Below are 72,089 nucleotides of genomic sequence, written 5' to 3'. Positions count from 1 at the left end.
ACACAATGTCCTCTGTGTTATTCCTTATGTTCCACAAGTGAGTGGAACCATATGATAATTGACTCTCTCTGCTTGACTTATTTCACTCAGCATAATCTCCTCCAGTCCTGTCCATGTTGATACAAAAGTTGGGGGCTTTCTTCATTGAATGCATATAATGGCTCTCATTTGCCTTGTTCCCATATTTCTTTCTCCTCGGATATCCTTTTACTTTTCTCCTTATATTACCAATGTTTTATTATTATATTCAGTTACCCAACATATAGTACATTATTAGTTTTTGATGTAGCATTCAATGATTCATTAGTTGCATTTAACACCCAGTGCTCATCACAACACGTGCCCTCCTTAATACCCATCACCTTGTTACCCCATACCTCCATCTCCCTCCCTTCCATAACCCTCAGTTTGTTTCCTGGATTTCTTTGACAAGCATCCTTCAAAGCATCTTCTTTCATAAAGATAGAAGTGTTTTCTTGTTTTAATTTAAATTAAAGTCAGTTAACATACAGGGCATTATTAGTTTCAGAGGTACAGTGCACTGACTCATCACTTACATATAACACCCAGTGCTCATTACTTCACATGCTGTCCTTAATGTCCATCACCCAGTTGCCCCATCCTCCCACCCACCACTCCTCCAGCAACTCTCAGTTCATTTTCTAGAGTTGAGAGTCTCTTGTGCTTTGCCTCCCTCTCTGTTTTCATCTTACTTATTTTTCCTTCCTTTCTCCTGTGTTCTTCTGTTTTGTTTCTTATATTCCACATGAGTGAAATCATATGGTAGTCTTTCTCTGACTGACTTATTTCACTTAGCATAATACCCTCTAGCTCCATCCACATCATTGCAAATGGCAAGATTTCATTCTTTTTGATGGCTAAGTATATCCCATTGTATATTAACTTAATTTTGTCCATTTTTTAATTACTTTTCTCTGTATCTCTTAAACTGTGCTTCAATAGGATCCATTTTTAATATGACCTCTTTAAATTTTACCTTCATGACTATAGAGGTTTTTTTTTTTCTTCCATTTATTTACTGGGCTTTTGTAACACACAACTTCAGAAGATTTCTTTTCTCTGATGCCTTGTATCTCTGCTCCCACTTCTTGATTATAAAGGCAAGCACTTGCTTCCACGTTTTGATTTGGGGTAAATAATGTCACAACCTTCAACTGCTCCATGTTGACAATTATTTCGTGAGTAATCCTTGCTGACATTTTTTTTTCTTTCTTCCTCCTTTATTTCTTGTGATGTTTTGTATAGATCTTGTGTTTGTTCCTTTTGATCACTTAACTTTAAGGCAGATGGTGTTTCCCGGAGGAGTGATTTCCAAGATAAGCATGTAAAAACATGTTCAGGGCTATATTACAGGTTTTCATGGTTTTTATGTAAGTTTCTTTAAATTTATCTAAGCAAAATTAAAAGTCAGCAGTGGGGCTTTCACATCCAAAACCAGTTTTACTCCACAACTAAAGCCAAACTTCATCCTGCAAATATGGTCCTTATGTATAATTAAACACTTAGCTTCAACTTCTCTGAAACTTCAAACTGGTAGAAGGAGAGTCCTGTCCACACCATTCCCACTATTTTAATCATGAAACAGATTATTCACTTTTCCTCTGATCTGCATTTCCAGTCAATCTTCTCTGATTTCAGCATCTCTTCCAATTATTCCCTATTTTCAAAGAAAGTGGAAATGATGTTTTTGGTTTTCATTACACTTGTAACATTTGAACTATTTCCAAGAACAGGTGCGTGTGTGTGTGTGTGTGTGTGTGTGTGTGTGTGTGTGCATGAGCAAACTTTGGCCCATCATTTCCAATACCAAAATAATTAACTTTTTCTTTCAAAAAAGGATGTTCTTTAAAACTTGGTAAGTACTAGGATTTAGAATGAATCATTAACAAGGCAAGGGGAGTAGGGTAAATATGTATTTTTTCCCAGCCCAAGATTATAATTACTTTTTAGCTGAGCTGGTACAAATACTCATGAAGGTGATCTCATATCATTGGAATAGGTAGAACTGAAGCATCACTTCCAGAAGAACAACATGTAAAACAAATAAACTTAGTTTCACCATCAAAATACAACCCTAATATTCAAAGGCTTGATTATCTTGAAGGAGGAATATCCTGTCGCACAGGTACTGCTGAGTTTCTATGAGATTTACTTCTCTTCTAGACATCAGAACTTCCAGTAATTCATCTTGTTAAAAATTGACTTTATTGGGACAAATATTATTGCAATAAAAATCAGATTATAAGTGTATACTTCATGAGTTTTCCCAATTGTAAACACCCTGTATTACAACTCTCACTGAGCTATAGAACCCTTCCATCACCTCAGGAAGACCCTCAGTATACTCTCAGTGTTCCCATGCCTACCCACAGAAAACCACAGATTTCATTTTATTGCTATAGTTTACTTTTGACTCTCCCAGAGTCATTCAATAGAGTAGAATTATTCTCATTTGTGTCTGATTTCTTTTGCTCAACATTCTATGAGATTCTCCCAAGTTACTGTGTGTAACTGTACTTCATTCTTTTTATTGCTATATAACATCCCAATATATAACTATTCCACAAATTGTTTATGTGTCCTCCAGTTAATGGACATTTGCATTGTTTGCAGTTAGGGCTATGTTGAATAAAGCTGATATGAAGATTCTTTTTTTTTTTAAGATTTTATTTATTTATGACAGATAGAGATCACAGGTAGGCAGAGAGGCAGGCAGAGAGAGAGGAGGAGGAAGCAGGCTCTCTGCTGAGCAGAGAGCCTGATGCGGGGCTCAATCCCAGGACCCCAAGATCATGACCTGAGCTGAAGGTAGAAGCTTTAACCCACTGAGCCCCTCAGGCACCCCTGATATGAAGATTCTTAAACATTGTTTTTGTGGACACTTACTTTCATTTTTATTGGGTAAATACCCATAAATGGAATTGCTGAATCCTATGATAGGCGTATTTTAGCATTAGCGTATGTTTAACTTTATTTTTTAAAAAAATCCCAAGCTCCATTCCACAACAGTTGTTACCTTTTATATTCTGAGAGAGCAGTGTATGAGAATTCCAACTGCTCCATTTTGCTGGCATTTGGTACTAGCAGTTTTTTTTTTTAAGTTTTGCCAATCTAGTTGTGCTTTTAAAGATGTGACTGTGATCTCCTCATTGATGTGTCCCAGGAAGAGGATCCCATGATGGCTCTGATCACCTACCTGGGACTAGGCTGTCTCTGCTCTGCCTCCTCCTGGAAACCCTCACCTTCCTGCTCTGCAAAGCCATCCAGAACACCAGCACCTCACTCCACCTGTAGCTCTCAATCTACCTCTTTCTGGCCCACCTGCTCTTCCTCATGGCCATTGACCGGACTGAGATCAAGGTACTGACATTGTTACAAGAGGAGCCCCTGCACACTATTGGATGATCAGTTCATGGAGCACTGATAAAGATAGCCTTGGGTCCTGGGGATGTTAGAGGGGTAAGTAGCCTATTTCACATTGACTAATGAACTAGAAGACAAATCCTCTCCTGACAACTTGACCATATATATAAGTGTTCTCTCCAATGGCAAAGTATGGGAGAGGTCCTGGGGCCACCCTCCTCCCTGACAGTCCCCCCTCATGATACCTTTCTCTTCCCCCAAGTGCTGTGCGCCATCATTGTGGGTGCCTTACACTATCTCTACCTGGCTTCCTTCACCTGGATGCTGCTGGAGGGTCTGCATCTCTTCCTCACTGCACACAACCTGATGGTGGTCAACTACTCCAGTGTGAGCAGGGTGATGAAGAAGCTCATGTTCCCTGTGGGCTATGGAGTCCCAGCTATAATTGCTGCCATTTCTGCCTCATCCAGGCCTCACCTTTATGGAACACCCACCCAGTAAGTACAAATTCCCACTGTCTTTCCCTTCTCCAACATGACCATGGCCATCATAGAACCAATAGATATTCAATTCTACCAGAACATGATAGACACTGAAAATTCAGTGATCACTCCAAGGACTTCTACCTGATGAAAGACTGCAGTCATTGAAGTGACTGTTTTTTATTTAAGTCCTTAAGATTTAATGATTTTTTGGTTTCTTTAATTTTCATCCCATTTTTAATTTTATTTAAATTCAGTTAGTCAACTTATACTACATCATTAGTTTCATCCCATTTTATATTTTTCTTCTTCAATTTTTTTAATTTAAATTCCAGTCAGTTTACACACATTATTAATAGTAGTTCCAGGTTAGAATTTAGTAATTCACCACTTCCATACAATACCCGTGCTCATCACAAGTGCCCTCCTTAATCTCCATCACACATTTAAACTAACTCCCTACCTACTTCCCTCCATCAACACACAATTTGTTCTCTATAGTTAAGAATCTGCTTTCTGGTTTGCCCCTCTTTCTTCTTTTTCCCACTATGTTCATTTCTTTTGTTTCTTAAATTCCATACATGAATGAAATAATATGCTATTTGTCTTTCTCTGATATGATTTGATTATTTTAAGTATTAATTATGAAGAATACTATAATTGTGTAGTCTAAATTATGTTTTATATTAATAACTATATATAAAATATTAATAATTATAAATAAAATATAGTGATTATAGAGGAGGTGACTACTTTATATCTTTTAGATTTAATTATTTCATTTTTTGTGGGATAGAGAGGCTTTTTTTCTTAGTTTCATGGGCAGAATTTAATGATTCATCAGTAACATGCAACACCCAGAGATCATTACACGAGGTGCTCTTCTTAATGCACATCACACAATTACCCCATCCACCCATCCTCTGCTCCTCCAGCAACCTTCACTTTGTTTCTTTTCTTTTACTTTAAATATTTTTTGAAGTTTTATTTATTTTTTTAATTTCTTTTCAGTGTTCCAGAATTCATTGTTTATGTACCACAACCAGTGTTCCATGCAATACATGCCCTCTATCATCCCCAACACCAGGCTCACCCAACCTCCCACACCCAGCCACTCCAATATGCTCATGTTGTTTCTCAGAGTCCACAGTCTCTCATGGTTCATCTCCCCCTCCAATTTCCCCCAACTCTCTTCTCCTCTCCATCTCCCCATGTCCTCCGTGTTATGCCTTATGCTCCACAAGTAAGTGAAACCATGTGATAATTGACTATCTCTGTTTGACTTATTTCACTCAGCATAATCTCTTCCATTCCCATCCATGTTGATATAAAAGTTGGCTATTCATTCTTTCTGATGGAGGCATAATACTCCATAGTGTATATGGACCACATTTTCCATATCCATTCGTCTGTTGAAGGGCATCATGGTTCTTTCCACAATTTGATGACTGTGGACATTGCTGCTATGAACACTGGGGTACATATGGCCCTTCTTTTCACTCCATCAGTATCTTTGGGGAAATACCCAGTAGTGCAATGTCAGGGTCATAGGGAAGCTCTATTTTTAATTTCTTAAGGAATCCCCAACTATTTTCCAAAGTGGCTGCACCAACTTGCATTCACAGAAACAGTGTAAGAGGGTTCCCCTTTCTCCACATCCTCTCCAACACACGTTGTTTAACGTATTGTTAATTTTGGCCATTCTAACAGGGATGATGTGGTATCTCAATGTGGTTTTAATTTGAATCTCCCTGATGGCTAGTGATGATGAACATTTTTTCATGTGTCTGTTAGCCATTTGCATGTCTTCATTGGAAAAGTGTCTGTTCATATCTTCTGCCTATTTTTTGACATGATTATCTGTTTTTTGAGTGTTGAGTTTGAGAAGTTCTTTATAGATCCTGGATATCAGCCTTTTGTCTATACTGTCATTTGCAAATATCTTCTCCCATTCCATGGGTTGGCTCTTGATTTTGTTGACTGTTTTCTTTGCTATGCAGAAGCTTTTGATCTTGATGAAGTCCCAAAAATTCATTTTTGCTTTTGTTTCCTTTGCATTTGGAGACATATCTTGAAAGAAGTTCCTGTGGATTATGCTGAGTGAAATAAGTCAAGTAGAGAGAGTCAATTGTCATATGGTTTCACTTATTTGTGGAGCATAAAAAATAGCATGAAGAACAATGGGAGATGGAGAGGAGAAGGGAGTTGAAGGAAATTGGAAGGGGAGGTGAACCATGAGAGACTATGGGCTCTGAAAAACAATCTGAGGGTTTTGAAGGGGCAGAGGGTGGGTGGTTGGGGGAACAAGGTGGGGGGTGTTAGAGAGGGCATGGATTGCATGGAGCACTGGGTGTGTTACAAAAACAATGAATATTCTTACACTGCAAAGAAATAAAAAATTTTTAAAAAAGGAAGTTCCTGTGGGTGATATCAAAGAGGTTACTGCCTATATTCTCCTCTAGGATTCTGATGGATTCCTGTCTCACACTGAATCATTTATCCATTTCAAGTTTATCTTTGTGTATGGTGTAAGAAAATGGTGGAGTTTCATTCTTCTACATATAGCTGTCCAATTTTCTGAGCACCATTTATTGAAGAGACTGTCTTTTTTCCACTATACATTGTTTTTTCCTGCTCTGTCCAACATTATTTGACCATAGAGTTGAGGGTTCTTATCCGGGCTCTCTACTCTGTTGAATTGGTCTATATGTCTGTTTTTAATGTCAGCACCATACTGTCTTGGTGATCACAGCCTTGTGGTAAAGCTTGAAATCAGGCAACCTGATGCCCCCAGTTTTGTTTTTCTCTTTCAACATCTCCTTAGCAATTCGGGGTCTCTTCTGGTTCCATACAAATTTTAGGATTGTTTGCTCCAGCTCTTTGAAAAATGCCAGTGGAATTTTGATCAGAATGGCATTGAAAGGATAGATGGCTCTAGGCAGTATGGACATTTTAACAACGTTTATTCTTCTGGTCCATGAACATGGAATGGTCTTCCATCGTTTTGTGTCTTCTTCAATTTCTTTCATGGGTGTTCTGTAGTTCCTCGAGTACAGATCCTTTACCTCTTTGGTTAGGTTTATTCCCAGGTATCTTATGGTTCTTGGTGCTATAGTAAATGGAATCGATTCTCTAATTTCGCTTTCTGTGTTTTCTTTACTGTATAAGAAACCAACTGATTTCTGTACATTGACTTTGTATCCTGCCACATTACTAAATTGCTGTTTGAGTTATAGTAGATTGGGGGTGCAGTCGTTTGAGTTTTCCATATAAAGTATCACATCATCTGGGAAGAGAGAGAGTTTGACTTCTTCATTGCCAATTTGGATACCTTTTATTTCTCTTTGTTGTGTGATTGCTGTTGCGAGGACTTCTAATGCTATGTTGAACAAGAGTGGTGAGAGTGGGCATCCTTGTCATGTTCCTGATCTCAACAGGAAGGCTATCAGCTTTTTCCCATTGAGGATGATATTTGCTGTTGGTCTTTCATAGATAGATTTTATGAAGCTCAGGAATGTTCCCTCCATCCCTATACTTTGAAGCATTTTAATAAGGAATGAATGCTGTATCTTGTCAAATGCTTTTTCTACATCAATTGAGAGGGCCATGTGGTTCTTCTCTCTTCTCTTATTGATTTGTTCTATCATATTGATTGATTTGCAAATGTTGAACTATCCAGGCAACCCAGGGATGAGTCCCACCTGGTCATGGTGGATAATCTTTTTAATGTGCTGTTGGATTCTATTAGCTAGAATCTTGTTGAGAATCTTACCATCCATATTCATCAGTGATATTGGTCTGAAATACTCCATTTTGGTGGCTTCTTTGCCTGGTTTGGGGATCAGGGTAATGCTGGCTTCATAAAAATAATCGGGAAAGTTTCCTTCTGGTTCAATTTTTTGAAACAGCTTCAGGAGAATAGGTGTTATTTCTTCTTTGAAAGTTTGGTAGAATTCCCCAGGGAATCCATCAAGTCCTAGGCGCTTGTTTTTGGGAGGTTTTTAATCACTGCTTCTTGTTGCTATACATTGGGCTATTCAGGTTGTCAATTTCTCTAATTTGGGGAAGTTTGTAGATTTCGAAGAATGCATCCATTTCATCTAGGTTGCTTAGCTTATTTGCATCTGAGTGTTGATAATAACTTCTAATAATTGTTTCTATTTCCTTGGTGTTAGTCATGATATCTCCCTTTTTATTCATAATTTTATTAATTTGGGCTTTCTCTCTTTTCTTTTGGATTAGTTTGGCCAGTGGTTTACTGATCTTATTGATTCTTTCAAAATCCAGATTCGACTTTCATTGATGCATTCTACTGTCTGTCTAGTCTCTATCTCATCGATCTCTGCTCTAATCTGGATTATTTCCCTTCTTGTGTGTGGGGTTGGATTAATTTGTTGTTTATTCTCCAGTTCTTTAAGGTGTAAAGACAGCTGGTGTATTCTGGATTTTTCAATTTTTTTGAGGGAGGCTTGGATGGCTATGTATTTCCCCCTTAGGAGAGCCTTTTCTTTATCCCATAGCTTTTGGACCGAAATGTCTACATTGTCATTGGTTTCCAGGAATTGTTTCAGTTCTTCTTTGATCTCCTGGTTGATCCAAGCATTCTTTTTTTTAATTTTTTTAATCATTTTTTAACTTATTTTCAGCATAACAGTATTCATTGTACTTGTACCACACCCAGTGCTCCATGCAATCCGTGCCCTCTCTAATATCCACCACCTGGTTCCCCAACCTCCCACCCCCCCTTCAAACCCTTCAGAGTGTTTTTCAGAGTCCATAGTCTCTCATGGTTCACCTCCCCTTCCAATTTCCCCCAACTCCCTTCTCCTAACTCCCCATGTCCTCCGTGCTATTTGTTATGTTCCACAAATAAGTGAAACCATATAATTGACTCTCTCATCTTGACTTATTCCACTCAGCATAATCTCTTCCAGTCCCGTCCATGTTGCTACAAAAGTTGGGTATTCCTCCTTTCTGATGGAGGCATAATACTCCATAGTGTATATGGACCACATCTTCCTTATCCATTCGTCCGTTGAAGAGCATCTTGGTTCTGTCCACAGTTTGGCAACCGTGGTCATTGCTGCTATAAACATTGAGGTACAGATGTCCCTTCTTTTCACTACATCTGTATCTTTGGGGTAAATACCCAGTAGTGCAATGGCAGGGTCATAGGGAAGTTCTATTTTTAATTTCTTGAGGAATCTCCACACTCTTCTCCAAAAAGGCTGCACCAACTTGCATTCCCACCAACAGTGTAATTTTCAGCATAACAGTATTCATTGTTTTTGCACCACACCCAGTGCTCCATGCAATCCGTGCCCTCTCTAATACCGACCACCTGGTTCCCCCAACTTCCCACCCCCACCCCTTCAAGACCCTCATATTGTTTTTCAGAGTCCATAGTCTCTCATGGTTCACCTCCCCTTCCAATTTCCCTCAACTCCCTTCTCCTCTCTAACACCCCTTGTCCTCCATGCTATTTGTTATGCTCCACAAATAAGTGAAACCATATGATAATTGACTCTCTCTGCTTGACTTATTTCACTCAGCATAATCTCTTCCAGTCCCATCCATGTTGCTACAAAAGTTGGGTATTCATCCTTTCTGATGGAGGTATCATACTCCATAGTGTATATGGACCACATCTTCCTTATCCATTCATCCGTTGAAGGCATCTTGGTTCTTTCCACAGTTTGGCGGCCGTGGCCATTGCTGCTATGAGCATTGGGGTACAGATGGCCCTTCTTTTCACTCCATCTGTATCTTTGGGGTAAATACCCAGTAGTGCAATGTCAGGGTCATAGGGAAGCTCTATTTTTAATTTCTTGAGGAATCTCCACACTGCTTTCCAAAGTGGCTGCACCAACGTGCATTCCCACCAACAGTGTAAGAGGGTTCCCCTTTCTCCACATCCCCTCCAACACATGTTGTTTCCTGTCTTGCTAATTTTGGCCATTCTAACTGGTGTAAGGTGGTATCTCAATGTGGTTTTAATTTGACTCTCCCTGATGGCTAGTGATGATGAACATTTTTTCATGTGTCTGATAGCCATTTGTATGTCTTCATTGGAAAAGTGTCTATTCATATCTTTTACCCATTTTTTATATGATTGTCTGTTTTGTGTGTGTTGAGTTTGAGGAGTTCTTTATAGATCCTGGATATCAATCTTTTGCATGTACTGTCATTTGCAAATATCTTCTCCCATTCCGTGGGTTGCCTGTTTGTTTTCTTGACTGTTTCCATTACTGTGCAGAAGCTTTTGATTTTGATGAAGTCCCAAAAGTTTATTTTGGCTTTTGTTTCCTTTGCCTTTGGAGACATATCTTGAAAGAAGTTGCTGTGGCTGATATCGAAGAGGTTACTTCCTATGTTCTCCTCTAGGATTCTGATGGATTCCTGTCTCACGTTGAGGTCTTTTATCCATTTCGAGTTTATCTTTGTGTACATTGTAAGAGAATGGTCAAGTTTCATTCTTCTACATATAGCTGTCCAGTTTTCCCAGCACCATTTATTGAAGAGACTGTCTTTATTCCACTGTATATTTTTTCCTGTTTTGTTGAAGATTATTTGACCATTGAGTTGAGGGTCCATATCTGGGCTCTCTACTCTGTTCCACTGGTCTATGTGTCTGTTTTTATGCCAGTACCATGCTGTCTTGATCCAAGCATTCTTAAGCAAGGTGGTCTTTAGCTTCCAGTTGTTTGAATTCCTTCCAAACTTTTCCTTGTGGTTGAGCTCAAGTTTCAAAGCATTGTGATCTGAGAATATGCACGGAATAATCTCAATCTTTTGGTATCAGTTGAGACCTGATTTGTGACACAGTAGGTGGTTTATTCTGGAGAAGGGTCCATGTGCACTCGAGAAGAATGACTATTCTGTTGTTTTAGTGTGGAATGTTCTGTATATATCTATGAGGTCCATCTGGCACAACGTTTCGTTCAATGCTCTTGTTTCTTTATATTGCTTGGATGACCTGTATATTACTGAGAGTGGTGTGTTAAGATCTCCTACTATTAATGTATTCATATCAATATGACTCTTTATCTTGATTAACAGTTTTCTTATGTCATTGGCTGCTCCTATATTGGGGGCATAAATATTTACAATTGTTAGATCTTCTTGGTGTATAGTCCCTTTAAGAATGATGTAGTGTCCTTCTGTATCTCTGACTACAGTCTTTAGTTTAAAATCCAATTTATCTGATATGAGAATCGCTACCCCAGCCTTCTTTTGAGGCCTATTCGCATGAAAGATGCTTCTCTATCCCTTCACTTTCAGTCTGGATGTATCCTTAGGTTCAAAATGGGTCTCTTGTAGACAACATATGGATAGGTCTTGTCATTTTATGCAATCTGCAACCCTGTGTCATTTAATGAGCACATTTAAGCCATTCACATTGAGAGTGATTATTGAGAGATACATTTTTATTGACATCGTGTTACCTTTGAAGTCTTTGTTTCTATAGATTGTCTCCATATATTTCTTTTCAATTATATTCTTGGGTTTTTTCCTCTTTTATAGAACCCCCTTGATATTTCTTGCAGTGCCAGGTTGGTGGTCACATACTGTTTTAAATCTTGCTGCTCCTGGAAGCTCTTTATCTCCCCATCCATTTTGAATGTCAGTCTTGCTGGAGAAAGTATTCTTGCCTGCATGTTCTTCTCATTTAGTGCCCTGAGTACATCTTGCCAGCCCTTTATGTCTTTCCAGATTTCTGTGGACAGGTCTGACGTTATTCTGATTGGCCTTCCCCTGTACCAAAGGAATCTCTTTCCCCTAGCTGCTTTCAAGAGCTCCTGTCTACAATTATGATTCAACATTTTCACAATCAGTGTCTCGAGGTCTTTCTAGATTCCATGATCTTGGGGGGAGACCTTTCTGCCTCTAGTATATGAGCACTGGTGCCATTCGCCAGATTGAGAAAATTTTCATGTAGCATTTGTTCAACTATATCTTCTAGTCTTCTTTATCTCTCCTCCCCCTCAGGGATTCCAATAAATCTGACATTGGATCATTAAGTGGAGTCATTTATTTCCCTAATTCTATTTTCATGTCTTCAAAGTTGTTTGTTCCAGGCTTCCTCCTGATCCTTTTTCTCCATCTGTTTGTCCTTCAGATCACTAATTATATTTTCTGCCTCATTTACCCTAGCTGTTAGAGAATTTAGATTGGATTGGAACTCACTGAGAGCATTAACATCATCCCTGGTGGCTTTCACTTCTGCCTTAATCAATTCTATTTTGTCATCAAAGGCTTGCTCCAACCTAGCTATTGCCTGGATAATTGTTAGCCTGAATTCCCTTTCTGACATACTGTTTATGTCCATATCCAATAGCTCTGATGGAGAGAGCCCTGAATTTTTTCTCCGTTGGGCATTCCTCCTCTTAGTCATTTTGGGAGAGATGGCGGAACAGATGTGTAGCTGAATGTATCAACCTTGGTGCAGACAAGGTGACTCTGGAATGTTTCTGAGCAATCAGAGTCCCTGCCGAAAAGAAAGAAAAAATTAAAAAGAGAGAGAGAGAGAGACAGGGAAAAAAAGAAAAAAACAAAAGAGAAGATACAGCCCAAATGGGCCCCAAAGGTTAGATTTATAAAGTATACAACCAGAAACAGACAAACAAAAAGACCAAGAAAAGTAGATGAGAAAAAAAATGTATAGAAAGAAAGAATCCCTTCAAAATGAACCCCAAGTATAAAATGTATATACTACCAGAACAAAAACAAATACACACAAACACGGACAGAAGAAAAAGATGGGAGGGTTGTTATAAATTCTCAGTGTGGGCAAGAAAGGTTATTTTGGTTCTTCCCGAATGTATCTTGATATCTTTGTTAAAGAACTCAACTTTCCTGAGATAAAGGGGGATTAAAACTGGTTTACATATAGGGGTAGCATTGACTGGGGAAAGGGGACTACCTTGAAACTTATCTCTATATGAATATTTAAAAAATAAATAAATTAAAAAATATAAAAGCAAAAGGAAAACACAGGTTATGTATCAAAAAAGTTCAGGTTAAAAAGTTATGGAATTTAATGTACTGAATATCTCATCGTGATGGTAAATAGGCTAAAAAAATATATTAAAAAATGAAAAGAATGAGAATAGTAGGATCGAATTAAAAATAAAAGTATCTATGAAGTAGTGGTGGTTGTCCTCTTGTTTTTTGTTTTGTTGTTTGTTTTGGTTTGGTTTTTGGCTGGCTTTCTGGGGGAGGGGAGTGCCAGGTGTTCATTCAGGTAGTCCTGCTAGAGTTGAGTCCTCCTACCCCCACCAAGGGGTTGGGCTCTGAGGAAACCGGCTTTTCAGGCTTTCATTCTCTGGATGGTTTGTTTGTTTGTTTGTTTTCTCCCCTTGGCGGCTTTTGGCAGTTCTTTGGCAGTTTAGAGGAAAGCAAACTGCATCCGGACCTCCATCTCAGAGAGAAGCCTCAGTCTGTTCTCCTCTGGATGCTCCAGAGCACATAAGTTCCCCCTATGTCACTGTTAGAGCACCTCCCCAGTCACACTCTCTGGGGTCACAGGAACTCCTGCTTGTACCCAAAACCAGGTAGCCATGGCTACCTGGCCAGGGAAGTCCCAACCAGAGATAGCCCTCTGAGATTTTCATGCTGGCCCAGGCTGGGAGTGTTCAGAATCTCCCAGTCCTATAGACCACCGGCTAGCACCTGCACGGACCTCTCTCAGGGAAGGGTGTGGAGCGTGACTTAGACACTGGTCACACAGCATGCATGCAGAGTGCAAAAAGCTGTTGTTCTATAGAGCGGAGGCTGGCATCCACACCAGATTCCCTCATGGGCGCTGCCACCCTGATGCTCTCAGGCACACCAATGGCTCAGGGACCAAGACCTGGATTCTTTGCTGCACTCTCTGGTTCCACAACAGGATGGCCATCCTGGTCTGTGGGCTAGGTCCCACTCCCTAACCGCCCAATTCCACCAACTCCCCCTTAAGAGCTTTTGCACTTTTTGAGTGCTTTCAACCAGACTCCAAGTTAATGCTGGCCCCCAATCACAGGGCACTCTTGTATTGGGGTATTACTTTCCAATGGGTTGCTTCTGGTGGCTCTCTCCACTTTTGTTTATCTTCCAATGTCAGTCCAATATTCCCACTCCGCTTTACCTGTCCACTGGCATCTTCTGCCTCCGTAGAGATCCAGAAGTGTATTATTCTAATCTCAGGCTGATTTCATGGGTATTCAGAGTTCTTTGGTAGGTAATCAGCTCACTTTAGGAGACCAGGTGAAACAGCACCTCCTACTTCCCTGCCATTTTGTCTCCCCCTTCAGTTTGTTTCTTGTAATTAAGAGTCTTATGGTTTGCCTCCCTCTCTACTTTTATCTTACTTTACTTCTTTTTCCCTTGCCCTATGTTCATCTGTTTTGTTTCTTAAATTCCACATATGACTGAAATCATATGATATTAGTCTTTCTCTGACTGACTTATTTCACTTAGCATAATACCCTCAAGTTACATCCATGTTGGTGCAAATGACAAAATTTCATTCTTTTCAATGATTGAGTAATATTCCAATGTATATATATGTATACCACCTCTACTTTATCCACTCATCCTTCAGTGGACATTTGGGCTCTTTCCATAGTTTGGCTACTATGCACATTGCTGCTATAAACATTGGGATACTAGTGCCCCTTTGAATCACTATGTTTGTATCCCTTGGATAAATACCCAGTAGTACAATTGCTGAGTCATAGGGTAGCTCTATTTTTAACTTTTTGAGGAACCTCCATACTGTTTTCCAGAGCTGTTGCACAAGCTTGTATTCCCACCAACAGTGTAAATGGGTTCCCCTTTCTTCCCATCCTCACCAACTCTGTTGTTTCCTGAGTTGTTAATTTTAGACATTATGACCAGTGTGAGGTGGTATCTCATTGTGGGTTTGATTTGTATTTCCCTGATGACAAGTGATGTGGAGCATTTTTTTTTTAATGTGTCTGTTGGCCATTTGTATGTCTTCATTGGAGAAATGCCTGTTCATGTTTTCTGCCCATTTCTTGACTGGATTCTCTGTTTCTTGGGTTTTGAGTTTGATAAGTTCTTTGTAGATTTTGGCTACTAGCCTTTTATCTAATAAGACATTTGCAAATATTTTCTCCCATTGCATAGGTTGCCTTTCAGTTTTGTTGTTTCCTTTGCTGTGCAAAACACTTTTTATCTTGATAAAGTCCCAATAGTTCAATTTTGCTTTTGTTTCCATTGCCTTTAGAGATGCGTCTAGCAAGAACTTGCTATGGCTGGGATCAAAAAAGTTTCTGCTTGTGTTGTCTTCTAGGATTTTGATCAATTTCTGTCTCACATTTAGGTCTGTCATCCACTTTGAGCTTGTCTTTGTATCTGGTGTAAGAAACTGGTCCACATTCATTCCTCTGCATGTAGCTATCCAATTTTCCCAACACGGTTTGCAAAAGAGACTGTCCCTTTTCCACTGGATATTCTTTCCCACTTTGTTGAAAAATCAATTGATCATAGAGTTGAGGGTCCATTTCTAGGTTCTCTATTCTTCAAATATTTTAAATATTCAGTGTATATTATATAAATGACTATGAATTAGTCAGGTACTAATTTTCTAGCCATTAATCAATTAATAACGACTAATTTACTAATCATTAGTCAATTACTATGCATTAGTAAACATTAATTGAATCTCATATATTCCTATTAATAAAATATTCATTGTATTAATTGAGGGGGTTATTTTAAAATCCAGAAAACAAAATTGACATAAAGGCAGACAATGATTTGTGTAAATTCTTTCTCTATCCTAATTTTAAAATAAACAAATGGTCAGTTGGATGGAAAAATAACTGTGACCACAGCTAAGATGCAAAAATCACTTCTGAGGGGTGCCTGGGTGGCTCAGTGGGTTAAAGCCTCTGCCTTCGGCTCAGGTCATGATCCCAGGGTCCTGGGATCGAGTCCCACATCGGGCTCTCTGCTTGGCAGGGAGCCTGCTTCCTCCTCTCTCTCTGCCTGCCTCTCTACCTACTTGTGATCTCTGTCTGTCAAATAAAGAAATAAAATCTTTTTTAAAAAATCACTTCTGATGTATAATCACTGTACTAAATATTTTTCACGTGTCAGCGCAAATCATCCCCCCAACAACCTGTGCAGTAGAAACTGGTATTGGACCATGTGACAGATGAGGAACTGAGGCACAAGGAGATTAACTAGCATGGCCAAGGTCACACAGCTGGTTGGTGGCAGAACTGGAGTCACATCCAGTCTGGCACTCACACTATGTGCCTATCTTGATGACACAAGTGCTCAGCTGCATCAGCAAGCCCTGGCCATCTGGCGTCCCTAGGGAGTTAAGTATAAAGGTCAACAAACTTTTTCCATAAATGGCCAGATAATCAATATTTCCAGCTTTGTGGTTCCTATGGTCTCTGTGGCAACCACTCAGCTCTGTCCTCAGAGCATAAACAAGGCCATAGACACTTTGGGAGGGATGAGTGTGTGTTCCAGTAAAACCCACTTACAAGAGTAGACAGCAGCTGCTTTCTTTGCCAATGCCTACCTTCGAAGTTTCCCTTTGATGCTTCCTGGTGGGTGCATTTGTCCCTCTCTGACACTTAACTATAGAAAACAGATGTAGGGCTGCTGGAGAGGAGATGTGTGGGAGTATGGGGTAACTAGATGATGGGCATTAAGGAGGGCACTTGAAGTAATGTGCACTGGGTGTTTTATGAAACTGATGAATCACTAAATTCTACCTCTACAACCACTAATACAGTATACACTATGTTGAATTTAAATAAAAAAATTTCAAATACAAACAAAGCAAACAAATTTCAGTTCCTTCAGGGAAACTTCTTCCAACTGTTGGGATTCCTATACCCCAAGAAGATTATGGATCCAGCTACATATCCTCACATATCCTCATAGACGATCATAAAGTTCATCATCTTGATGTTGTCTATTCTCTAATTGTTGATCCTCCAACTTCATTTGTGTCTCCCAGAGGACTGAGACCACTCTAACCTAATCACATCTGGGTCTTCAGAGCCAACTACAGATCCTGACACAAAGGTTACACTTCATATTTGTCCAAAATATATTTTTACTGATTTGATTCCTTTTTTATATTTTTTTATTTTTTTAATTTCTTTTCAATGTTCCAGAATTCATTGTTTATGCACCACACCTAGTGCTCCATGCAATACCTGCCCTCCATAATACCCACCACTAGGCTCAGCCAACCTCCCACCTCTATTCTCTCCAAAACCCTCAGTTTGTTTCTCAGAGCCCACATTCTCTCATGGTTCATTTCCCTCTCCAATTTCCCCCAACTCACTTCTCCTCTCCTTCCCCCATATCCTCCATGTTATTCCTTATGCTCCACAAATAAGTGAAACCATATGATAATTTACTCCCTCTGCTTGACTTATCTCACTCAACATAATCTCCTCCAGTCTTATCCATGTTGATACAAAAGTTGGGTATTCATCCTTTCTGATGTATACATAGTGTACATGGACCATATCTTCTTTATCTATTCATCCATTGAAGGGCATCTTGGTTCTTTCCACAGTTTGGCGACTGTGGCCATTGCTGCTCCCAACATTGGGGTACAGATGGACCTTATTTTCACTACATCTGTATCTTTGGGATAAATATCTAATAGTGCAATTGCAGGAAAAATTCACTTATTTCTGCAAACATTTTAAAGGATGTTCAGCTTATTCCATGTTAACCATTCTGTAGTAAAGTTGTTTTTAAGAAACATAAATTCCTTTCAAGGAGCTCTTTTAAGTCTTAGTCTTCAGAAATGCTGGCAAAAATTCATTTGTTTCTTATGTCAAGCAGAGAGAGTCAATTAACATGTGGTTTTGCTTATTTGTGGAGCATAAAGAAAAACATGAAGGATATGGGGAGATGGAGAGGAGAAGAGAGTTGGGGGAAATTGGAAGGGGAGATGAACCATGAGAGACTGTGGACTCTGAGAAACAATCTGAGGGTTTTGGAAAGAAGAGAGGTGGGAGGTTGGCTGAGCTTGGTGATGGGTACTAAAGAGGGCAGGTATTGCATGGAACACTGGGTGTGGTGCATAAACAATGAATTCTGGAACACTGAAAAAAATTGAAAAAATATTTTTTTAACTTCTCTTATTTCTGCGAACATTTCTGAAGGCCAAGACCTAAAAGAGCTCCTTGAAAGGAATTTATGTGTCTTAAAAACAAGATTATTACAGAATGCTTCACATGGAATAAGCTGAACATACTGAATGTATACAATCTAATGCTTTTGGGGATAAGTATACACCCATAGAACAATGACCACTATCAAAGGCATATACAAAGTTTCAATATTATAAGATAAATAGGGTCGAGATTTCAATTATTAACAATTGTAATTATAGCTGATAGTACTGTATTGTATGCTGAAATTCTGTTATGAGGATAGATCTTATGTCCAATGTTCTTACACAACAGCAACAGTAAAATAATACTAATTAATAACAATGATGAAGGGGGCAGGAGGAAACATTAGGAGGGGAATGGTATGTTTATTTATCAATCCTTTATCCATAAAGGCCCATGTTTTCTTGCATGTCTTCTTATCTTTCTCGTAGATGTTGGCTCCACACAGACAAAGGATTCATATGGACATTCCTTGGCCCCATCTGCTCTATCTGCTCTGTGAGTAATGGATGACATCAGAGAAGCCCACTTGCCCAACCAAGGGTCATTCAAAAATCAGGTGTATCAGGAGGGTGACAGACTGGGTGAGCAATCATTCCAGTTGGCCCAGGACGGATGAGGGGCTCCCAGGAGGTGGGAATTCCCACTGTAAAACCAGGAATCAGGTGTTTCCTGAGACGTAGCACTTCCAGTGCTAAAACTTGAGATTCCCATGCAAACTCAATTGAAGTGGTCACTGAAGTTACAGGACAAACATGGGCCTGATTTAGGGGGTGTTTGGTCTGTTTCTCTAGGACTGTTATGAAACACAAAAGCTTCTTCCTTGCCACATTAGCAGCTGGATGAGCTAGGATTTTCCAAATGTGGAGTGTAGTTAAAATGCCTGTGGGTTTTCTGCAGATTAATTTGGCTTTCTTTCTGATGACCTTTTGGATTGTGACAAACAAGCTCTCCTCACTCAACAGTGACATGTCCACCCTCCAGAACACAAGGTGGGGATGGGTCACAGGGGCACACCGTGCCCCAGAAAGAACATTGCCCTCACGCCTCCAAGGCTCTGGTATCCCTTCATAGAACTCGTGAGGGGATAGGAAGACAGAAGGGCAGCAACCCTCCTTGGCAGCCAGCTCAGATTCTGTGGTTTGTTGCTGACACCCATACCAAAAATATTCCATCTGTGCACAACCTCAACAAACTACTTCAGCTGCAAAGAGAATTGACTTTGTTCTGATAAGCAGAGATTGCTATCAGGGATCTATGAAAAAGATCCTGTGAACATTCACATCCTTATAACACACTCAAGAAATAACATAACAGTTATTTTCAAGAAATAACATAACAGCACACCCTACCATGCCGACACCTTCATGCATGCTCTGCCCTCTGTTTTCCTCTTCTCTTGCCCCTGGTGGACTTAGCTTCATCATCCTCATATCACATCCTCTAAGAGTTTGGGGATGTCCTCTGCTTTCCTCAACTTTACACAGAATCAATGGCCTCTATTCCGGGCAAAGCATATCCTGGCTCAGTTCATGGAGAGGGTGAGGACAGGAACAGCCCTGGATGGAAAGAAGTACCTCACTTTGCAAATGTTACAAGTGATCATTTGTTCTTGTCTTTCCACCAGATTTTAAGGTCTGTAAGAACAGAGGTCTTGTTCTTTGTTCTTTTGAATGCCCTAGCCCCAGCCTAGAGCCAGGTGCATAGAATATTCTCAGTAAAGTCAGTTGAACAAAATTAGGGATCTTCATGAAACATCATGATCTTTTCAAGACTCACATTCTTGAGTGTCAACATTATCCCCAGCCCTAGTCAAATGCCATCCTGGACCCAAATAGTTTTTCTCTTTAGGAAATCATTGACAACAAAGGTCAAAGTTGATCACAGCTCAGTCAGAAGCATCATGGAGTGAACATGAAACCAGCCCTGGTTGTGTTGCACTGGATGCATCCTGACCTCCTTCCTCCTCCTACCCAGGATACTAACATTTAAAGCCACAGTTCAGCTGCTCATCTTGGACTTCACATGGTGTCTGGGCATCCTGAAGGTGGGTCCAGCTGCCCATATCATGGCTTACCTCTTCACTATCATCAACAGCCTGCAGGGAGTCTACATCTTCCTGGTGTACTGCATCCTCAGTCAGCAGGTACTACTTTCCAGTTCCTACCCAGGACCCTTACTATCCTCACTCCCTTCAGTGAGCTGACCCAGGCATTCTCTGACTCTACAGGTCCAGGAACAATACAAGAAATGGTTCAAAGGGATAAGGAAAACAAAAGCTGAGTCTGAGAAGTACATGCTGTCAAGTGGGACCATGTCTGATACCTCCAAACACAGTGTGGTAAGATTATGCAGTGTTCCCAGAACACTTCACTAACAAGTCCTCTTCAGAAGCTCATCCCTGCCTCACTGGACAACCTGGGTATATAGCAGGTAACGCTATTGGATGGTTCACTCTTAGTTTACCCTTGGACATACCTGAGGTCACTTCTCTGTCTTAAAAGGATGTCTTCCTATACTTATACTTATTGAGGTTCTATGCTCACATTGACCCTTGCAAAAGACTGCCCTCTTTCCCCAAAATTGTAGAACATCCACTTTGTGTGACATGTTGCATATGGTTTCTAATTGTACTTGGTTAGAAGATACAAAAGACAGTTACTTATAAGCAGAGAAGGAGGCTTGGTCAGCTAAATAATTAGGAATTAATGATCTGGAGCAGTAATGCACAAACTGCAGTCACCGCCCATTCTTTATTCCAGGTCACTCTGGAAAGAAAGTTAAACTCAGAGGGTTTATGTCAATTATGCAAGGTCTTCAGCCTCCCTTACTTTTCCCCAACTTCAGGGCCCCCCCACCCTCCCTGGAAAATCATCTGCCCATCTCTGCACCACTTGCTTGTCCTCCTTCTAAAACTGTTCCTTCCCAAATGCTCTACTCATCAAAATCTCATCCCTCAAACTCTTTCCTATTCCCAGCAGATGTTCTTACTGACTTCTTCATATAGAAAACATGAGTCAGCAGTAAGAAACAAGGTTAATTTTGAACTCTCAAAAACACCAGCCATTTGGCATCTTGTTCATTGTCTCCTCATTCCACCTTGTCACCACAGATAGAAAAAATATGCTTCCTACCTTTTATGGTTAATCCCTCCACCTGCACTTCTCCTGACTTCTCAGTTAGTTTACATTACTGATCACACAATTTCTCTCCAATATATGTGGTCTCGTGTCCTCAATAACATCCTTTCCACCTGCATTGCAACATGTTAAATCTCTGAGTCTGAAGTATTAATGTTATATGTTTGATCCTCCTTCTTCTTCCTCCAGATGTTCAAACCTAGATTTTACCTCCATCATTCTACCAGAAGAGATATCTCTTTGGCCTCCAATGTTCTCCACTTTTAAATATCTTTCGGTCCTCTTAGGTTTCTTGGTAGGAGTTGGTAATCTTGGGAGGACTGGATGCTGTTTGCCTCCTCTATTTTGAAATACTCCTCTTGTGTGTCTGGCTTCTATGACTCAACATTCTCTGGAAAACTTGCTAACTTTCTCCCTGAGCTTTCTTTATATTCTTTATATTTCAACTATGCTAACTGACTTCATTCTAAAAACACTTCTGTTCTCATAGATTTCATAAGAATCTCAAGATTTTATGATGTATGTAGATTAATGTTTAGGAAGGTTAATGAGTACATTTCAAAGTGTACGTCATGCCTGTGTATTGGAGGAGGCAGTCATGGGATATGGGGGAGATTTTTCTGACTTTGCTGTATATATACACTGTTAACATTATTTAAAAAGAGAATATTCACATATTTTTTATTGAAAATAAAAAGAAAATTTTTCGTTGCTGCAAAGCACAAGAAAGAAATTCACATGACGTGGATAACTATCTACTTTTCACTTTAAAGTGTTCACATCTAGAAGGGCCTTCTCCAGATTATGGGGGCAATGCACTTTTCTTGGTGTGTTTATATTTTCTATATCAGTTACTTTCGAAGCAATCTTTTTCCCTAGAAACCATTAATTCTCCACAAGACATAGACTTTCCTTTGGATCTAGGTAAAGAGGAAGAGTGAACAACATCCAGTCACCCGCAATATGGAAATATGATCTCACTTCACTATGTGGAAGTCCCTAGCTGCTTCCTGAAGCAGACAGTATACAGTACTGTTCCCAACATGCAAATACCCCCGCAAAAAAAGTCCCTTCCCACCAAAAAAAAACCTACAAAACAAAGTCCCAAACAGAAATCCCAGACTGACCTTCTAGCACACTCAGGATGTTTTAGCAGCTGGGAAATTCAGTTTGTATTGGGCTGAGTTCAAATATTCAGCTGTTTCCAAAGATATTTGCTGTTTATTACACTGTGGATAAACTATTTTATATCATATGTCTTAGCTTCCTCATTTCAAAGCCCTCTCAGTATTCTACCTGACTCTTTCCAGCACGGCTTCCAATTTCTCCCACCTAGCTCCTCCATGACCCCACCCCTCTTCTCACCATCGGGCCCACACCTTCTCTCATCAGGACCCCTCAACCATTCTGGCTCATCCCTCTGGCCCACAAAAGTCTCCACCATTCTCTGACTCTCTCCAATTCCTTTCCAGCCCATTCTTCCAATTTCTCATATATCCCACATGCAGAATTCCTACTTTCCCAGCTTCATAGACTTCCCAACACCCAAGCCTTGGATTACTGACCATGTTCCTGGATTCCTGGCCACCCAATATTGAAATTTCAATTCCACTTACGGCAGATCAATGGTCTTGGATCTCCAGGTACAGGAAGCAAGGGGTTCTGGTACCCAGCCTCCTGTAGTCACAAACTTCCAGTTCCCATATTCTAAGGTTTCCAACTTCCAGGAATCAACCACAAAGGGCTGAGACCCAGCTAAGAAAGTTCTTCTTCATCCAGGGCAATGCATGCCATCTTCTCTGCTCTTAAAAGCCTCAAAGCCCAAAGAGCCCAAAGGGCATGATGACCTAATTGTGTTTGTTGAAGCATTGGAAGGCAGAAAAACACAAGCCACTCAAGTGAACCATCAATAGGGAATGAAAAGCTATTTTGGTTTTAAGGAATGTTAGTTCATGGACACAAAGACCAAATCACTCTACCTATGTTGACATGGAAAAATCTCCATGTACAAGTGGTTAGGTATCCATAACAAAATACTGTATAATTTTAAAACCTTAGAATTATTCACAGTTTAATCTTTATGCAGATATGATCTTATCTAACTTTTCATAATTAAGTTATAGATTCTAGTTTGGCAGAACAAATTATAACTTGTTGGTATTAGAGAATACTTATTCAACGGAGGTTAGGTCAAGGTGAAGATCCATCAGATATCTCTTGTGTTTGAGGTGTTATGTTTTTAACAAAATGTATGCATGTTTTTACTTGTTATCAAAAACAAAGTTTTAGGGCACATGGGTGGGTAAGTTGGTTAAATGATTGTCTTTGGTTCAGATGATGATCCTGGAGTCACAGGACTGAGTGCCACCTGGGGCTCCCTGCTACAGGGAGGCTGCTTCTCTCTCTGACCTTCCCTCCATTATGCGCTCTCTCTCTCTCTCTCTTTTTTTCTCTCTCAAAAAAAATTTTTTGGGGCACCTGGGTGGTGCAGTGGGTTAAGCCTCTGCCTTTGGCACAGGTCATGATCTCAGGGTCTTGGGATCGAGCCCCACATTGGGCTCTTGGCTCAGCAGGGAACCTGCTTCCCCCTCTCTCTCTGCCTGCCTCCTGTGTCTCTCGGGCAAATAAATAAATAAAATATTTAATAAATACATAAATTTTGGAATATTTTAAATAAGGTGCCCTCTCCTGATAAAGACAAGAATACCATTGCTAAAAAGCAAAATATAAGCAACAGCAATTAGACAACAAAGAGAAATAAAAGGTATCCAAATTGGCAATGAAGAAGTCAAACTCTCTCTTCGCAGATGATATGGCTCTTTATATGGAAAACCCAAAAGACTCCACCCCCAAATTATTGGAACTCATACAGAAATTCAGTAACGTGGCAGGATACAAAGTCAATGTACAGAAATCAGTGGCTTTCTTATACACTAACAATGAAAATACAGAAAGGGACATTAGAGAATCGATTCCATTTACTATAGCACCAAGAACAATAAGATACCTAGGAATAAACCTAACCAAAGAGGTAAAAGATCTGTACTTGAGGAACTATGGAACACCCATGAAAGAAATTGAAGATGGCACAAAAAGATGGAAGACCATTCCATGCTCTTGGATCGGAAGAATGAACATTGTTAAAATGTCTCTACTGCCTAGAGCAATCTATACTTTTAATGCCATTCTGATCAAAATTCCACCGGTATTTTTCAAAGACCTGGAGCAAATAATCCTAAAATTTGTATGGAACCAGAATAGACCCCGAATCACTAAGGAAATGTTGAAAAACAAAAACAAAACTGGCGGCATCACGTTACCTGATTTCAATCTTTACTACAAAGCTGTGATCACCAAGACAGCATGCTACTGGCATAAAAACAGACAAATACACCAGTGGAACAGAGTAGAGAGCCCAGATATGGACCCTCAACTCTATGGTCAGTTAATCTTCGACAAAACAGGAAAAAATATACAGTGGAATAAAGACAGTCTCTTCAATAAATGGTGCTGGGAAAACTGGACAGCTATATGTAGAAGAATGAAACTCGACCATTCTCTTACACCATACACAAAGATAAACTCAAAATGGATAAAAGACCTCAACGTGAGACAGGAATCCATCAGAATCCTAGAGTAGAACATGGGCAGCAACCTCTTCGATATCAGCTACAGCAACTTCTTTCAAGATATGTCTCCAAAGGCAAAGGAAACAAAAGCCAAATAAACTTTTGGGACTTCATCAAGATCAAAAGCTTCTGCACAGCAAAGGAAACAGTCAACACAAGAAAGAGGCAACCCACGGAATGGGAAAAGATATTTGCAAATGACAGTACAGACAAAAGGTTGATATCCAGGATCTATAAAGAACAACTCAAACTCAACAAACACAAAACAGACAATCATATCAAAAAATGGGCAGAAGATATGAACAGACACTTCTCCAATGAAGACATACAAATGGCTATCAGACACATGAAAAAATGTTCATCATCACTAGCCATCAGGGAGATTCAAATTAAAACCACATTGAGATACCACCTTACACCATTTAGAATGGCCAAAATTAGCAAGACAGGAAACAACATGTGCTGGAGGGGATATGGAGAAAGGGAACCCTCTTACACTGTTGGTGGGAATGCACGTTGGTGCAGTCACTTTGGAAAGCAGTGTGGAGATTCCTCAAGAAATTAAAAATAGAGCTTCCCTATGACCCTGACATTGCACTACTGGGTGTTTACCCCAAAGATACAGATGTAGTGAAAAGAAGGGCCATCTGTACCCCAATGCTCATAGAAGCAATGGCCACAGTCGCCAAACTGTGGAAAGAAACAAGATGCCCTTCAACGTACAAATGGATAAGGAAGATGTGGTCCATATACACTATGGAGTATTATTCCTCCATCAGAAAGGATGAATCCCCAACTTTTGTAGCAACATGGATGGGACTGGAAGAGATTATGCTGAGTGAAATAAGTCAAGCAGAGAGAGTCAATTATCACATGGTTTCACTTATTTGTGGAGCATAACAAATAGCATGGAGGACATGGGGAGATGGAGAGGAGAAGGGAGTTGAGGGAAATTCGAAGGGAAGGTGAACTATGAGAGACTATGGACTCTGAAAAACAATCTGAGGGTTTTGAAGGGGCAGAGGGTGGGAGGTTGGGGGAGCCAGGTGGTGGGTATTATGGAGGGCACATATTGCATGGAGCACTGTGTGTGGTGCAAAAACAATGAATACTGTTACACTGAGAAGAAATAAAAAAATGAACATTTTGAGCTTCTCATTAAAAAAAATAAAAAAATAAAAAGCAAAATATATGCATAACATATTCCAACTCTAAATCTTAATTAGTTCTCTGCCCACAACACTTCTTGAAATTCCTGATGTATATGGAACATCTGGTATCTCTTCTTAAGCTGTGGATTCTGAGTGAGTAGCCATAGGACATTTACCTTTGTAAATGGTAAGCAGGACTTGGGGAACAATCCCATGGTATCCATGTTAAATACTCATTTCAAAATACTTTGAAAGCCCATACCTGAATTGGGTCACAATTCCTTATGCTACCTCCAAGCTCAACCCCATGGAATGGAAACAAAAAAGAAGAGGTACAGAAAAAAGAAGGGGTACCAGAAAGAAGAGGTACCAGAAAGAATAAAGCAGTCATTATTTAGAGAAGGCATGTTTGTCTGCTGAGAAAGCTTCGGAGAATTCACTGGGAAATACTGACAGTCTAATCACATCTGGATAGCAAGGTCAACATTCAAGATGCAATGGTTTTCCTATCAAAGGAAAAACTTTAAAATGCAAAAGCCCAGTGTTGGGTATCAAGGAGGGAACATATTGCCTGGAGCACTGGGTGTTATACTCAAACAATGAATCATGGAACACTACATCAAAAACTAATGATGTGCTGTATGGTGACTAACATAACAATAAATTTTAATAATAAAATTTAAAAATTAAAATAAATATAATCAATTAATTAATTAAATTTAAAAATAAAATAAAATTTAAAACTAAAACTTCTAAGTACCTGAGAACTTAGTGTAGTTTCTCAAGAAGAAAACTGTCAAATGTAAAATAAGAAATAAGAAATCATAACCTAGAGAAAGAGTTATGTTGGTGGGGTGGAGAAGTCTTCATATTATTAAGAAGCTATTATTTCCAGGGACACCTGGGTGGCTCAGTTGGTTAAGACACTGCCTTTGGCTCGGATCATGACCCCAGGGTCCTGGGATCAGGTCCCTCATTGGGCTCCTTGCTCAGCGGGGAGCCTGCTTCTCTCGCTGCCTCTGCCTGCCTCTCTGCCTGCTTGTGTGTTCTCTCTCTCTCTCTCTCTCTTTTGGCCAAATAAATAAAATATTTTTTAAAAAGAAGCTATTATTTCCAAACCATGAGAGACTTGACTTGAGAAACAAACTGAGGGTTTAGGATGGGAGGAGGAATGGGGGCTTGGGCGGGTCTGGTGGTGGGTATTAAGGAGGGCATGTATTGCATGGAGCACTGGGTGTGGTGCACAAACAATAAATCTTGGAACACTGAAAAATAAAATTAAATTTAAAAAATAAAAAATTAAACTACAAAAAAATACTGAAGCACATTTACTCTTAGTTATAATTTTTCAGTTCCACAAAGACTATGAATTCTGTGGTGCCTGAGTGGCTCAGTCAGTTAAGCATCTGCCTTCAGCTCAGGTCATGATCCCAGGGTCCTGGGATCCAGCCCCATGTCCGGTTTCCTGCTCAGTGGGAGTCTGCTTGTCCCTCTCCTTCTGCCCTTCCTCTCTCTGCTCCTGCTCTCTTCTTGTGTGCTCTCTCTCACACACAAATAAATGGATAAAATAGTTTTTTAAAAAAGAAGTTATTTCCAAACTCATCAGTCAATGCAATCACAATAAAAATCCCAAGACATTTTTTGGAATTTAGTAAACTAGCCATAAACTGTGTATAGAAGAAAAAATGTGACAGAAGTGACAGTTCACTTGAAGAATAGGTGAACAGGTGCTCACAATGGCCTATTTCTACTCTCTACTTTGTCTTGACCAAACATTAATCAGGTCTCTCTCTTTCCTACAGGCCCCTGAATTCTGTTTACCCTCAAATCTGAGCAAGTACCAAAAAAGTGGAACATACCCTTCCCATCAACCTTTCCTGGGAATTGGCTGACCACAGCAAGACCCTCTTTTTGTCACAACACACTGATGATTTCCCCTTATTTGTCCAGCTTCCCCTCCAAAAATGCTGCTTATTCTGTCTGCTTCCTCCTTTACCCTATAAAATAAAAACATTTTTCTGTATTTTGAGATGCTCATCGATTTCTGAGATCAGAAACTTCTCCCTGCTGCAATAGTCCTTCTAAGTAACTTGTCTCTTTATTCAAGCCCAGATTTAAATTTATTGGACATAAAACACAGAAATTGCCTCATAATATCTATAAAAGCAAAACCATGGCATTTCTTAATGTGTGGTAATGTTCCAGGAATAGAAGTTGATTCTATGAATCAAAATAAAGGACACATCACATATAGCAATGTAACATTTCATAAAAATGACATTTCAAATCAGTGTGTGAAGCATTGCATGTGAAGTCAGGGAAGTCACAGATTTCCTCAATAAATGGTGTCAGGACAACAGCCTATTCATTTAGAACAAATTATTTACTGAACAAATTCCAGGCATATTAAAATCTACTAAAATTATTAGAATATTGGAAAATGAGGGGCAATCTCCTAGGCAAGCTTAAAGCAAAATGCGTATATTCAATAATTGAAAACCTGGACCAAAATAAAATTGTAAGTTTATAGTGATACCACCCCTAACTCATCTTTATTAGGATTGTAATAGGATTGATGTTTACCCTGTTCGTTATCCATGTGAGCATGGACATGCAGAATCATCAAGTGGCATGGGTTTTCCAAGATACCCCCCAAAGCCGTACAATGAACAGGGTGTGCAAGTCATTGAGGACCTACCACAGCAGGTGACTTTTCGACTGATGCATATTCAGTGTCTGTCCCACCTGCCAACTTGTTTGCAGAGTCCCATCCCTGGGGAGGTCCTGAGATAGGCCAGTCTATTAGCCATCAGAGTCCAGTTTGGAAGGGGCGGCTGGATTGTATCTGATTACAATCTATTCTTCTGATTCCTAGGGCTCCTGTTAAGAAAAAGACAAGGGTGAATCAAGAGAGTCTAAGAGGAGGTGAACCATGAGAGACTATGGACTCTGAAAAACAATCTGAGGGTTTTGAAGGGGTGGGAGTGAGACGTTGGGGGAACCAGGTGGTGGATATTGGAGAGGGCACAGATTGCATGGAGCCCTGAGTGTGGTGCAAAAACAATGAATACTGTTACACTGAAAATAAATTTAAAAAATTAAAAAAAAAAAAAAGAGGGACTATGACTAGGGGTACCTGGCTGGCTAAGTAGGTCGAGCATGTGACACTTGATCTTGGGCTGGTCATTTCAACCACCACATTGGGTAAAATAAATAAATAAATAAATAAATAAATAGTGTGAAGAGACATTTCATATGGAACATCACTATTTCCTTGCATACTCTTTAGTATTGTTGTGAAATAAAAATAACAATTGTATTAATAATTCTCCATATTAATTGCCTGTGTATACACTTAAAACATGTTTAGTTTTGCAATTCTTTGTAATTCTTTTTTCCCTTTTGGTTATGTTTTTCTATATCTACTGAAATGTACATTTTATGTTTGTTGAATCTAATAACAATAAATTAAACTTGGATTCAAAAAGAGAGAGATTATTGGCATATAACTGTTGATAACTTCTGATGATTGTTTCTACTTCCTTGGCGTTAGTTGTGATCTCTCCCTTTTCATTCATGATTTTATGAATTTGGGCTTTCTCTCTTTTCTTTTGGATTAGTGTGGCCAATGGTTTATCGATCTTATTGATTCATTCAAAAAACCAGCTTCTAGTTTCATTGATACGTTCTACTGTATCTCTGGTTTCTACCTCATTGATCTCTGCTCTAATCTTGATGATTTCCCTTCTTATGTGTGGAGTTGGTTTGATTTGTTGTTGATTCTCCAGTTCTTTAAGGTGTAGAGAGAGCTGCTGTGTTCTGGATTTTTCAATTTTTTGGAGAGAGGCTTGGATGGCTATGTATTTTCCCCTTAGGACTGCCTTTGCTGTATCCCATCGGTTTTGGACTGAAGTGTCTTCATTCTCATTGGTTTCCATGAATTGTTTCAGTTCTTCTTTGATCTCCTGGTTGATCCAAGCATTCTTAAGCAAGGTGGTCTTTAGCTTCCAGGTGTTTGAGTTCCTTCCAAAATTTTCACTGTGATTGAGCTCCAGTTTCAAAGCATTGTGCTCTGAGAATAGGCAGGGAATAATCTCAGTCTTTTGGTATCGGTTGACTCCTGATTTGTGACCCAGTATGTGGTCTATTCTGGAGAAGGTTCCATGTGCACTTGAGAAGAATGAGTATTCTGTTGTTTTAGGGTGGAATGTTCTGTATATATCTATGAGGTCCATTTGGTCCAATGTGTCATTCAATGCTCTTGTTTCTTTATTGATTTTCTGCTTCGATGATCTGTCTATTTCTGAGAGAGACATGTTAACATCTCCTACTATTAATGTATTCATATCAATATGACTATCTTGATTAGCAGTTTTCTTATGTAATTGGCTGCTCCCATATTGGGGGCATAGATATTTACAATTGTTAGATCATCTTGGTGGATAGTCCCTTTAAGAATGATGTAGTGTCCTTCTGTATCTCTGACTACAGTCTTTAGTTTAAAATCTAATTTATCTGATACGAGAATCACTACCCCAGCCTTCTTTTGAGGCCCATTGGCATGAAAGATGCTTCTCCATCCCTTCACTTTTCAGTCTGGGTGTATCTTTAGGTTCAAAATGGGTCTCTTGTAGACAACATATGGATGGGTCCTGTTGTTTTACCCAATCTGCAACCCTGTGCCATTTTATGGGCACATTTAGGCCATTCATATTGAGAGTGATTATTGATAGATACGTTTTTATTGACATCGTGTTACCTTTGAAGTCTTTCTTTCTGTAGATGTTTCTATATTTCAGTTCAATGCTATTCTTAGGATTTTTCCTCTTTTATAGAACCCCCCCTTAATATTTCCTGCAGTGTTGGCTTGGTGGTTGCGTAGTCTTTTAAGCCTTGCTGGTCTTGGAAGCTCTTTATCTCTCCATCCATTTTGAATGTCAGTCTTGCTGGAAAAAAGTATTCTTGGCTGCATGTTCTTCTCATTTAGTGCCCTGAATATATCTTGCCAGCCCTGTCTGGCTTGCCAGGTCTCTGTGGACAGGTCTGACGTTATTCTGATGGGCTTTTCTCTGTAAGTAAGGAGCCTCTTTGTCCTAGCAGCTTTCAAGAGATTATACCAACAATTATGATTCCTCAATTTGACTATCAGTGCCTTGATGTTTTTCTGGAATCTATAATCTTGGGTGGAGACTGTTCGGCCTCTAGTACATGAACGCTGGTTCCATTCACGAGATTGGGAAAATTTTCATGAAGAACTTGTTCCACTATATCTTCTAGACTTCTTTCTTTTACCTCCCCTTCAGGGATTCCAATAATTCTCACGTTGGAATATTTCATGGCATCATTTATTTCCCTGATTCTGTTTTCATGGTTTCTAAGTTGTTTGTTCCAGGCTTCCTCTTGATCCTTTCTCTCTATCTGTTTGTCCTCCAGATCACTAATTCTATCTTCTGTCTCAGTTACCCTAGCTTTGAGAGAATTTAGGTTAGATGGGAACTCATTGAGAGCATTGTGAACCTCATCCCTGGTAGCTTTTAGCTCTGCCCTAACATTGTGAACATCCTGTGTGGTCGCTTTCAGCTAGGCCCTAATCAATTCCGTTTGGTCATCCATGGCTTTCTCCAACCTAGCTATTGCCTGGATAATTATTAGCCTGAATTCTCTTTCTAACATATTGTCTATCAGCCACAGCAACTTCTTTCAAGATATGTCTCCAAAGGCAAAGGAAACAAAAGCCAAATAAACTTTTCGGATTTCATCAAAATCAAAAGCTTCTGCACAGCAAAGGAAACAGTCAAGAAAACAAAGAGGCAACCCACAGAATGGGAGAAGGTATTTGCAAATGACAGTACAGACAAAAGTTTGATATCCAGGATCTATAAAGAACAACTCAAACTCAACACACACAAAACAGATAATCATATCAAAAAAATGGGCAGAAGATATGAACAGACACTTCTCCAATGAAGACATACAAATGGCTATCAGACACATGAAAAAATGTTCATCATCACTAGCCATCAGGGAGATTCAAATTAAAACCACATTGAGATACCACCTTACACCAGTTAGAATGGCCAAAATTAGCAAGACAGGAAACAACATGTGCTGGAGGGGATGTGGAGAAAGGGGAACCCTCTTACACTGTTGAATACTGTTATGCTGAAAATAAATTAAAAAATGATTTAAAAATAAATAAATAAAATAAAATAAAAAGAGAGATTACTTTAAAAAATAAGATTTTTTTAAAAAAGAGAGAATATCATTTTGATTTATGAACATATTTTAATTAAAATTTTGTATTTGAAAGGAGAAATTTGGCCTTATTTCCTCTGTTAAAACTCCATCTGTTGCTATTGTGTTTGTTGTTTTTTATTCTTTTTTTTTTCAGCATAATAGTATTCCTTGTGTTTGCATCACACCCAGTGCTCCATGCAATCCCTGCCCTCTCTAATACCCACCACCTGGTTCCCCTAACTTCCCACCCCCGCCGCTTCAAACCCCTCAGATTGTTTTTCAGAGTCCATAGTCTCTCATGTTGTTCTTTATTCTTTTATCCCTGTGAAGATGGATGTTCTTGCTCTGGGGTAATATTTACCTCTTGACTTTTCAAACTAGGAAGTTTCAGTATTCCCTTATTTACCAGAATAACCTTAGAGGCCTAAAATTGTTGGTGGTTTCCATTCCAATTTAGCTGCCCCTTGAATTCAAGTGAATATTTTCTCTTCTTCCTTTACCCGTCTCCAAAAATAAAGCAGGTGACAAGGTTTTCGGGGAGAGAAATATTTATTTTGACAGAAGAAGCCATATTCAGAGTCTGAATGCATGTGATACAATTAAAAAATTAGAATTATTTAACAAAAGATATATAGATATAGATACATATTTTCACACATATGTATTCTTAGTGCCTTAAAGTCAGTAAGAAAAATAAAGTCGGGTGCCTGGGTGGCTCAGTGGGTTAAGCCTCTGCCTTTGGTTTAGGTCATGGTATCAGGGTCCTAGGATCTAGCCCCGTGTTGGGTTCTCCGCTCAGCAGGGAGCCTGTTTCCCCCTCTCTCTCTGCCTGCCTCTCTGCCTATTTGTGATCTCTCTCTGTCAAATAAAATCTTTAAAAAGAAAAAGAAGAGAAAAATACAGTGAATAAAATAAGGCATGCCAAATATAGGAGTATATAATTCACAGAGATGACTGTGAAAATACAAAGACATATAAAAATTGCAACACTGTTAATGAGATACTAATTCATATATTAAGATAAATGAAAACATTTGATAATACATAATTTTAAGATTCCAAGACATCTGTAGACCCTAAGCCACCTAATAATTAAATAGAAACTTAGAATTGTAAAGTTGAAATGTCTTTTATAGATCATCTAAACTGGTTGTGTCATTCTATCAATAAAAGAACCTGCCCATCCTTCAGAGAGACTGGCTTATATTCTTGAACTCTTTGATTTTTTTCCTGTCCACAATATATAATGGACATGCCTTCCTGACAATTTTAAATTCCTGTGTCTTTCTTCTATTAATTTCCTTCTAAATGAGATAAATGATTAGCAAGAACCTAAGGGTCACTTAAGCCACAGATCAACAAAATTATTCATGTTAAAAATGAAAAATTAAAAAAGATGTGATAGCAGTAGTATGATTGCATGTGGAAAATTGATCCTCTCCTATAGCACCTGGGTAATTTGATACAATCTCATTACATAGAAGAGTTGCAGAATTTATTACAATGTAAAATATATATGCTCTGTAACCCAGTATAGAAGCCACCTAGTATAATAAAATTTAAAAATGTTCTCCTTATGGTATTTTGAGACATTCACTACAGCATTATTTTAGAGATGGGAAACAGGAGGCCATCTAAATGTGCATTAAAAAAGAGAAAAGCAAAATAAATTTTCTAATCTACATGTATACAACAGCAGCTGAAAAGAAAGACGTGGATCTATATACAGTGACATGTAAAACCTCTCCAAATATTGCTGACTAAAGAGTAAGTTGAGAACAAAGTACATAGTAGGAAAAACTTTATTTTAAAAACATAACTTCAGCTAAATTATATATAAACAATTTTATACAAAACAAAAACACCACTCTAAAACATACAGGGAAGGAAGATAGAACAAGGAACTTGGGACCAAAAAACTCTGCTGTGGTGAGTCCCACAAGCTTTAGTTTGGCTTCATCTATCCCTGGCTTGGAACCAAAGAGGCTGGCAGCCCAGAAATGCCAACACGTGCAGACAACAAAGAAATGTCCCCGAGAAAAGCCCATTCTCCCTATCCAAAGGACCAGGAAAGGGAGCTCCTGGCGAAACAGAAAGTATTTCAGCAGTAACTGCCCTATTCCAACCAAAAAGCAGAGAAAAACTGACTCCATGCTTCTTTTCCTCAGCAAAAATGAAGTCTGGAAGCCCAGACCTCTGCCCTTGCCCAGCTGTGATGAAGCGTTCCTTCCCATCCCTTGGGTTTGTGACAGAGAAGGAGCTGGGACTTCCATTGTGTCAGAAGAGGCCATGTGGGGAGCAGTAACAAGGCATCCCTACAATCCCACATCAGGGTGATGTACACAGAGGCTTGGCATGAAGGGAGAATTTCCAACTCCACCAGGAACAAGGTATCCCTCCAACACAGGAGCGTCAGCATGCTGAGAGGGAATTTATTCCCTCTCTTGCCAGCAACAACATGGCCACTCTTCCCCCAACTCCAAGCATAATGTCAGAAGAGTCTTCCAAAACAGAAGAGTTTAATAAAATCTACTTTCAAAACACAATACTATAAAGACCAAGGATACAATTTAAGAAATCAGTGTCATACCAAGAACCAGGAATACCTCAACTTGAGATGACACAAATGTTGGAATTATCTGACAAATATCTTACAGCAACCATCATAAAAAAAATGTTCTAATGAGTAATTACAAGCAAACTTTTCTGAAACAAATGAAAAAATAGAAAGTCTTAGAAAAGAAAAGAGAACTTTGATAAAGAAACAGATGATTACAAAGGCCTAATGGAAATTTAGACCTGAAAAATACAAAAAGTGAAATGAAAACTCTATTGGGCAGGCTTACTAGCAGAATGGGGACAAAAGAATGGAAATATCAGTGAACCTGAAGACAAAACAATATAATTTATGCAATCTGAATAAGACAAAATAAACTACAAAAAAATTATCAGCATCTCAGGGACCTATAGGGCTACCCAAAAAAATCTAATATTTCTGCAGTTTAATTCCATGAAAGACTCTTAATTCTAGAGAACAAGCTGAGGGTTACTGGAGGGCTGGTGGGTGGGGAATGGGTTAACTAGGTCATGAGCACTGAGTGTTATATGCAACTGATAAATTATTGAACTGTACATCTGAAACAAATGATGTACTATATTTTGACTAATTGAATTTAATTTTTTTAAAAAATGAATTCCCCTAGTGATTTTCATTGCTGCCAGAAGAAAAAGTATTAAATACTCAATTTATTTTAGCAGAAAAAAAATGAATTCCAGAGGGAGATAGAGAATATGGAACTGAAAAATTCTTCAGAGGGAAATAATGGTTAAAATTTCTCAGATTTCCAAAAGACAAAAACATAGATTCAAGAAGTTGAGGAAACTCCAAGCAGAATCAACTTAAACAAATCAGGGCCAAGATACAGTATAATAAAACTTCTGATAACTAATGGCCAAGGAAAAAAAAAACCTGAAAGCAAAGAGAGATTATGATACCTCATCCCTATGGGAACAAACATTTCAGGTATCAGAAATTATGGAGGGCACATATTGCTAGAGCACTGGGTGTGATGCATAAACAATCAATCTTGGAACACTGAAAAAATAAAATTAAATTTAAAAAAAATGAAATCATGGATGCCAGTGGGATGTAGCACAACATTTTCATGGCATGAATGAATGGATAAAGAAAATGTAGTGTCCATATATATACAATGGAATTATATATATACATATATGACTATTATTCATCCAGGTACAAAATAAATAAGTCATGGGGTTGTAAAGTACAACATGGTAACTACAATTAATAATATCATATTGCATATTTGAAACTTGTTGACAGAAAAGATCTTAAAAGTTCTCATCACTTAAGGAGGGCAATATTGCATGGAGCACTGGGTGTGGTGCATAAACAATCAATCTTGGAACACTGAAAAAATAAAATTAAATTTTAAAAAAATGAAATCATGGATGTCAGTGGAATGTAGCACAACATTTTCATGGCATGAATGAATGGATAAAAAAAATGTAGTGTCCATATATATACAATGGAATTATATATATATATACATATATGACTATTATTCATCCAGGTACAAAATAAATGTCATGGGGATGTAAAGTACAGCGTGGTAAATACAATTAATAATATCATATTGCATATTTGAAACTTGTTAACAGAAAAGATCTTAAAAGTTCTCATCACTTAAGGAGGGCACATATTGCATGGAGCACTGGGTGTGGTGCATAAACAATGAATCTTGGAACACTGAAAAAATAAATTTTTTTAAAAGTTCTCATCACACACACACACACACACGAAATTTGCAACTGTGTATGGTAATGGATGTCAAGAAGATATATTGTGGTGATTATTTCACAATATATACAAATATCAAATCATTTTGTTGTATACCTAAAACTAATATAGTGCTGTATGGCAATTATACCTCAATAAAATCATCTTTTAGGGGTACCTGGGGGGCTCAGTCAGTTAAGCATCCAAGTCTTGATTTCTGCTCAGGCCATGATCTTTGGGTTTTGGAATCGGACCCCACATTGCAGGGGAGTCTGTACTGAGCAGCGAGTCTGCTTGAGATTCTCTCCCACCCTCCCCTCTGTCCTTCCCCCCACTCACACACTCTCTCACTTGCTTTCTCTCTCTCTCTCTCTCTAAAATAAATATGCAACTAATATATCATTGAACATTATATCAAAAACTAATGATGTACTAAAAGTTGGCTAATTGAATTTAAATAAAATTAGTAAATTGAATAAATAAAATATTTTTTTAAAAACTGTCTTTTAACAGATACTAAATAATGAATTCTCTTGACTCTGATCCAAAGTCTTCATGGGGTAGAAAAATGAGCAGAGTAATTCTTCATGTTGGGAAGTTCTTGTAATACACAGGATCACATCTTCTTATACCACAAAGATTTAAAAACCACCTTCAAGGAGGCTTTCAGAACAAACACCACTAATGCTATGCAAATACTTAAAAAATAGAAGTGAAGTTTCTGAGAAGTTAATCACAAGACAGAGTCTCAGGAAAGAAAGGATCCAGACCAGTGGTTTCCTATGGCAGTCCCTCTGGAGCCCAAGTCATACTTAAAACAGGAAGTCTTTGTAACACACACAGACCAAGACAAGACGTCTTCTGTGCCTGGGCTCACAGTTGTCTGCATCATGAGAATCAAAAATCTACTGTTGCCAGGTAGGTAGAATTATAACAATAATGACAGATAACTAAAGCTATCTGGGAAGTCTCTATCCAGTTAGAGAATATTCTATGTTCTTGATAATCTGTTTTGTTTTCTCACTTTCTCTCGAAAGGACAAAGGGAAGAGATTTTATGAAGGATGTTGGCTCATTTATATCTAGTCTCAAAGCAGAAAATCAGTAAAACTTACTCCTGGAGCCAATCCAACAGAGATTTCTCATTTTATCAGCTATATTGGCTCAGTTTCTTCGGAGAAAGAGAATGAATATAATGTGTGTGTGTGTGTGTGTGTGTGTGTGTGTGTGTGAGAGAGAGAGAGAGAGAGAGAGAGAAAGAATGAGAGAGAGAAAGGGGGTGAAGGAGAGAAAGAGAGAGATTCATTCATTTTAAGGACTTGGTTCATGCAATTGTGGAGGTTGGGAAATTGGTATTCTGCAGGGCAGGCCAGCAGACTGACTTGATGTTACATCTCAAGTCTGAAGTCATTCTGAAAGCAGAATTTCCTCCTCCTTAGAGGAGGGCAGTATTTTTTCTCCTGAGGTCTTCAGGTGATTAGATGATTTCCACCCACATTATGGAGGATAATCTGCTTTACTCTGAGTCTACTGATTTAATTATTAATCTCATCTAAAAGACACCTGCCGAGCAGGTGTTTGACCAAATATCTGGGTCCAGGCAAATTGGTACATGAAATTAACCCTCATACCGCCTATACTATTTTTTTCACAAGGGTACATAACCAAATTCTCTGAAAACTCTAATGAACTAAGAAAAACATCATCCTCTAGTCCATGGGCTTTGTGTGGGTCATGGAATGGTTGAAAGGGCAATAACGGTGCATAATAGGAAGGACAGCTTAATGCTGATTAGTCTTTATTTCCCTCAATGGTTAGGATAATACCTGTTACATAGCAAGTTAAGCGTTCCTTATATATTGTTCCTGTTGGTTGTAATTTGTTCCCTTGTTTTTGTGAAAATAGTCACATTTCTTATCATCTGCTGTGTGGAACATGATTAGTTTTAATGCTGGGCACATTTTAGAAAATAGTATGAAGGCACTGACATATGGAAAGATTTTTCATAGAGTTCATTGCCTCCCATGAATGGAATGAAAGACTCTAATAGGTGGGCAGGTGATTGCCTGTAGAGTAGTCCCTTCACACTTGTAGTGGTTTTGATACCATGAAGCCTGTCCAGTGACTCATCACTCAGGACCAGCCTAGGGGATAAAGGGAAAGGCTGTGCCCTCAATGCACTGTAGGATGGCCAGGAGCTCACTTGTTATGAACTGTAGAAGCCATGGGCACTGCACCTGGAGAGGCCACTTAACCAGGAAACGATGGCTCTACCTGCTGGCGCCTTAGTTCTTACCGCTTACTTACCTCAGCTTCCCCTCTTGTGTTTCCTGGGCTTCCTGCCTCGCCAATACTACTGTAAGCTGGACTCAAACTTGGGGCTGGCTGACTCCCAAACCCATGCCCCTCTTGTGTGCCCCAAAATATGTGGGATAAACAGGGGGTAATAATCCTCTAAGAGAAATCCTCAAGGTAGATTTCTACCATTGTCAGAGAACAAAGGACCTGGCTATGGGCAGAACACACCAATCCGTGGACTTTGTGCTTCAAGATTTATCCCCTCCATCAGCAGAGTCCGTAATTTCTAAGTTGTGTCCCTGATATCAGTTGTCTCTGTATATTCTGTCCCCTTACCTGTAACACTGAGATTCCATAAGGATGGTGTCCATTAGTGACTAACTCCTTATGGAATCTAGGGAGAGGGAGGTAATAGGGCTGGTCCTCAATTCTGCATAAGGTGCAAGAGTCTTATGGATGCCACTGGAAAGCTGTGAGCTGCATGGTGGAGAGCCACATCCCTAGGAGGCAATGACCATGCCACCAGGAGTTGAAATTGGAACTCCACTCTCCTCCCTTTGTTCCCTCACTGGTTTTTTTTCTGCTGTAGGACTTTTGATGCTGCTGCTGTTGACATTGGGAGCTTCAGCCCAGTACAGTAGAGGTGAGTCTGCAGACTTAGTGACATAAGCTAAGGAGTGCATATGCTGGGTCTGGGTTCTACACTGACAAGGGGAAAAGGAGGCTTATTCTCCAAGTGAAGCTCCAAGATGGTCTTCTCGAGATAAGACAAACTATTTCTTCTTCTCCAAATGTCCAGTCTTTGGTCCTTTCCTCTTTTGATGGCAGCCATCCCTTCCCTACCTTCCCCTGCTCTACTCATGGACTCTTAGCTGGCAGCTGACTTCATCCAATTCTGTGAAACTTCTGGCTGTGGTCTCCATCCCCACTGCTAGTTCCCCCACACCTGTGCTCCCTGGTGCCCTATGAACTCTGCATGGGCCAATGCCACCACCTGTCGCTGTTCCCTGGGATTCAGTTCTTCATCTGAGAAGATCTTCACCAGCCTGTTGGAGAGCTTTGATGGTATAGGGGCATGGGGTGTTGGAGAGCCAGGGAAACAGAGAGAAGAGATGGTGGAGCATTCTGAGCCCTCAGCCTCACTGAGAGTAGCACCCAGCACTTCATCTAGGAAAAGAGAGAGGTGACAGGGCAGGGGAATTATGAGGGAAGTGGAAGGTTTTCATGATCAGTAGGTAGAGTGTTGAGAGCTTAAACAGCAGAACTGAGCTATGTGAGTTCAAAGTCCAGCTCACTGCTGATTACATCTGACATGTAGGAAATTATTTCTCCTCTCTGCCTCAGTTTGTTTGTCTGTAAATTGGGGACAATCATTGTACCTACCCCCCATAGATGGAGTAAGATTTAAAATTCACATGTATAAAGAACAGGTAAAGACTAGTTCAAAGCAGACTGTCAAACACAAGTTATTATTATAGTCACTGCTGTTATTACTGTGATTATTCTTATAGCACAAAGAAAGGGGAGAGAAGTGGAAGCAACAGGAGAGAAGAAATACCGATGGCCTCGAAGCTCAGGGCTTCCTCCTGGCATGAGCTCACCAGGAATTCCTGCCCCGTCAGGATCATGGCTTCCTAATTTGAATTTCCTCCAACAATGCACAAATTTCCCTTTTTCCCACATCCTCACCAAAAGTTGTCATTTCTTGTCTTTTTTATAACAGCCATTCTGACAGGTGTGAGGTGATAACTCATTGTAGTTTTGATTTGCATTTTCCTGATGATTAGTGGTGTTGAGTACATTTTCATGTACCTCTCGGCTGTTTGGAGGTCATCTTTGGAAAAATATATATTCAGGTCCTCTACCCATCTTTACACTGATTAAAAATAATAATATTTGGGAGGTTGCTATTGAGCTGTATGAATTCTTTATATATTTTGGATGTTAACCCTTTATGTGATAATATGATTTGCAAATAATTTCTCCCAAATTGTCAATAGGCTTTTCATTTTGTTGATGCTTTCCCTTACTGTACAGAAGTTTTTAGTTTGATATGGTCCCACTAGTCTATTTTTGCTTTTGTTGTCTTTTCTTTTGGTGTCGAGTCCAAAAAATCACTGCCTACACCAACGTCAAAAAGCTCACGACTGGTTTTCTTCTGTGAATTTCATGATTTAGAGTAGCATCATTTTTAAATTATCAAATTTAGGCTCAAAGAGATCAAGTGACTTATCCAAAATCTTACAACTAATAAAGTGATAAAAGAATGTCCAGGTATAAACCTAAGGTCATTTTAAGTATTGGTGAGGATGTGGAGAAAAAGGAAACCTCATGCACTGTTAGTAGGAATGTAAATTGGTGCAGCCACTGTGGAAACCAGTATGGAGGTTCCTCGGAAAATTAAAAATGGAAACACCATATGATCCAGTGATTTCACTACTGGGTATTTACTCAAAGAAAACAAAAACACTAATTCAAAAAGATAGATGCACCAACATTTATTGCAATATTATTTACAATGGCCAAGATATGGATGAAACTCAAGTGTTTGTCCATAATTGAAATGGTAAATAAGATGTGGCATCCATCTGCAATGGAAGATTACTCACCCATTAAAAAGAGATCTTGCCATCTACAACAACATGAATGGTCCTAGAAGGCATACTGTCAAGTTCAGTAAGTCAGTCTGAAAGAGACAAATCCTGTATGATTTCACATATATGTTGAATATAAAATGTAAAATAAAACCAGATTCTTAAATACAGAGAGCAACCTGATGATTGCCAAGGGGAAGTGGCAGGGGGGTGGGCAAAATAGGTAAATGGGATTAAGAGTTACAAACTTCCAGCTATAAAATAAATAACTTATAGAGACGAGGATCACAGCATGTGGAATATAGTCAATAATACTATAATAATATTGTTTGGTGACAAGCAACGACTATACTCACCATGGTGAGCACCGAGAAGTGTTTAGAACTGTTACATCATTGTGTTGTACATCTGAAACTAATATAACACTCTATGTTAGTTATACTTCAGTGAAAATGTATCTTAAAAAAGAAAGAAAACATTTCTAAAGTCTTTTATATTTGAGTATAATCGACACACAATGTTACATTAGTTTCAGATGTACAACATAATGATTAGACAAATTTATACATTATGCTATGTTCACCACAAGTGTAGCTACAATCTGCCCCTATAAATCAACAGATTGCTGTTATATTCCTTATGTTGTGTCTTTTCTTCCCATGATTTATTCATTCCATAATTGATAGCCTGCATTTCCCACTCCCCTTCACCCAAACCTCGGCCCCACTTTCCTTTGGCAACCTAGAATTTGCTTTCTGTATTTATAGGTCTGATTCTGCTTTTTGGGGTTTTTTTTTTTGTATGTTTTATTCATTTGGGTTTTCTTTTTTTAGATATCATTTATTAGTGGTATCATATGATATTTTTCTTTCTCAATCTTATTTCACTTAACATAATACTCTCTAGGTCCATTCATATTGTCTCAAATGGCATAATCTCATCCACTTTATGGCTCTGTAACATTCCATTGTGTATGTACCACATGCCCCTTATCCACTCATCTGTTGACAGGTACTCAGGTTGCTACATATATTGGCTATTGTAATAATGCTGTAATAAACAACAATTAAAAAATAAGCTAAAGAGCCCTATGCAAGAAAATAAGATAGTATTGTTTAGCACTGTTTAAATCATTTATTGTTCCCCTGAAATATTTTTAAGTATACTTTTTTTAAGATTTTATTTATTTATTTGACAGACAGAGATCACAAGCAGGCAGAGAGGCAGGCAGAGAGAGAGGAGGAAGCAGGCTCCTTGCTGAGCAGAGAGCCCGATGCGGGCTCAATCCCAGGACCCTGAACAGCGGCTTAACCCACTGAGCCACCCAGGCGCCCTTTAAGTATACTTTTTTAAGTATACTTATACTTTTTAAGTATACTTATTTTTTAGGTATTTTTAAATATACTTATTTGTAAGTATTTTTAAAGTATCTTTAAGTATTTTTTAAGTATTTTTAAGGATACTTAAGTAAACTTTCAGGGTACCTGGGTGGCTCAGTCAGTTAAACACCTGACTCTTGATTTCAGCTCAGGTTGTGATCTGAGGGTCCTAGGATGGAACCCCAAGGGAGAGGGAGACAAGCCGACTTCTCAGCAGGGAATCAGCTTGTCTCCCTCTCCCTCTGCCCCTCCCCTTGCGCTCTCTCTCTCTCTCAAATAAACATTCTTTTAAAAATATTTTCAAAATCCAAGAATTAAATTACTACATATCTGCTTAAGAAATGATACAAAACTAGAAGGTATGCTTTTAAAAATCTTGTTATATCTGAATATCTTTTCAAAACATTTAAATAAAGGTAACATAATTTTAACTTAAAAAGAAATAACTCAATCAGAGATACCTAATTATCATATGGTCTCACTCAAATGTGGAACATAAGCAATGGGGCAGAAGATGATAGGAGAAGGGAGGGAAAACTGAATGGGAAGAAATCATTGAGGGAGACAAATCATATGAGACTCTTGACTCCAGGAAGCAAACTAAGGGATTCAGAAAGGGAGGTGGGTGGGCAGATGGGGTAACTGGGTGATGGGAATTAAAGAGGGCATGTGATATGATAAAAAAAAATAGTAATAATAATAATAAATGAATAAATATAATAATGGATTGGTGAAATAACCTTAACTTTAAAACAACACGGTTGTTAAAATATACTGAGAAAGAAAGAGAGAAAGAAGGAAAGAAAGGAAGAAAAAAGGAAAAGAAAGAAAGAAAGAAAGAAAAAGAAATTTCAATCTCATAAAGAAAATCAACTATTTTTCTCAAATCAGAAAAGCAAAAAATTGGGTCATCTGAGTGGCTCAGTCAGTTAAACATATGCCTTCAGCTCAGGTCTTGATCCCAGGGTTCTGGGATCGAGCCCCACATCAGGCTCCCTGCTTAGTGAGAAGTCTGCTTCTCCCTCTCCTTCTGACTGCTGCTCCCCTTGCTTGTGCTCTCTCTCTCTCTTTCTCTCTCTGACAAATAAACAAAATAAAAATCTTTAAGGAAACAAAAATTGCTTTTCCTTTAAGATGAAAATAAATACAACTTGAATAATGGAAGCTGAAACTAAAGTTTGCTTCAAAAAACATTTTATAATGACACTGAGGAGGTTTTTACTCAACAAAGTAGGATCATAAAAGGAAATTCTAATACTTAAAAATGGTTAAGATGGAAAATTTTGTTGTGTGCATTTGGCCACAATAAGAAAATAAGAAAAAGCAAGAAAATATACAGTTTTTACACCAAGAAATATTTTCATATACTCAAAATAGGCTTAGATGCATATCTACTGATAAGTAAAGGAAAATTTTCTAATATTTTTGAAAAGAAAAGAAAAAAATACCCTAAAACTTACCAGTAGTCTGTGTAGTGGACTTATACATGGTTTTCTTTGTTTTCATTTTTTATTTTTATATTTTCTTTGTCCTTCTAAGTATCCACATGTCATTTAATATTTGGGAGAAAGTTAATTTACCATGGAATAAAAGGTGGTGTTGGGACTCCCGCCCAGCCCCTCTATGCCTGAGAGGTATCCCTAATGGATCCCCTGCATTTGTGCATGTGTGTCCCATGATGGCTCATGGCTGGGTGAGCATGGTGACGAGCCCTGCTGATGGTGCGCCTGGATCCCAGCTCCTTCCTGGGAGCACACCTGTCAGGTTGAAGATTTCTCATATCATGTCTTCCCCTCCTGCACTCGTCATTCCCACCTGTCCCCCACTTGACTCCATGCCACCCAACGACCTTGAAGGCAGGTGTCCAGCTATTGCCACCATCTGTGAAGAAAGGAGGGCTGTCCCATTGCCCAGATGGGGGTGAACACGAATGCATCATGTGTGTGTCTTCCCACATCCTGTCATGTCCTGGTGCTGACACCCACAGCCTGTCCTGGGGCCTTAGAAGGGACATCCACGAGTTCAGGTAGGACACTCTGCTCTGGGGGACCCAGTTGCCTGCCCTGACTCTGCATGATGCCATGAGTTCTTTCAGGCTCTAAAGTCTTATTGCCCTGTTTGGAAGGTACAGGACCAAACATTCTGTCCCTGCATTTTGATGCATTCTTGACTTGCTAGTTCTCATTCAACTGTTATTTTTAGCCAGGGATGAGTCAGAGCCCCTGCTCTCTGGGTCCCTGAGATACTCAGTGACCCTGGCTCATGGAACTCTTTCCTCTCATGTGTAGAGAAGAGGTAGAGGTAAGAGACCAGACCAACCCCCCCTCCCCCAGTGACTCAACTGTGAGAACCTGCATGCTGCTTCCTCATTTCATATGTGTGACGGGCTCTGATAAGAGAAACTTCCTCCAGGGTTGGAGGTAGCAAGACTCCTCCAGAGACATCCTCAGGCTTCTTGAAAATGCCTGACATTGGGAGCCTTGGACAGTGGATGATGAGGACTCTGTGGGGATCTTGGGCCACCGTTGAGTAATGAGAAGTGGAAGCTGCCAATGGGCAGTGGCCAGACCACCTGGCTTTACTCTCAGGTGGGAAAGAGTGTTACTCTAGACAGACTCCAGCTGTGACTCCCTTCACTGACTCAGCATCGAGTGTGGTCTTCAGTGCCACCATCACCCTGACTGGAGCCCCAACCCCAGATCCCCAATAGTGCAAGCAGAGACTAAGTGCCTAAGTCCATGCCGCATCTGCAGAAGGGTATGCTGACCTCCTTCCAGCCCCTATGATGGCACAGCAGAGTATCTGAATCTAGGTGCCCTCAGGCCCAGCCAGAGAGTAAAGATGAGCAGAGCAGTGAGCAGGCTTTCTGGAGCAGCTGTCTCTAGCTCAGACCTGCCCCAGGAATGCCACCTGCAATCTGAATTCTCTCCAGTACCTATGGCTGAGTCAGGCTGGAGGCCAGGGTCTCTGCCTTGTGGGAACAGATTCCTTTGGGACATGATCCTTTATCTTGTATTAGACATCAACATGTGTGAACAACCATTGAGAAAGTCCTGTGCAGCCTACGCTGACTGCCAGAGCATGGACAACAGGTACTGCATGTGTGGCCCAAGACAGGAGCTCATTTCTGAGACAGCATTCAGGAATGAGAGTGAGAACATATGTCAAGGTAAGAAAGATTTTGCACCTTCTATATCCCCATCCATGAGGTTTTGGGGTCACTAAGCTCACTTTTCAAGGCATCAGAGAGTTGTTCTGGGCACCTATCTGAGTTCTATCCCTCTCCAAACCCCAAGGCTCTGATACCTCCACAAAGTGCCACTCACACAATTTTGGAACCTCTTCCCTTCCCACATAGCACTTTATTTTCAGAAAACAAAGGGGTGGCACTCAGGAGACTTCACAAGCTCAAAGCACATTATGTTTCAGTGCAATATCTGTCTTCTTCTGCTTCATCAGTGGTGGACAGGATGAGACCTTCCCTGCCCACCGCCCTCTGCCCCAGAATCCACACAGACTTGGTCACACCAGAATGGACCCTGGAACCCTGTCTAGAATTGTAGGAAGGGGGGAGATTCGATGGTGGGCACACCTTTCCTGGCCAGCGCTCCCCTAGCCGACAACCCCACCTGGAGAAGACACCTCCTGACATGGTGAACTGGCTTCTTGGCCTTCTGGCTTTAATTTCCCCTGCAAGCTCTGCCCTGAACCTCCTTGACAATTTTAGTTTATAGGCCTGTAGGTAACTCAGGTGACTGGGACCTGGAAGATGTTGTATGTGGTGGGCAGAGTGATATGGACCACCCTACACACACTCTGAGATTGAGGTGAATGGAAGAGTCTTCCATCTGGACCAGATGGAAAGAGAGGGGACCATTGCAGAGTCCTGACCCTCTTCCAAGGAGGCCAACCCAGGCCCCATTTAACCCAGTCCACTCAGAGACAGAAGATGGAGGGTGAGCCCCATTTGGCAGTGCCCATAGGTCTATATCACTGGTGGGAGTCCAAGGGCCAAGAAAACAGAAGCATCTGCCACCTCTCGCCCATCAGCACCTGCTCCGTTCTCCAGCCACCTTGCCCTCATCCACCACTGACCTTGCTCAGATGCAGATTCTCACCACCATCTTTTAGTCCAGAGATTCCATCATCTGGATCAGAAAAGGAAACTTCACTGCCCCAAAGCTGCCTGACTGAATGTCAGCCCCACTGTCTACCACAGCCCTGGTGGCCACTGTCCAGGTGACGCTGCCTGTCCAGCTTCACCTTCATTCTCTTGACTCTTGCCCTCAAGCCCCTTAAAGGGCCTGGCTCAGGTGTGGGTTTTGCCCATCTCCGTGGAGCTGGAGTCTCAGAGTGGATGGGAGCATGTTGTCTGCCAGGACAGCTGGGATTCCAAGAATTACACAGGCAGTGAAAATCTACCGGGGAAATGTCAGGACAAAGGCCAATGCTGGAAGCCATGACAGTTCCTGGTTGGGTACAAAACATTTCCCCTGCACTTGGTTCCCAGGAAGGCCCACCCTGGACTTGTTCAAATCCTCAGGTTGGGTAGCTGTGATGTCCCCACCCCTTTAGGAGTCACCCAGGAAATCTGAGGGCACCAGGCCTGACAGACTGAGAGGGCTTGGACCAGTTCCATCCACATCTGGACAACAGAACATCTAGCCACACTCTTATCTCATAAGATAATCCATGTGAAATAGAAAAGGCACACATTCGCCATGGAAGAGAAAGCAGGCCTTCTCGAAGCAGATTTCTGTAATTGCCAGAGAACAAAGAACCTATATAAGGGCAAGACACATGGATTGGAAGAGTTTCTCCTTCAAGATTTTCTCCCCTCCTTTGGAAGAGGTTTCAATTTCTATGTTGTGTCACTGACATCAGCTGTCCATGTAAACTCTGTCCCCTTAACTTGTAGCACCTGGGGTTCCATGAAGGTTTTCCTTGTGGTTGTCCTTTACTGACTTCTTGGGGAGTCCAGGGAGATGGAGGGGACGCAGACTGAGTCTTGGCATTGTGTGCAGTAGAGGAGGCTCATGGATCCTGCTGGAAAGCCATGGGCTGCAGAAGGCAATGGCCATGCAGTCATGGGTTGAAACTGGGATTGACTCTTATCTCTGTGTCATCTGCTTTTCTGTCCCAGGGATCTTGGTGCTGCTTCTGTTGACACTGGGGCCTATACAGAAACTGGAAGGTGAGTCTGCCCAGACTACCCCACTGGGAACATAAGCTGGGGAGTGAATTCTGGGATCTGGGCTTTCTCACCATCAATGGGTAAGGAAGGGGGCTTATTCCACAAGTGACGCTCAGAGATGCTTTCTGGGTATACAAGAAGCTGATTCTTCCTCCCTAAATGTGAGTTCTCTGAGCTCTTCCAGTAACAGCCATCCCTTCCCTACACCCCGCCCCTTGCTCTATCCCTGGACCCTCAGCTGGTATCTGGCTCCCTCCATTTCTTGAACCCTCTGACTGTGATCTTCATCCCCTCAGTCTCTGCCCCCACAGACTGTGCCCAGTGGTGCCCTCCAGAATCCACGTGTGTCAATGCCACTGCCTGTCGCTGTTCCCCAGGATTCATTTCGTCGTCTGGGGTGATCTTCACCAGCCTGTCAGAGATTTGTGATGGTACAGGGCCTTGGGGTGGTGGAGGGGTAAGGAACCCAGGGGTTGGGAGATGGTGAGGCATTCCCAAGACTTCAGCATCACTGAGAAGAGCACCCAGCATTTCATCAAAGAAAAGAGAGAGGTGACAGGGCAGGAGGAGTACAAGGGAAGTGGACAATCTGGTTTTCATGATCAGTAGGTAGAGTGTTGAGAGCTTTCACAGCAGAGCTAGCTATGTGGGTTCAAAGTCCAGCTCACTGCCAATTACATCTGACATGTAGGAAATTATTTCTCCTCTCTATGCTCCAGTTTGCTTGTCGATAAGTTGGGGATTTAAAATTCACATGTGTGAAGAACAGGTAAAGACTAGTACTAGCACCCTGTCAAACACAAGCTATTATCATGGTCACTGCTGTTATTACTGTGATTATACTCATAACACAAGGAAAGGAGAGAGTAATGGAAGCAGCAGGAGGAAGCAACCTGGAAGCTCAGGGTCTCCTTCTAGCATAAGCTCACTGGGAGCTCCTTTCCCTTCATGGTCATGGTTTCCCACCTCACTCCTCACAGCAGCCTCATGAGGCAGACAGAACTAACACAGTTTGTTTTGGGGGTGGTTTGTGTGTGTGTGTGTGTTTGTTTTTGTTTTATAATGTTACATTAGTCACCATACAGTTTATCAATAGTTTTTGGTGTAGTGTTCCATGAGCTGGCACAGTTTTTATTTCCCACCTACATTCCTATGTTCTGAGTTCTGTTTTGTTTGTTTCTTTTTTTTATATATTTTTAATTTATTTTCAGCATAACATTATTCATTGTTTTTGCACCACACCCAGAGCTCCATGCAATACGTGCCCTCTCCAATACCCATCACCTGGTTTCTCCAACCTCCCCCCCCACCCCTTCAAAACTCTCAGATTGTTTTTCAGAGTCCATAGATTCTCATGGTTCACCTCCCCTTCCAATTTCCCTCAACTCCCTTCTCCTCTCTAACTCCCCTTGTCCTCCATGCTATTTGTTATGCTCCACAAATAAGTGAAACCATATGATAATTGACTCTCTCTCTCTCTGCTTGACTTATTTCACTCAGCATAATCTCTTTTTAAATTCCACATATAAGTGAAATCATATGTCATTTGTCCTTCTCTCTCTGGCATATCTCACTCAGCATAATGCCCTCAAGATCCATCTGTGTTGTTGCAAATGGCCAGATTGCCTTCCCTTTTATGGCTGAATGATAGTCCCCTGTGCACCTACACCACTTTCCATCATCCATTCAGGCATTGATAGAAACATGTTTTTTCCCTATCTTGCCTGTCATAAATGCTGCAATGAACGTGCTTGTTATAAATGCTGTGATGCAGATATCTTTCCAAGTTAGTGTTTTTGTTTCCTTCAAATAAATACCCAGGAGTGGAATTGTTAGATCATACAGTAGTTCTGTTTTTAATTTTTTTGAGGAATCTTCAGATTTTTTCCCACAGTGGTTGCACTAATTTGCATTCCCTCCAATAGAGAGCAAGGTTCTCTTTTGCCCACATCCTCACCAATACTTGCAATTCCTTATCTTTTTTTTTATAGTAGCCATTCCAACAGGTGTGAGATGATACCACCTTATGGTTTGGATTCACATTTCCATGCTGATGAGTGATGTTGGGTACTTTTTCATGTACCTGTTAGCCATTTGGATGTCTTCTGTGGAAAATGTCTATTCAGATCTCTACCCATTTTTTAAATTGGATTGTTTAGTTTTTTTCTATTGTGTTGAATGAGTCCTTTATATTTTTTGGGATGTTAATCACTTTTCAGATATATGATTTGTGAATATTTTCTTTTAAATTATAGATTGCCTTTTCATTTTATTGATAGTTTCCTTTGCTTTACAAAAGCTTTCTGATTTGGCATATTTCCTCTTCTTTATCTTTGTTTTCTGGAGTCAAATTCAAAAAATCTGTGTTGAAACCGATTTCAAAGACTTTATCCCCTGTGTTTTTTTTCTATGAATTTTATGGATTCATTTTTTATCATAATTGGGATCAAAGAGATTGGTTTATCCAAATCAAAATTAATAAGATTGTATAACCTAGATCAACGTCTAAAACAGAAGAGTTTTTATTCTTCAACAATGCAAGATTAAAAAAGAAATTTACATGACTTAAGTATGGCTAACATGGTATATTATATGTTATGGGCATTTCACCACAATAAGAAAATTAGTAGAGAAAAGGGGAAATAAACAATTTTCATACCAAGAAATATTCTTCATCTACTCAAAATCACCTTAGATGCATATTTACTGATAATAAAGGACAATGTTCCTAGTATGTTTGAAAAGCTGAGGGAAAAAAATATCCTGAATCTTCAAGTAGTCGATATATACTGGACTTGTAGGTGGATTTTCTTTGTTCTCATTTTTCATATTTTCTCATTTTTCATATTTTCTAAGATCCAGGTGTCATTTAGTACTTGGGGGTAAAATGCTATCAGAATTTTAAAAAGAGATGTTGTGACTATTAGCCAGCTTTGGTGAATTTGCATGTGTGTCTTATGGAGACTTCTGACTGAGTGAGTATGACAAGGAGATCCTACAACTAATGTAACTGGATCTCAGCTCCTTTCTGGAAGCATGTCTGTCTGGTTGAGGAGTTTCCTGTCCTCATGCCTTCCACACCTTGCACCTCCTTCTCAGTCAACCCCCACTCAACTCCACCCCAACCTACAACATTGAAGATAGTTCTCTTGCCATTGTCACCACCTGAGAAGAGAGGAGGGCAGTCCCATTGCCCAGGTGGGGTGAACACGAATGGATCAGGTGTGTGTCTTCCAACATCCTGTCATGTCCTGGTGCTGACACCCACAGCCTGGTATGGGGTCTTAGAAGGAATGTCCACAGGTGCAGAGAAGAAACTTTGAAAGTTTTGGAATGTATAGAACCAAATACTTGTGCCTGCATTTTGATTCATTCTTGTGTCCATGGTTTTTATAAAACTGTTGCTATTTTTAGCTGATAGTGTCCAGCCCTAGCTCCCTGAGCTACTCAAAGAGGACCTGCCTAACAGACATCTTTCCAGTCATTTAAAATATAGGGAGAGATAAGATGCCAGAAGACATCGCCAATGACTCCGCTGTGAGGAACTTTGTGCAGCTTCATTTCACATTCCCAATGTCTCTGACAAGAGGGGACCTCCTTCAGAAGCAGAAATAGTATAACTTTCACAGAAATATCCTTGGGGATAATAAAAGTACCTGACATTGGGAGCCTGAGGCAGTGGGTGATGAGGACTCTGGGGGGATCTTGGGCCACCGTGAGTAATGGGAGGTGAAAGCTGCCAATGGGCAGTGGCCAGACCACTTGGCTTTACCCTCAGGTAGGAAAGAGTGTTACTCTGCAGACTCTAGCCGTGACTCCCTTCACTGAGTCAGCATTGAAAGTGGCCTTCAGTGCCACTGTCACACTAACTGGAGCCTACCCCCAGATCCCCAATAGTGCAAGCAGAGACTAAGTGCCTCAGTCCACCCCACAACCCCTGCAGAAGGGTATGCTGACCTCCTTCCAGCCCCCATGATGGCACAACAGAGTGTCTGAATCTAGGTGCCCTCAGGCCCAGCCAGAGAGCAAAGATGAGTGGAGCAGTGAGCAGGCTTTCTGCAGCAGCTGTCTCCAGCTCAGACCTGCCCCAGGAATGCCACCAGCAATCTGAGTTCTCTCCAGTACCTATGGCTGAGTCAGGCTGGAGGCCAGGGTCTCTGCCCTATGGGAACTCACATCTTTGGGAGGTGACCATTTGCCCTGTTGTTTTCCAGACATCAACGAGTGTGGTCCCTCCTCGACAGTGTCCTGTGGAAAATTCGCAGACTGCTGGAACACAGTGGGGAGCTACTACTGCACATGCATTCCAGGTTACAAGCTTGCTTCTGGGGCAAGAACATTCAGAAATGAGAGTGAGAACACATGTCAAGGTAAGAATTCACTTGTGTCTTCCATCTCCTCCTCCATGAGGTTTGGAGTCACTTAGCGCACTTTCTCCAGGCATCAGAGAACCATCCTCAGCACCTCCCCAGAGATCAGTACCTCTTTGGACCCCAAGGCTTAGAACTCTCTGTAGAGAGTCACTTATGGAAGTTCAAAGAATCCCCCTTGATCCTTGGCATTTTACTTTTGTAAAATTTAAAAAAAAAAAAAGGATGGCACTCAAGATATTTCAGGAACTTACAGCAGTTTCTAGTGGAAAATCGCTCCACTTCACCATCATCAGTGACTGTGAGGATGAGACCTTTCCCACCAGAGCCCACTTGGGCTTGGCCATGCCAGGAAAACTCTCAGATCTTCTGGGCCAAGTTGGACCCAGGTAACCTATCCATAAACACTACAAGGGGAAGATGGGAGGGCCAGCCCTGTTTCCTGGGTCTTTGCTCTCCCTGGCCAACAATTTCAGCATTCTGAACCCCCTTCTCAGCTGCTCGGCCTCCCTGCACAAGGCTTACCCTGACTCTCCCAAATAATTTCAGTTCACAATCCTGAGAGAAGACCAGGTGACCAGGACACAGAAGGATGTTGTGTGGAGTCTAAGCAGAATAACACGGAGGCACCCCCATATACACGTGGAGAATTGGATGAGGAGAAGGGGCTCCCATCTAGACCAGATAGCAGTGGGAGATATCGGGGACAAGCAGGTGAGCAGCTGCCCTGAGGGAATTAAAACAAAAGCTGTCACTGGGAGCCAGACAGCATCCTGGTTGGGAAATGTGGTATATTCCCTGAATGTGGTTCCCAAGAAGATCCACTCTCGTCTTTGTCCAAATGCTCAGGCTGGGACACATATTGCCATGTTGTCCCCACCCTGGCTAAAAGCTGCCCAGGGAAGCTGAGAGAACTGGAGCTGAAGACAGGGAGAATTCAGGCCAATTCCATCCATATCTGGGCAGCTGAGCATCTGGGCACCACATTCACCCATAGCACACCTCGGTGTGAATAAGAAAAGGCACCCACTCACCAGGGAGGAGTCAGTGGGGCCTTCCTGATGCTTCTAAGCCCAAACTAGGGTCCCTGAGTAACCAAATGACTACCTGGGAAAGTACCTGGTCTGACCTGACCCCAGACCCCTTCCCCTAACACACACACACACACACACACACACACACACACACATGCTTTCACACCTAATGAAATGCTGTTGTCCCCTGCAGGCATATTTTTCCCCACCTGGACCCCACCCCGTGGAATCAAGAGCCGGGTGAGTGGCCCCAGTAGGGACTAGGAGACAGGAAATCCTTCCTCAAAGTCCCCCACCCCTCCTGGTTGCCATTTTCCCCAAGATTCCACACCCACATTGAGGATCTCTGACTTCCTCATCTTCCCTCTCCCCAGAGACTCTCCCGCTTCTTTAAAAGATTCGAAGATCTGGGCAGAAATTTCATACCAGACTTTGTCCAGGACACCATCCAGGTAAGGTCAGAATCCAGGGGAGACAAGTTGGAGGCATCTCATGAAGGCCCAGGAGAATCTTGGTGTGGAAAGAGTCACCCCCAACACAATGGTGGCCTCCCTGAGGCACTGCTTCTCCCGAGGTGGGTGGGAAGAGCAGACATCCAGGTATTTGTACTCACCATTAGACACCCACCTGCACCGACTAACAACCTTTCATCTTACTTTTCTGGAAATTGGATTTATGTCATCCTTGGCGTTCAAGAACAGGATTGACCTTGAGTGGCTGGATTCCAGGGGCAATCCCAGGAAATCCCAAACAGTGTCACCTTTTCCCCCAAACAGATAGTCTCTAGGACCTTTACTTTGAGGCTAAGTGGACAGCCTCTTCATGCAGTCTGTCTGGCCCATGATGCACTACTTCGGTGTCTGCTCTCCCCCAGGATGTTGTACAGGGGGTGGATGAGCTGCTGCAGACCCCTGAGGACCTGGAGGCCCTGCCCCGCTCAAAGCAACACTGTGTGGCCACGAACCTGCTTGTTGGCCTGGAGAACGTGCTGAGAAACCTAAGTCAGGCCCTGCCCAATGGGACATTGACCTTCAATGCATCTGCAGGCACAGGTAAGTACTGGGGTCTGCCCCAGGCTCTGCTCTGCCTGTTCTCCCACATTTGTTCCCCAGCCTCAGTGGAGTGTGTGACCATGCTTGTATCTCAGTATTATACTCATAAACAAATTAAAATAAGTGATTAAAAAGAAATGAATAAATTATGCTAAGTAAAATAAGTCAGAGAAGGACAAATTCCGGGTGATCTCACTTATATGTGGAATCTTAAAAAAATAAATAAATGAAACACAAACACGAGCTCATAGGTACAGATGGGTGGTTGCCATAGATGGGGGTTAGTGGGGTGCCTGTGAGGTGTGTGGGGGTAGGTCAGTAGGCCAAATGGGTGAAGGGGGTCAAAAGATATAAAATAAATAAGTGATGGTATGTAAGGTACCATGTGACTATAGTAAATAATACTATGTTACGTATTTCAAAGTTGCTACAAGAGTAAATCTTGACCAAAAGGTTGAAAATAGAGCTACCCTATGGCACAGCAATCACACTAATGGGTATTTACCCTAAAGATACAAATGTAGTGATCCGAATGGGCACATGCACCCAAACGTTTATAGCACCAATGTCCACAATAGCCAAACTATGGAAAGAGACTAGATGTCAATCAACAGATGAATGGATAAAGAAGATGTGGTATATATATATATATATGATGGAATACTATGCAGCCATCAAAAGAAATGAAATCTTGCCATCTTGCCATTTGAAATGACATGAAAGGAACTAGAGGGTGTTATGCTGAGTGAAATAAGTCAATCAGATAGGGACAATTATCATATAATCTCTGTGATATGAGTAATTTGAGAGGCAGAGTGGGGGTAGTGGGGGTTAGGGAAGGAAAAATTTAAACAGGATGGGATCAGGAAGGAGTCAAACCATAAGAGACTCTTAATCTCACAAAACAAACTGAGAGTTGTTGGGGATGGGGGCATAGGAATAGGGTGGCTTGGTTATGGACATTAGGGAGGGTCTGTGCTATGGTGACTGCTGTGAAATGTGTAAGCCTGATGAATCACAGACCTGTACACCTGGGGCAAATAATATATTATATGTTAATAAAAAAATTTAAATCTTGGAAGTTCTCATCTCAGGAAAAATAATTTTTAACTGTTTGTGGTGCCAGAAATTAACTAGGCTTCCTGTGGTGATCATTTTGCAATATAAATAAATAATTAATCATTATCTTGTAAACATGAAACTAATGTCAATTGTATCTCAACAAAACAAGAAATGAATATCTATGCTCAAATAATCAACAAAGCAGGAAAAAATATCCACTGGGGAAAAGACAGTCTCTTCAATAAATGTTGCTGGGATGGGACACCTGGGTGGCTCATTGGGTTAAGCCACTGCCTTCGGCTCGGGTCATGATCTCAGGGTCCTGGGATCGAGTCCCGCATCGGGCTCTCTGCTCAGCGGGAAGCCTGCTTCCCAATCTCTCTCTCTCTGCCTACTTGTTATCTCTCTCTGTCAAATAAATTAGCAAAAATCTTTTTAAAAAAAAAATAAAATAAAATAAAATAAAATAAAAAAGAAATGGTGCTGGGAAAATTGGATACTTAACGGTATTAGAGAGGGCACAGATTGCCTGGGGCACTGGGTGTGGTGCAAAAAACAATGAATATGTTACGCTGAAAATAAAAAAAAAAATTTAAAGAAAGGAAAAAAAAAGAAAGAATGAAACTCGACCATTCTCTTACACCATTCACAAAGTTAAACTCAAAATGAATGAAAAACCTCAACATGAGGCAGGAATCTATCAAAATCCCAGAGGAGAACATAGGCAGTAACCTCTTTGGCATCAGCCACAGCAACTTCTTTCATGACATGTCTCTAAAGGCAAAGGAAACCAAAGCAAAAAACTTTTGGGAATTCATCAAGATCAAAAGCTTCTACACAGCAAACGAAACAGTCAACAAAACAAAGACTCAACCCATAGAATGGGAGAAGATATTCAGAAATAACACTACAGAGAAAGGGCTGGTATTCAAGATCTATAAAGATCTCCTCCAACTCAACACACACAAAACAGATAATCACATCAAAAAATTGGCAGAAGACATGAACAGACACTTCTCCAAAGAAGACATACAAATGGCTATCAGACACATGAAAATATCTTCATCATCATTAGCCATCAGGGATATTCATTTTTTTTATTATTTTGTTTATTTTCAGCGTAACAGTTCATTGTTTTTGCACCACACCCAGTGCTCCATGCGATGCGTGCCCTCCATAATAACCACCACCTGACTCCCCCAACCTCCCAACCCCTGCCCCTTCAAACCACTCAGATTGTTTTTCAGAGTCCACAGTCTCTCATGGTTCACCTCCCCTTCCAATTTCCCCCAACTCCCTTCCCCTCTCTAACTCCCCCTGTCCTCCATGCTATTTGTTATGCTCCACAAATACGTGAAACCATATGATAATTGACTCTCTCTGCTTGACTTATTTCACTCAGCATAATCTCTTCCAGTCCCGTCCATGTTGCTACAAAAGTTGGGTATTCATCCTTTCTGACAGAGGCATAATATTCCGTTGTATATATGGACCATATCTTAATTATCTATTTGTCTGTTGAAGGGCATCTTGGTTCTTTCCACAGTTTGGTGACCGTGGCCACTGCTGCTATGAACATTGGGATACGGATGTTCTTTTTACTACATCTGTATTTGGGGTAAATACCCAGTAGTGCAATTGCAGGGTCATAGGGTAGCTCAATTTTTTAATTTCTTAGGAATCTCCACACTGTTTTCCAAAGTGGTGCACCAACTTGCATTCCCACCAATAGTGTAAGAGGGTTTTGGAAGGGAGGGGTGAGGGGTTGGGTGACACTGGTGGTAGATATTAAGGAGGGCTTGTATTGCATGGAGCACTGGGTGTGGTGCATAAACAATGAATCTTGGAACACTGAAAAAAATCAAAAATAAAAAAAGAAATTAATAAAACTATAAATAATATACATGTTAATAAAAAATAAATTATGAACAGAGGAATTGATAAAGAAGAATTTAAGATAAAATAGAAATGGCTTCCCAAGAAAATAATTTATTTAACCTGGAATAATATTAATTTAATATTATCTGATATTTAAGTGTTTTATTTGTTTTATTGCAGGTAAAATTCATGTACCATAAAATTCACCATTTTAAGCAAAGCATAATATGCAGTGGCATTTATTTTTCTAAGATTGATTGATTGACTTTATAAAGAAAGAGAGTAAGAGCAGAGGGGAGGGGCTGAGGAAGAGGGAGAGAGAAACCTCAAGCAAACTCCCACTAAGCACAAGCCCAAAGCGGGGCTTGATCCCATGACCCTGAGATAATCTCCTGAACAAAACCAGGAGTCTAATGCTCATCCCACTGAGCCACGCAGGTGCCCCCATTCAGTGACATTTAATATATTCACAGAGTTGCAATCATTGCCTCTATTTCTAAAATATTTTAATTACCATTGCAATAAATATTGTACCCCTGCTCAGGAGTCATTCCTCATTCATCCCCTCCCCCAGCCCCTAGACATCACTGGTTTGTTTTCTGTCTCTATGGATGTGCCTATTCTGGACGTTCATATAGAGAGATTCATACACTGTGTTGCTTAATATGTGTCTTCTTCCACCTAGCATAATGTTTTCAAGGCTTATCCATGTTGTAGCATCTATAGGTGTTTCATTATTTTTATGGCTGTATAATATTCCATTGCATATGGATGCAGCACCTTTTATTTCACCCTTCATCCACTGATGGACATTTAGCTTATTGCCACCTTCTGATTGTTGAGAATAATCCTAGGACGAATATTGGTTCACATGTTTTTGTTTTTGTTTTGTTTAATTTTTATTTATTTTTTGATGGGATAACTGGGCGATGGGCATTAGAGAGGGCACTTGATGTAATGAGAACTGGGTGTTACACACAATTGATGAATCACTAAATTCTACTGCTGAAACTAACACCGTGTATGTTAATTAATTGAATTTTAATTTAAAAATAAAATAAATTCTAGAAAAACCTTTCAATTTTTATTTATTTTTAAAATTTCTTTTCAGTGTACTGGAATTCATTGTTTATGTACCACACCCAGTGTTCCATGCAATATGTTCCCTCCATAATAGCCACCACCAGGCTCACCCAACCTCCCATCCCAGACCCCACCAAAACCCTCAGATTGTTTTTCAGAATCCATAGTCTCTCAGGGTTTGTCTCCCCCTCTAATTTCCCCCAACTCCTTTCTCCTCTCCATCTCCCCATGTCTTCTGTATTATTTCTTGTGCTCCACAAATAAGTGAAACCGTATGATAATTGTCTCTCTCTGCTTGACTTATTTCACTCAGCATAATCTCTTCCAGTCCCGTCCATGTTGATACAAAAGTGGGATATTTGTCCTTTCTGATGGAGGCATAATACTCCATAGTGTATATGGACCACATCTTCTTTATCCATTTGTCTGTTGTAGGGCATCTTGGTTCTTTCCATGGTTTGGCGACCGTGGCCATTGCTGCTATGAACATTGGGGTAGAGATGGCCCTTTTTTTCACTACATCTCTATCTTTGGGGTAAATTTTAATGTAGGTCTTTGACCCGTTTTGAACTAATTTTTGTGTGTTGTGTGAGGTAGGTTTCCAGCTTCTTTCTTTTGTGTGTGGATAGCCAGGTGTGTGAGGACCATTTGTTACAGACACTTCTTTTTCCACTGAAGGGTCTTGGCACCAGTTTTTGGAAATTAATTAACCATAGATGTATGGGTTTGTTTCTGGACTTTAAACTCTATTTTACTGATCTGTTTGCCTATCCTTATGCCAATGTCCTCCTGTTCTGATTATTGTAGGTTGGTAGTCAGTTTTGAAATCAGGAGACTAAGTACTCCAACTTTTTTTTCATCTTCAAGATAGTATTTGGGTATTTGCAATGCCCTGTGAATTTTAGGTTGAGCTTTCCCATTTCCACAAAAACTTAAATATCTAAAATTGCTTTGGAATCCTGATAGGGATGGCACTGATTCTGTAAATCTCTGCAGGAGCCATTGCCATCATAACAATATTGAGTCACCCATCCATAAGCACAGTTAACAGTTTTCTATGTACAAGTCTTGAGCTCCCTTGAATAAAATTATTCCATATATTTTGTTGACTCTTTTGGCATCTATGTTCCTAAAAGATTGGTCTATAGTTGTTTTTTTTTTTTCTTGTGATATCATTACCTAGTTTTGTTTGCAGGGTAATGGTGGCCTCATAGAATTATTTAGGTAGTATTTCTTCCTATATTATTTTACTTTATTTTATTTTACTTTATGGAGGAGTTTACAAAGGATTAGTCTTTTAAATGGATGATATCATCCTTAAATGGAATTCCTCAACAAAACCATCTGACGTGAGCTTTTTGTTCAGGGAAGGTTTTGATAAACAACACAATGTCTCTACCTACTGCAAGTCTGTCCTGATTTTCTGTTTCTTCTAAAGTCGGTTTTACTAATGACATGTTATGATATGTTGGCTAACTAAACTTAATTTTAAAGAAGTCAGTTTGGGGGAGCCAGGTGGTGGGTATTAAGGAGGGCACGTATTGCATGGAGCACTGGGTGTGGTGCAAATACAATGAATACTGTTACGCTGAAAAGAAATTTTTTGAAAAAGTCAGTTTTAGTAGTTTTGTGACTGTTTAGGAATTTTCTCATTTCTTCTAGGTTATCTAACCTACTGTTGAATAATTGCTGATAATATTCTTTTATAACACTTGATAAATTCAAATTTTACACATATATAAAATTATTGTGTATACCAAATATGTGCAATATTGTTATTATGTGTGTCAAATAATACTATTATCAATATATAATATATATTAGATCTAGAACATTCATATGTTATATTATATGCATATATTATGTGTGTGTTCTATAAATTACATAATATTCAACATTATATTTTATACTATACATGACTTCTGTATGTATTTATATTACATATAAAGTATTTATATTATAGATTTAGGTAATACATGAAATATTTTTATACATACATCATATATACACACATAGAATGGTATTATATCAACCACTACTGTCACAAATACTAATCTATCTCCCTTACACAACTCTGGAATCTCATAGACCTGTCCCTGAAGGTGCGGGAGCAAGGAGATAAAACTGTCATCTTGAGTCAGAATCAGGTGAAGATGATGCTGAACTGGGATGTGGTGCATGAATCTGAGGACTCAGGTAATGGCTGAAATGAGAGGAAGATGCCCAAGGATGTGACAAACAGGAAACAGAAAATTAAAGGGAAACGGGGGTCTAGTGGAGCCACAAAGAGTCCATCTGAGGAGGAAGGGGCCCTATTGGCACCCCAAGGTATCAATATTGGCCTCATCCTGCAGGTCCTTCTGTGGTGGGCCTCATCTCCACTCCGGGGATGGGCAAGTTGCTGGCGGAGGCCCCCCTGGTCCTGAAGCCTGAGAAACAGGCAGTTCTGCATGGGGCACACAAGGGCGTGTTGCCAGAAGTCTCCTCTGTCCTGCTCTCAGATGTCATCTCTGCATTTATGAGCAACAAGGACACCCAGAACCTCAGCTCCCCCATCACCTTCATCTTCTCTCACCATGTGAGTGTTGGGGTGAGATAGGCTGTGGGTGTGGAATGAGCCTAGGTCCTGGGCACAGCCTTGCTGCCTAGCTCAGTCTTGAGGTTTCAGGGGGTTGCCCCATGGGTGCATCATTCCTCAGGAAAGCCCTTTGCGAGCCAGCTTTGGATAAGCATTTCTGAACACCAGAACCACCAGTTCCTACCTACATTCTCTTCCTGCAGTCAGTGACCCCTGGGCCAATGCAAAAGGTGTTCTGCGTCTTCTGGGAGCACAGTCTGGATGGATATGGTCATTGGTCCACCACAGGATGCAGGATAGTGACCACTGAAGATACCAGTACCACCTGCCAGTGTACCCATCTCAGCAGCTTTGCTGTCCTCATGGCCCACTATGATGTGCAGGTGAGAGCCCTGGAAGGGGCTGCATTCCATGCCTATTGCTCTGTAACATGTTTCCTCATATGTAGGGGCTTTAAATAAACAGAAATTTATATCTGTGGTTTCTTTGGGGCATCTTGGGCATGGCGGGGCTGAGTTGTCTATTCTGAGTCTTACAAGCCTGAAATTGACCAGAGCTGCATTGTCCTCTGTGGCTCAGGGTTCTCCTGGAAGCTCCCTGGTTGCTGGCAGGATTCAGTTCTTTGCAGTCATAGGGCTGGGATTCCACTTTCTGGGTAGCTGTGAGCAGGGGACCTTGCTCAGCAACTCGGGGATGCATGCATTCCTTCTCTGGCAGCCTTCACACAGCGTCTCAGCATTTCTATTCAGAGATGAGCAGGAGGAGCTCCCTGACCACAATTGCTCTCAAACTTCAACTCATTTTTCTCCAAGAGCCCAGAGCTTTTAAGAGCTAACTTGATTAGACCAGGCCCACCCACAATAAACTCCCTCTCAGAGACATAGGATCTGAATTCCATCAGCATAATCCCTTCACAGCAGCACCTAAAATGGCATTTAACTGAAAATCCAGAAGAAAGTGTGTGTACACCTATTATTGACAAATTAGATTTCTGCTTATGACAGGGGTCTTCAGGACAGGAAGTCTGTAGAAAGTGGCTCTCAGGAGCTGTAGAAAGGAAGATTTGGTGATAGCAGTGGCAAAGGGGCCAAGAAAGCCAGTGAGTACAGGTGAGTTAGGAACTATGCTTGCCTGCTCCCTTAGCCAGATGAGATACTTTCTGGATCACCACATCAAAGACTTCCTTACCTGATGTGTAAAGTAAAATAAACCTTTGTGAGTTCCTGGGTTCTGTCCTTTTTTAAGATTTTAAGATTTTATTTCTTTATTTGACAGACAAAGATCACAAGTAGGCAGAGAGAGGAGGAAGCAGGCTCCCTGCTGAGCAAAGAACCCAATGTGGGGCTCCATCCCAGGACCCTTTTTTAAAGCAGAGGCTTTAACCCACTGAGCCACCCAGGTGCTCCCCTGGGTTCTGCCTTAAGTAAGGACCCTTATTCCTCAATTCTTCCAAGGTCTGAGTTAATCAATTAATATTTCCATAAAATTCTAGCATTCTAAACCTGTAGGAATTTATCCAATAACATAACAAGTTTACCTACCTCCTTCTTTCCTGATTTGGCTACACCAAAAATTAAAATTAAATTTAAAAATTTTAGATGGAAGATTTAGGGAAATGTGACTATGATGTCCTTTTTGCTTCTCCTTTCTGGATCCCAGGAGAAGGATCCCGGACTGGCTGTGATCACATACATGGGGCTGGGCCTCTCTCTGCTCTGCCTCCTCCTGGCAGCCCTCACCTTCCTGCTGTGCAAAACCATCCAGAACACCAGCACCTCCCTCCACCTGCAGCTCTCAATCTGCCTCTTCTTGGCCCACCTGCTCTTCCTCATGGCCATTGACCGGACTGAGATCAAGGTATTGACACTGTCACAGAGGAGCTCCTGCTGACCCAGGGGTGCTCAGTTCATGGAGCCATGCTGCACTAATACCTTAATAAAATGACATTGGGTTCTGGGGAGGTTAGAGGGTAAGTAGCCTATTTCACATCAACTAAATAACTAGAAGACAAATCCTCTTCTGACAACTTGACCATATACTTGAGAGTTCCTTCATGGCAAAGTATGGGACAGGTCCTGGGGTCACCTTCCTCCTTGATGATCCTTTCTGGTGACACCATTCTCCCCCAGGTGCTGTGTGCCATCATTGCTGGTGCCCTACACTATCTCTACCTGGTCTCCTTCACCTGGATGCTGCTGGAGGGTCTGAATCTCTTCCTCACTGCACGTAACCTGACGGTGGTCAACTACTCCAGTGTGAGCAGTATCATGAAGAAGTTCATGTTCCCTGTGGGCTATGGAGTCCCAGCTATAATTGTGGCAATTTCTGCTGCATCTAGGCCTCACCTGTATGGAACACCCACCCGGTAAACACAAATTCCCACATCCTCATCTTCTCTAGCATGACCATGGCCATCATAGAACCAATAGATATTTAATTCCACTAAAACATGATAGAGAAGTTAGTGACCACTCCAAGGACATCTACCTGGTGGAAGATCGTGTTCCTTGAACTGCTTTTTTTTTTTTTTACCCGTGTAATCATTCATTTACTCACAGGAAGGAATTATATTGTAACCTTCTTACATTTAATGACAATTATTGTCTGCCACCCTAGGAGGATGGATACTGCTATCACCACTATTTGAGATATTTGAGAGAGGATATTCACATTTGGAATGGATTCGTTGTCTCTCTTAAGTTCAAACGTATATGTGGTTGATCAGATATTCAAAATCTGGTTGTCTGATTCCAAAAATTTTGCATTTAAAACATTCAAAAAAGTCTTCTATTATTTCATCTTTTAAAATCCCCTTCTATTGTCATACACTGTGTGTTTTCTCTTGCAATTTGCAGGTTTATTCCCTTTGCACTTTTTTCTAGAGGGATAGTCAATTAGTAAAATGTCTTGACATCATAAAAATACCACTCTTTTCTTGTTTAGATACATTATTTTTGCTTGCTTTGTTAATTAGTCTGGGCAGCAAGAGGATGTGGACTGGGGCTGGAATACTGCCAGAATCAGGGAAGCTTTCTGCTCATCAGTCTCTCAGGGAACCCCTGAGCTTAATAGATTTATTTTCCCTCTTGTGTCCATTTCTTTCCTCTCTCTGTTTTTGGAACCTCGCTGTTGTGTTTACTTAAAGAGAACACGGAGTAATCATATGAAAATGGAGCCCATGTTTTCACGTCCACAGGAGGTTTGGAAGTTTTCCTTCTATTTCTATTATTTTGAAACACCTTCAGTAGAATAGGTATGATTTCTTCTTTAAATGTTTGGTGGAATTCTCCTGGGAAGCCATCTGGCCCTGGATTCCTGTTTTTGGGGAGGTTTATGATCACCCTTTCAATCTTATTACTAGTTACTGGTCTATTCAGATTGTCTATTTCTTCCTGTTTGGGTCTTGGAAGTTTATAGGTTTCCAGGAAGTCATCCATTTCTTCCAGGTTGCTTAATATGTTGATATATAGTTACTGGTAATAATTTCTTTTTTTATTTTTATTTTTTTCAGTGTTGCAGAATTCATTGTTTATGCACCACACCCAGTGCTCCATGCAATATGTGCCCTCTACAATACCCACCACCAGGCCCACCCAACCTCCCACCCCTCGCCCCTCCAAAACCCTCAGTTATTTCCTCAGAGTCCACAGTCTCTCATGGTTTGTCTCGCCCCCTCCAATTACCCCCAACTCCCTTCTCCTCTCCATCTCCCCTGTCCTCTGTGTTATTCTTATGCTCCACAAATAAGTGAAACCATATGATAATTGACTTTCTCTGCTTGACTTGTTTCTCTCAGCATAATCTCTTCCATCCTGTCCATGTTGATACAAAAGTTGGGTATTCATCCTTTCTGATGGAGGCATAATACTCCATAGTATATATGGACCATATTTTCTTTATCCATTCATCCATTGAAGGGCATCTTTGTTCTTTCCACAGTTTGGCAACTGTGGCCATTGCTGCTATGGACATTGGAGTGCAGATGGCCCTTCTTTTTACTACATCTGTATCTCTGGGGTAAATACCCAGTAGTGCAATTGCAGGGTCATAGGGAACCTCTATTTTTAATTTCTTAAGGAATCTCCACACTGTTTTCCAAAGTGGTTGCACCAACTTGCATTCCCACCAACAGTGTAAGAGGATTAGTTTGGAATTATAATCTTTTATATTTTTTTTTTCTTTTCAGTGTTCCAGAATTCATTGTTTATGCACCACAGGCAGTGCTCTATGCAATATGTGCTCTCCATAATACCCACCACCAGGCCCATTCTTAAGTCATTAAGACATAATTGTTTTAAATGTTAACTATAAAATGTGTTAATAATTATCTATTTAAGTAATATCATGCATTATGTTATAACTATACACTAATATAATATTAATGATGTTTAATAATTACAAATTGATCTAGTTAAGATAAATGAGGTGACTTTTTAATCTTTCAGATATAATTATTTTAAATATTAAGTGTATATTACATAACTAAATTATATTAATGACTATAGTCTGTAATATAAATAGCATCTTATGCATTAGTAAATACATATTAATACAGTATTCATTGCATTAACTGAGGGGACAGTTTTAAATCTAGAAAGCAAAACTGAAATGACGAGATGGCACTCATTTGTGTAAACTCCTTCTCTATCCTAATTTTAAAGGAAACAGAGGGTCATTTTGATGACAAAATAACTGTAACAACAGCCAAGATTTAGAAATCACTTCTGATATACAATCACAGTTCTAAATATTTTTAATGTGTCAGCTCAAATAATCCCCCCAACAACCTGTGCAGTAGAAACTGGTATTGGGCCACAAGACAAATGAGTAACTGAGGCACAAGGAGATTAACTAATGTGGTTGAGGTCACACAGCTGGTTGGTGGCAGAACTGAGGCCACATCCAGTCTGGCACTCACACTATGTGCCTATCCTGATGACACGAGAGCTCAGCTGCATCAGCGAGCGCTGGCCATCTGGCCTCCCTAGGGAGTTAAGCATAAAGGTCAGCAAACTTTTTCCATAAATGGCCAGATAATCGATATTTCCAGCTTTGTGGGTCCTATGGTCTCTGCGGCAGTTACTCAGCTCTGTCCTCAGAGCATAAATAAGGCCATAGACACTTTGGGAGGGATGAGTATGTGTTCCAGTAAAACTCAGTTTCAAGAGGAAGTGGCAGCTGCCTGCTTTGCCAACACCTACCTTCGAAGCTACACTTTGATACTTCCTGCTGGGTCCATCTAACCCTTTCCCCATCTTCACACCTCCCATCTCACTGGGGATAAAGTCCAGCTCTGTCCTTGCTCTCAGTGTGGCCTTGAGATGCCTCATCTGTGAGTGTGTGAGTACCTGTCTCCATAAGTTATGTAACACACATGAGCCTTAAGGCTGGAGCAGGCTCACTGTTTTGTCTAATTTGGGTTTTTTCACTCACTTTTTGCATGGTCCAAAATTTTCACCTGTCTATACCCACTCATCACTCATATTTCACCTTAAATACAATTCAGTTCTTGAATTGTAGGGAATTCAAGAAACACTTGAACTGAAGGGAAACACTTCCTGACTATCTGGATCTCCTATACCGCAGACTAAGTTATGGATCCAGCTACATATCCTCATAGCTCTTCATACTTGATCATAAAATTAATTACCATGATTTTGTCTACCAATTGTTGACTCTCCCACCTCACTGATGTCTCCCTGAGGACTGAGACCACTCCACCCTAATCCCAGCCAATCTTCAGAGCCAAGCACAACCCTGACACAGAGGAGACACTCAAGACTTACCTAAAAAAACCCATAAATTAATTTATAAGTCAATACTGCTATTTTCTATTTAAAAATTATATTTATTTTTGCTAGTATATCTGGGTCCCAAGACAAAGGAAAAATTTTTAAAAGGAACTTATCTTTTTTTAAAGACCACTTTATTAAGGTATGACTGACATGTAAAACACTGTATGTAATTAGTGTACACAACCTGTTAAGTTTGGGGCTAATACTCATGAAACTATTGCCTCCATCAAAGGCATATACAAAGTTGTAGTTCTGCAAAATAAGTAAGTTTAGAAGATCTATACCACATAGTGGTTTTCCCTAACAATAGTTAAGTATTGCATACTTAAAATTGACTAGGAGCGTATGTTAAATGTTTACACACACACAAAAGCAATAATAATAATGATGAAGAAGGCAGGAGAAAACATTGGGGGTGTTTATTTATAAATATTTATCCAGGAAAGCCAAAATTTTCTTGAATCTCTTCCCATCTTTCTCTTAGATGTTGGCTCCACACAGACAAAGGATTCATATGGACCTTCCTTGGCCCCGTCTGCACCATCTTCTCTGTGAGTAATGGATGACATCAGAGCAGCCCACCTGCCCAGCTGAGGGTCATTCAAAGACCGGGTGTATCAGGAGGGTGACAGTCAGGGTGAGCAATCATTCCAGTTGGCCCAGGATGGATGAGGGGTTCCCAGGAGGTGGGAATTCCCACTGTAAAACCAGGAATCAGGTGTTTCCTGAGACGTAGCACTTTCAGTGCTACAATTTGGAATTCCCATGCAAACTGAATTGAAGTGGTCACTGAAGTTACAGGATAAACATGGGCCTGATTTAGGGGGTGTTTGGTCTGCTTCTCTAGGACTGTTATGAAACACAAAAGTTTTTTCCCTGCCACATTAGCAGCTGGATGAGCGAGGAAGAAGGTTTTCCAAATGTGGAGTGTAGTTAAAATGCCTGTGGGTTTTCTGCAGATTAATTTGGCTTTCTTTCTGATGACCTTCTGGATTGTGAAAAACAAGCTCTCCTCACTCAACAGTGACATGTCCACCCTCCAGAACACAAGGTGAGGATGGGTCACAGGGGCACACCATGCCCCAGAAAGAACATTGTCCTCACGCCTCCAAGGCTCTGGTGTCCCTTCACAGGACTCCTGAGGGAAAGGAAGATAAAAGGGCAGCAACCCTCCTTGGCAGCCAGCTCAGATTCTGTGGTTTGCTGCTGACACCCATACGAAAAACATTCCATCTGTTCATACCCTCAACAACAAACTACTTCAGCTGCAGAGAGAAATGACTTTGTTCTGACAAGCAGAGATTGCTATCAGGGATCTATGAAAAAGATCCTGTGAAAATTCACATCTTTATAACACACTCAGGAAATCACATAACAGTTTTCAGAACCAGCACCCCACAATGCTCATGCCTTCATTCATGCTCTGCCCTCTGCTTTACCCCTTCTCTTGCACCTGGTGAACTCGGTTTTGTCATCCACATATCACATCCTCTAAGAGTTTGGGGATGTCCTTTGCTTTCCTCAACTTTACACAGAATCAATGGCCTCCATTCTGGGCAAAGCATATCCTGGCTCAGTCCATGGAGAGTGTGAGGACAGGAATAGCCCTGGATGGAAAGAAGTACCTCACTTTGCAAATGTTATAAGTGATCATTTGTTCTTGTCTTTCCACCAGATTTTAAGGTCTGTAAGAACAGACGTCTTGTTCTTTCTTGTTTTGAATGCCCTAGCCCCAACCTAGAGCCAGGTGCACAGAATATACTCGGCAATGTCAGTTGAACAAAATTTGGGATCTTCATGAAACATCATGATCTTTTCAAAACTCACATTCTCGAGTGTCACCATTATCCTCAGCCCTAGTCAAATGCCATCTTGGACCCAAATAGTGTTTCTCTTTAGGGAAACATTGACAACAAAGGTCAAAGTTGATCACAATTCAGTCAGAAGCATCATGGAGTGGACATGAAACCAGCCCTGGTTGTGTTGTTCTGGATGCATCCTGACCTCCTTCTTCCTCCTACCCAGGATGCTGACATTTAAAGCCACAGCTCAGCTGCTCATCTTGGGCTGCACGTGGTGTCTGGGCATCCTTCAGGTGGGTCCAGCTGCCCATGTCATGGCTTACCTCTTTACTATCATCAACAGCCTGCAGGGCGTCTTCATCTTCCTGGTGTACTGCATCCTGAGCCAGCAGGTACTATTGCCCATTCCCACCCAGGACCCTTCCTATGCTCACCCCCTTCGGTGAGCTGACCCAAGCATGTTTTGTCTCTACAGGTCCGGGAACAATACAAGAACTGGTTCAAAGGGGTCAGAAAAACCAAAGCTGAGTCTGAGAAGTACACTCTCTCAAGTGGGACCATGTCTGATGACTCCAAACACGGTGTGGTAAGATTATCCAGTGTTCCCAGAGCACTTCACTAACCAGTCCTCTTGAGAAGCTCATGCCTACTTCACTGACAACCTGGGTATACAGCAGAAGATGCTCTATGATGACTTACACTTGGTTTTCACCTGAACTCACTTGAAGACACTTCCCTATCTTGAAATGAGGTCTTCCTATACTTTCACTCACTTTCTATGCTCATGTTGACCCTTGCACATGACTGTCCTCTTTCCCCACAATGTAGAGCATCACTTAGTGTGTCATGGGGGCATCCCCTTTTTAACTGTACTTAGGAGCAAGATACAAAGTACCTATAAGCAGAGAACAATGTTGTGATCGACCAAGTAATCAGGAATAAAGATCTGTACCCCTGGTGCACACGCTGCACGTAGTCACTGCACATCCTTTATTCCTCATCATTCCACACCAGCCCTGCATATGACAAACAATAAATATGTGTAAATATAGTCACAAAACTCAAGTGAAATAAATATTAGGATGGATTGGAGACTTTTCTTCAAAGTCTGCTTTCATTCCTAGTATTTCCAAATACACAAACCCTGCAAAACCTCACTAGAAAATCACAGAAGGCAGAGGAGAGATCCTGGCAATGTGAATTGTACCAATAATTTGTATGTTCAGATTTACAAAACCTTTTCTCTTCTTGGACTTCTTCCGATAATATTTTGTAGTTTTCTGTGCACATCATGCACCTTCTAACATAAAATCATGTTTATACCTTCCTTCTTAGGAGAATTATAATGAACAGCTAAGGCTGACGAACTTGTCTCTTAGAAAATGAAGAAAATGCTGGCTGCCATCCTTTGGGAAGAGTATAAAAGATGACTTTTCATGTTTATCACAAATAACTCTTCTTGGCACCACTTGTAAGAGAAAGTAAGCAGTAAACATTTGATATTCAGTTGCTGGAGACTTTTAGTTTTCTGGCGTATACAACATGTTCATCTCACTCCCAGTATAATTAGGAGCTATGACCCAATACCCCAGTAGAAACCTCTTCTACAAACGTACTTCCTCAAGTTAATGATATATAACAAGGTAAAACATCCTCAAAGGACTTTCCTGAAATGACATAAGAGGGGAAACTAATATTCACATACCTGCATGTAGTATAAAAAACTAGTCCCAGTTGCTCAAGACTTTCCTGGTTTTAGTACCAGAAATATTATATCCCAGGAAACACTTTGGTCACAGGCAAAGTAGATCAGTTGGTCCCCATACATACATACATGCCTCAGCTTCTTCACTCTCCATTTCTAAATACTTACTAATTTATTCATTCCAAAAATATGTGCTGGGAATAGATCAAGGAGATCCAATTCCTGATTTCACAGAATTTAAATGTGGGAAGGGAAGGTTTCATCAGAATAAAATCAGAGCTAGGGGACTAGAGTCTGTGTATATGTATGTTTATAAGTTGAGTTCTGGGAAAAGGTGTATATGGCTACCGCACATTTTGTGAGATGTATTTATAGATAACATATTATTTCACTCTCATCATGCAGTCTAAGCAAGATCTAAATCCAGAGCAGTTACACCTACAAGAAACTTCCTGAGGGCTCCTTCTGACCAATCCTGTATCAATTTGAGCATCAAAGAAACATGATTATGTTTTAAATAACTTATCCATGAGTCCATAATGATACTTTAAAAGACCATTGAATAATTAGAAGAGCATGACTCTTCCAATATCCCATAAGTGGCCACTAAAAACATTGAGTGAAAGTCTTTGGAGAACAGGCTAGGACCACAGATTCAAGGAATCACCTCACAGACTACCAATTAATTACAAGAAACAAAGTGTACACTGGCAACATGGAGATCTGACAGCCACCATCAGAAACTAATGATAAAGCTTAATATCATCAATGGTGGGCAAACCAACTTTATGTATCTCCTGATATGTCATGAAGTTACAACATCCCATTTTTAGTAAAAAAAGAATTATTATCCAATCACTCTAATTGAAATCTAATCCAAACTTTAGGCTGTGAATTGGCAAAGTATAACATTCCAGCCAAATGTAGGGAACTGCCTGTTTTTGTTAATAAACTTTTATTGGGATACAGCCATACACATTCATTGTCTAGGCTGCTTTCATGCTACAATGTCAGAGTTGAGTTGTGACAGAGGCTGTAAGGATACAAAGCTAAAAATATTTGCTACCTGGCCCTTTATAGAAGAAGCTTGCTGGTCTCTGTCCTTTTAGACTTAACTTTCAATATAGACGAAATACAGAGGACAAAATAATTTAAATGACATCATGAAGAAACCATCAGGCAAATCCTGAATGCAGGCATTCAACAAGACAATTGGCCTGGCCTCTTCTAAAATCAATACCATTTTTACAAGTGACTAAAGGCTGCTCTACATTAAAAGAAATGAAAGCCTGGTGGTGGGTATCAAGGAGGGCACATATTGCATGGAGCACTGGGTATGGTACATAAACAATGAATCTTAGAACATTGAAAAAATAAAATTAAATAACAAAATTAAATAAATATATAAATATATTTCATTAGTTAAAAAAAGAAATGGAAGTGACATTACAAACTCATTGTCAATTTTAGTGGAGTTCTGGTTCAGAAAAACAGCTATCCATGACATTTTGGAGGCAATTAGGATAATTTGAATATGTATCAAACATTGAAAGTTATTATGAAATTTTTATTAATTTTCTTGGGTATAGTAATAGTATTGTGGCTATATAGAGAACATTCCTTGAATTCTCAAATATTTGTTGAAGGAGGATTGAAGAATGAAGTGTCATGATGTCTACCACTGAGTATCATATGTTTTAGCAAGAAAATGTATCCATGTGTGGAAACAAATTGAGAAAAGTGTTTTAATGTGGCATTATGTTAACAATTGTTGACTC

The 72,089-nt window shown here is 40.4% G+C and overlaps 2 protein-coding genes across 2 annotated transcripts in view; both read left to right on the top strand.

Annotated features, from left to right (window-relative positions):
- LOC116882855 (adhesion G protein-coupled receptor E2-like) overlaps positions 1–28,093 on the top strand; it is a 64,707-nt gene extending 36,614 nt beyond the window's left edge. Inside the window, 8 exon segments of the mRNA XM_032883484.1 lie at positions 3,185–3,224; positions 3,227–3,375; positions 3,640–3,881; positions 18,463–18,529; positions 18,932–19,023; positions 20,009–20,177; positions 20,262–20,372; positions 27,754–28,093. Coding sequence (XP_032739375.1) covers positions 3,185–3,224; positions 3,227–3,375; positions 3,640–3,881; positions 18,463–18,529; positions 18,932–19,023; positions 20,009–20,177; positions 20,262–20,372; positions 27,754–27,843 — 960 coding nt within the window. The 3' untranslated portion in view covers positions 27,844–28,093.
- A 9,119-nt stretch (positions 28,094–37,212) lies between these two features.
- LOC116854211 (adhesion G protein-coupled receptor E2-like) lies at positions 37,213–70,123 on the top strand. The gene is made up of 20 exons (XM_032835931.1): positions 37,213–37,406; positions 39,375–39,428; positions 45,778–45,927; positions 47,902–47,952; positions 48,249–48,383; positions 52,167–52,322; positions 52,872–53,036; positions 53,550–53,596; positions 53,731–53,808; positions 54,231–54,408; positions 60,520–60,627; positions 60,786–61,009; positions 61,213–61,392; positions 62,669–62,866; positions 63,139–63,374; positions 67,289–67,355; positions 67,764–67,855; positions 68,830–68,998; positions 69,082–69,192; positions 69,942–70,123. Exons 1-20 carry the CDS (start codon positions 37,271–37,273, stop codon positions 69,990–69,992), a joined length of 2,586 nt encoding a protein of 861 aa, XP_032691822.1. The 5' UTR covers positions 37,213–37,270; the 3' UTR covers positions 69,993–70,123.
- The last annotated feature ends 1,966 nt before the right edge of the window (positions 70,124–72,089 follow it).

This window comes from Lontra canadensis, unplaced genomic scaffold, assembly GCF_010015895.1.
Source record: "Lontra canadensis isolate GAN:19392208 unplaced genomic scaffold, GSC_riverotter_1.0 scaffold88, whole genome shotgun sequence".
NCBI classification, from domain to species: domain Eukaryota; kingdom Metazoa; phylum Chordata; class Mammalia; order Carnivora; family Mustelidae; genus Lontra; species Lontra canadensis.
Note: the sequence above shows the minus strand (reverse complement) of the source record. Positions and strands in the feature narration are given on the sequence as shown.

Excerpts from the sequence above, each read along its gene's own strand:
- LOC116854211 (XM_032835931.1), top strand. The coding sequence starts at position 37,271 with ATGGCAGTCCCTCTGGAGCCCAAGTCATACTTAAAACAGGAAGTCTTT. Across the intron at positions 68,999-69,081 it reads ACTGCATCCTGAGCCAGCAG|GTCCGGGAACAATACAAGAA; the intron begins GTACTATTGCCC and ends TTGTCTCTACAG. Across the intron at positions 69,193-69,941 it reads ATGACTCCAAACACGGTGTG|GAGAATTATAATGAACAGCT; the intron begins GTAAGATTATCC and ends CTTCCTTCTTAG.